This window comes from Dipteris shenzhenensis, chromosome 6 (assembly GCF_047967505.1).
Source record: "Dipteris shenzhenensis isolate YYH24624 ecotype China chromosome 6, Dip_SZ_1.0, whole genome shotgun sequence".
NCBI classification, from domain to species: Eukaryota; Viridiplantae; Streptophyta; class Polypodiopsida; order Gleicheniales; family Dipteridaceae; genus Dipteris; species Dipteris shenzhenensis.
Window position 1 is genome coordinate 41,009,266 of NC_141601.1, and position 72,089 is coordinate 41,081,354.

General features: G+C 41.5%; 1 protein-coding gene across 2 annotated transcripts; it reads left to right on the plus strand.

Moving 5' to 3' along the window:
- The first annotated feature begins 5,518 nt into the window (after positions 1-5,518).
- LOC147901175 (uncharacterized) lies at positions 5,519-47,744 on the plus strand. Of its 2 annotated transcripts, XM_087375473.1 has the most exons (15): positions 5,519-5,634; positions 6,317-6,581; positions 7,348-7,546; positions 7,834-7,906; positions 8,039-8,104; positions 8,468-8,678; positions 22,026-22,107; positions 22,238-22,310; positions 22,786-22,896; positions 23,005-23,232; positions 23,409-23,686; positions 23,809-24,759; positions 45,373-45,822; positions 46,048-46,488; positions 46,889-47,744. In XM_087375473.1, the coding sequence occupies exons 2-15, from the start codon at positions 6,389-6,391 to the stop codon at positions 47,097-47,099; spliced, it is 3,567 nt and encodes a 1,188-aa protein (XP_087231599.1). In that variant the 5' UTR covers positions 5,519-5,634; positions 6,317-6,388; the 3' UTR covers positions 47,100-47,744. The 2 variants fall into 2 exon arrangements, with proteins under 2 accessions (XP_087231599.1, XP_087231598.1); XM_087375472.1 differs by lacking the exon at positions 5,519-5,634 and having other exon boundaries at positions 5,653-6,581; positions 46,889-47,743.
- The last annotated feature ends 24,345 nt before the right edge of the window (positions 47,745-72,089 follow it).

Sequence of the window (72,089 nt, forward strand, 5' to 3'; positions counted from 1 at the left end):
CATGACAGTATGTGCGAGCATTTGACTAAGATCTAGGACTTAGAGAGAAACTCCTCAATATTGATTCTCCAGGTATATACAATTATAACTAGAGTACTACCTAAGTTTTTGCACTTCTCTCACTTTGTCTTCGAGGGGAAATGCTCGGCCTTCACAATTGAGGAGCTTGTGGGTTTGTTGTTATGGGAGCAACAGACAAGGAAGAATAAGTCTTGCCATACTGATGATCAAGCACTTTCTATCCCAAATAAGACTAAAGGCAAGCCTAAAGGTAAAGGTTGCTTCATGCAAGCAGAGTAAAGAACAAGGGATATGCCATTATTATGAGCAACCAGATCTAAATCTAGGAAATATTGGAAAATGAAAAGAACAAGGAAGCTGGAATTTTTGTCTCAATTTTTGATGCTCCAAAATGTTGACAAAGATAATGCTTCACCAAACTATGTGGCCCAATAGTGGTCTTTTCTAGTATGCAGCTCTATAGTCCCAATTTCGAGGATAGTTAAAAACAATATCATGTGGCCTACTATTGGCCTACTAAGATGCATTTGTTTCTTGATTTGTGGCCTACTATTGACAATCGTATGAAGGGATTTGGAAATATTATTTTGTCATTAATAGATGGAATCGACTCGTGTCTTGTAGGTGTTCCTTATGGTCTAGGATTAAAGGAGAATCTACTTTCAATTTCCTATTTTGATAGAAGAGGATATGCTATCATCTTTTAGGATGATTAGTGCATTGTCCAAGATAGAGAAAAAGACTACTACACATTACTACAAGAGCTTATATCATAGTTTGTATGAGTTGGAGAAGCAAGCATAACGCTTATGTAGCAATAGTAAGATTTGCAATTAAAGATGTAGAATTATGGCATGCCACATTTGACCAAGTGAGTTATGCGCCATGGCTATAAAAGACCACATTTTGAACATGTCTACACTGGAGGCCCCTCAAAGCACATCTAGGAATGCCTTTCCATGGAATGGATCAGTTCAGGCTATCAAAAAACTACAACTCATATAGAGTAATGTGTATGGTTCTATGAGGTCACCATTCATGAGAAAATATCTATACTTTTTTACCTTTATGGTGACTTTTCTAGATTTACATGGGGAATTCTATTGAATTTATGTGTTTTTAGCAATTTGTTGTCATGGTTGGCTAAAATCCAAAGAGCGGTGCAAGGTGCAAACATTGAGAATAAAGAGAGGGGGAGTACATGTCAACTGCTTCTATAGCATATTTGTCGGGGGGAAACATTATGCACTAGTGTACAATGCCATACACACCTCATCAAAATTGCACTGTTGAGAGGGAATAGATCTCTAATGAAAATGGTCAGATGTATGATCAAGGGTAGAAAGTTGCCTCATTAAATTTTGGATGGAAGTGAGTATGTGTGCTATGCACATTTTGAATAGATATCGAAGCTTTGAAAACTATCACACCCTTTGAGGCTTGGTTGATTACCTTAGGGTATTTGGTTATATAGCATATGCACATGTGCCTCAATAGATGCAAGGTAAATTGGATGATAAGGTAGTAAAATGCATATTTGTTAGTTATAGAAATGAAATGAAGGGTTTCCATCTCTTAGTCTTTCTACAATCCTCATGCATAGAGGATTTCTATAAATAGAGATCTAGTCTCTGCTAAAAAATTAATCAATCCCATGATTAGTTTAAAAGGAAATTCCTATGTGTTCGTAAGAAGCATTTGAAGGATTGCTCCCACTGCCACCAGATAGCAATTTACAACAAGCTGATTTAGATCTTGCACAATAGATGTTGGATGCTCCAAAAAGCATTCAAGGACAAACATAACACATGAAGATGTGGAAGATGCTGTCAGAGAAGAGAGAGTATATGTACAAGAAGTAGATTAGTCTGTAGATGGCTAAAGCAAACTTTACAAGACAACAAACTAGTAGCTCCTCTTCCCAATAGAACACAGGATGATTCAAGAGGTTACCAAGGAGAAAACAAGTTGGAAGAGTACATTTTTTGATGCAGAGAAACTTGACATCTTTGAGAATACTCAAGACAATAAGCATTGGATGAGAGCCATGAAAGCTGAGCTTGATGCAATCCACAACAACAACACAGGTGAATTGGTGGATAATGCCCATTGGTAAGAAATCTATTGAGACTAACTGGGCATACAAACTCAAGAGAAAATCTAATGGTACTGTGACGCCAAAATTTGATATTTTTTATTTAGCATTGGTATTGTTTTTCTCTATGTTTGATAAGAGTTTGAGTATCAAGTGATAGCCTAGCAGCTCTCACTTATTTCTATTTTCTAAGATATTGTATGGGATTGAGAGGATGAGTGGAATGGATCATTGTAAATACCATGTGTATGAATGATAAATACCTTGGTATGGGGTGAGAGTTATTTGTGTATGGGATATTATGGGGTTTTTAAAAAATAGGAAGAGTGAGTCATATAAAGAGGTGGGCCCATGTCCATGTGTTCCAATAATATAAGAGAGGCCACATGCCAAGCGTGTGGAAGGCATGTGGAGGAGTGTGGAGTCAAGAGGAATCCTTCTAGAATTCCTATGTAGGGAGAATGTGGACATATGGAGAAGAGAGGGTCCCTATGGGCTCCATGTGAGGAGACTCTTGACTTTCTCAATATTTTAAGAGTCTTGAGCATCTTTTGATGGGACACATGGCAAGAGTAGCCAAAAAGGACATGGATGGTGACATACGGGCTTATATGACTGATGGGGAAAGGAATCTACAGGCAGCAATTGTAAATGGGTGAAGGAGGGTGACAAAATCTCTATAAAAGGACCCCTCCTCTCCCTTATTCATCCTATCTTCAACCATTAGGCCTCATGTTGTTGTAGCTCTAGTCTCCTCAAGCCTCTTCCATGAGCCTTCTCTCCCTCTTGTAGATATTCTCTTATGTAGACTCTTGAGTCCATCTCTCTCTAGTTCATTCTCTCTCTATGAGTAGTCTTAGAGCTTCTACTCCCTCTTGTACGTATGAAACCTCTTCTTCTCCCATGTTTTGTAGTATTCCGAGTTGCATTGGAGTGGAGCCTCACTCTATTGACAATGAAGATCACTTCATATTCCCTCTCTTGAGTCTCTCTTCCCTTTTCTTTCTTTCAAAGCCTTAAAAGTTCTTTCTATTCGGCCGCTCATTGCACACACATGGTCCATCCATTTCTCGAGCCACCAAGGGAGTTACTTACCCTCTTCTAGGCGAAACCTATGAGTGGTGGATCATTGATGCGTATGCTTGTTGTAGTTGCATAAAAAGCAATTCTTAATGTCTTCTTTGCGGTTTTTGGCCTGCCATAGGAAGGCCTTAGTGAAGATGTGTGATAAGAAAGAAAAAATATGATTTTTTAAAGGTGATTGGTCCAAGTATGGTCCTTGCAAGGGGCTTTCAATGCATGCATTTAGTGAATTTATCTTCTTTGCCCACCCCCCCGCCTTTCTCTCTCTCTCTCTCTCTCTCTCTCCCCCTTCTTCTTCTTCTCTGTCCCCTTTCCCCTTCCTCTTCTCCTTCTTCTCTCTCCTTTCTCTCTTTCTCTCTCTCTCTCTCTCTCTCTCTCTCTCTCTCTCTCTCTCTCTCTCTCTCTCTCTCTCTCTCTCTCTCTCTTTCTTCTTCTTCTTCTCTCTAGGCAAGCCCCTCTCCCCCCCCCCCCCCCTCTCTCTCTCTCTCTCTCTTAGAGCAGGCCACATGAATGAAATTCATCTTGTTTTAATAGGGGAATCCTTGAGAAAGCTCCCATCTTTCATGGGCGTCAACACAAGAGGTAGATTCACCATTGAAGCTAGAGCAGGTATCGATGTTTTCAAAAGACAAGCACGAGACATAAAAATGGAACCCTTCTATACCAAAGCTCGTACGTCCTCCGTGATAACTCGTACACGAAAGCATGCTTATTTATACATTCATAACATAGCAGCTCAAGGCGTATAGCCAAACCATAACGTACGTGTACCACACCAAAAACGATTAGGCCGAACAATTTCTGGTAGAGAAAGTCATTAAGATGCACTAATCATAACTGCCATGCCACCAGTAACCATAATCGATGTCACGATACAATCACGTTTAAAAGATTTTTGGATTGCATAACGACTGTGAAACCTACCACTCAAGCAAATAGACAAAACGGCGATGAAATAAACGAAGAAACGGGGAATGATGAAGCAAACAGAACAAACAGGGAACGAAGTTCTGTCCTCATAAAGGAAGGAAGCTAAACAGTGTAAGCAACCAATGTCGGATTCGTGTGTGCTAACAGAAATGCTTCATGCGCTTAAGCAATCAGGTGCCCCAAAGAGTTTAGTACTCGATCAAGAAACGAGACATGAAACTGTCTGCACAATTCGAATCTTAATGTAATTACAGGCGCCTAGAACGTCGAACGACCAACATGAGTAGGAAAAGTTTTATGAACTACTCAGGAACACCAAAACATCAAACTGACCAACATGAGCACAAAGAGTTCTATGAACTATTCACTAGCAACATGAAACAAATTCGTAAAACACAGTAGCACCTTTGGCGCTTGATTTATGTCCTGCGTCCCACTGGTGTCCCCATGATTTTTTGCTTTCCCACAACGATGCTAGCTCCGTCAATGTTGTGCTCCTCTACAGCTTCTACATTTTTCATAGTGCATGAGGTACGTGAAGAACCGAATGATTTAGTCGCAACTAGTCATATTGAAAAAGACACAGCAACATACCTTGAAGGCAAGATGTCACTTTGTCCACACAACCAGGCTTTGGCTCTGCCATGCTCATCAGATCTACAAGAAGTTGAAACGATGAAGTCGAAATCTGGAATATCAAATGAAGAACATAGAAATCAACAATGTAAAAGGTAACAACCTTTCTCAAATTGCCCGCTACTTGTGTCCATAAAGTCTCCAGAGAGCTGAACATCATCCTCACAAGCCATTCTGCTAAGAGTTGTGCATCATCCTCACGAGCCATTTCATGCGTTTGAATGTCGACATTGCACAGTAGTATACCAATGTAGTATGTGATGAGGGATAGCACGACGCACAGCTCCATACCATCACCAAAACGGGACTCATGCATGGCGCATGGCAGGTCATGGAGCGCCAAGAATTTGTGCCAAGTGTTCGTGCTTGGAGAGGAGAACCAAGAGGTTGGGCAGTTGGGGAAGGGGCTGTTGCACACGGCGTAGCATTAGTGGGTGGAAAATAGCGTGCAATGTCTAATAACTCCCACGGAGGACACGTGGCGTGACCCAAATGGGTACAAAGTACCGCGAAACAACTAATAATTCCCGTAAAATATTTTTGGTTTTCACCACAAAATCTTAACTAAGACCCGGAGGCCAAAAATAAAATGAAAGGGGGAGTTTTCTCATTTTATCTTGTGTGTGGGGCTCCTATAATTTGCCACTTTTCGAAATATGCAAGCAATAAATAAAAGCACAAATTAAGAAAAACTATGGATAGGCCTTCTAAAGACATGGCATCCAAGTGCACAGGTGTTGGGGAAACCAATGGCGGGGAGACACGTGGCATTATCGTCTCCTTTCCATCTTCGTTCTTCCAATCGAGAAAGGCCCGGCAGCAACACAAATGCTCGACAGAAATCCGTCAAAATTTGCGGTGACGAAAAGGTTGAATCCAAAGGCAATCGTAGGATTTCTAGTCGAATCGAAGGCAAGAATCGTTAGGATTTCTAGTTTCTGGTTGATTAATCGGAGTCTATCGTAGGATTGAATTATCTCGTCTCGCAGCATCCATTTTTGTAGCGAGAATCTTCAGAAAGTTTCCGTTTTTGCGGATGAATTCCTTGCTTATCCCCTCTCTGAATTCGAGCTTTGCCGCTGAATCGTTACGTCGAGAATCCCTTTTTGGTCTCATGCATCCTCAAGTATAACCCGTTCCGCTTTGCTTGTAGTGCGGACGATTGATTTTGCACCTGGTTTTACTGAGGAGTTCAATCCAAACGGAAATCACGTGCTTTTGATTCTGCTGAGAACCAACGGCTGATCATAGACGTAGCTTGCCTGCCAGTTAGGAGTATTATCTTCGTCTTTTGCTTTCCGCTGATCACAGAAGCCTCTGCTGAAGCGCAGCCGGTTGTAGCTAAGCTTCCTGGTGTCGCATCTTGCCAGCCCGCCTGCACTCTACGTTATTTGATTGCTGTCGGTGCTCCGGACTCGCATTTTCATCTCTTTGTTGCGGACGAGGGTCGGAACGGGTTGCCCGGCAGTGTGGATTTCAAGCGCAGCTGGCATTTTCCCTTCGGAGAACAGAGACGCGACTCTGATGTGAATCCTTGGCAATTGGATACAGGCTGTGCTGCGGAAACACTCCTGGATTAGTAATTAGCTGCATTGCCGTGTGCAATCGATCGAGCCACCAACAATGACGGCAGTGGGTTACCATTGCCAGTGCTGCTCGGTTTCGGCAGATTACGGATCGAAGGGGGGCTGTGCATTCGTTGCAACGACTTATCTTGGCCAGCAATTGTCTGGACATAAACAACCGTTCGGGAAGAAAAGAGCGGCTCTTAGAAAACGGGTCTGTGTGCGTGGATTGCGAGTTCAAAGCCGTGCAGGTATTGACAAATGCTTTTTAATATAAGAAGATTGTACATTAGCTAAAGAGAATTGCGTAAATCTTGTTGAACGTTCGGCGTCGACGTCGAAGTTTACGGAGTATCTGGCGGTAGTCTTGTTATCGAACGACAGATGACGAAGTGCAAGTTGCAAGTTGTAATTCCTGGAAAATGTAGCAGGGTTTTTTTTTGCAACCACAGAAAATCTAGGGGCAAGCGATGCGGATGCCCCCGTCATCTTTGGAGATTTCCTCTTTGTTTTGTTGCGTGTTAGTCATTTTGTTAGACCAGAATAAAGTCAGTTTTCTTTTAAGGTACCGGAAAGCACAATGCGTATTCGTAGCTACACGAGAATATTGTTTCTGGGTTTCTTTCATTCCTACATATCACAATGGCAATCAGCGGCATGCTAATTTTCTTACGTTGCAAACATGGCTGATCTCCGAAGAGGATAACTGGCTTGAGAAAAGATACCACAGGATAACTGGCTTCTCAGAGCGATAGTGTTGTTTACATTATGAATTATAATGAATTCTCTTGACAATGCGCTAAGGCTTTGCTTTAAATGTGGCATGAGGTGCACGTTTGGACATCCTTTGACATGAAATTCTCCTGTAAACTGCACTATTGGAACCATTTCTTCCTGGTAGCTGACGTTAACGTATAAATATGAGTTCAGCTCAAGGAAGGGTGCTGCTGATCCACGTTTAAATAGGTCTTATTCATCAAGGATTAGTTAGAAACTGTTGTCTTTTAATGTCTCCAGGATTTGGTCGAGGCACCGTGAAGGTGAAAGATGAAGAAATCGAAGACCAGGTGGAACCTAATGCTGAAGGTGGAACAAAGAAGCTCCAAAAGCTTCCAGGGACTCTCAAACTGCAAGGAATAGGCCAGCTTACGCCCAAGGACAATAAAGTAGTTTTTGTGGCAGGAGCTACTGGCAAAGTGGGCTCACGAACTGTAAGGTTTGTCAAGTTTCAAGTGTTTGTGTGATGGAAGTCTCAGTATGTAAACCTCAGACTTTGATGAACAGTCTCAGACTGTAAGCCTCATGTTTTGCATAATGCGGTATCCGAGATTTCACAATAGGTTAACATTGCATTTGTAGTTAATGAGAGAGCTTAAAGTGCATCTCCATGCCGTATGGGGAGTCGTTGGTTTTGATAGGGAATAGTTGGCCTTACATTTCTAGTTAGCGAGACAGATTGAAGTGCATATCCATGTATTTGAGGAGTCATTCTTGTTTTGACAGGGAGTTGTTGAAACTTGGTTTTAGTGTACGTGCATGCGCAAGAAATGTCGAGAAAGCAGAAGCTCTCCTTGGGGTTCGTATACTTTCCATTTTTCTCTTTTTGCAGTCATTGCTTCCGATTTCTACTATCATTATGATGAAAGTTTGTTGCATCTTTGCTGCTCATCACAGATCGTAGTGGTTATTGTCACTTTTATGACTGCAGGATGTGTTGCAAAAAGTTTCAAATGATGAAGAATCAAAACCGTCAACCCCATTTGGGATTTTTTCAGTTGAGTTTTGAAACTGAGTATCATCTTATTGGCTTTTACCATGCTAGAGGTTCTCTATCCATATGTGGCACGCCTCTTCAGTATATAATTGGAGATTTGTAGTGTACTTGTGATTTCAATCCTGAATATTACTTGTTTATACTCTCAAGGCTAGTCTTTTAGTTTAGTTTTACTAGCATGATCTGAGGGACTGAAATGATTCTATAAATTTCTAATAAACTGTGAATCCTGGGAATTTTACTCTAATAAATATTTGGTACTTGGAACCATGTTTTATGCGATTGAAGCATTTCATTGGAAACATGCTATGAATTCATATGAAACCTTGAGATATTAAGTTTTATTCTGGTCAATTGTTGCAGCCAGCTAAACTATTTGGGTTTTTAAACCCTAGACAAGGGAAATCAGTGGAGATCGTTGAATGTGATTTGGAGGATCCTGAAACTATTGAGCCAGCCTTGGGGAATGCAGGAGTTGTGGTTTGCTGCATCGGTGCCAGTGAGAAAGAGATTCTTGATGTATCTGGTCCATATCGCATTGACTTTAAGGCAACACAAAACCTTATTGATGCAGGTATCAAACTTCTTAACTTGGAAGACTCATTCTGAGGCCGTTTATCAATAATAGAGGAACCATAGAACGTTATCAAAGAAACAATGAAGTGAAGGTTGGGTTGAATTCGTGGGAAATGTGAAAAGTATTTGGATTAAAAGCTTGATTGTCCTTTTAAATGCTTGAAAAATCAGTCAGGGGCGTGAAATTACCTTTTCAATGGAACACATAGGTAATAAGCTGCAGTGTTCTTGTTCACCTTAAGAAGATCTATTTGGTTTTGAATTGACAGTTTAGAAGCCACAAATGTGGGATTTCTGAGTGAGAGGACACTTGTAGACAAAGTCCTTGCTGAAGTGAAGGGGAAGGATACAGAGGAGTGGAGGAAACGAGAAACATAATAGCGGAGAGTGGGAACAGAGAAGGCTGAGTGTGAAAAGGCCAGCACCAAAGAAAACACACAGGCCATGGAAAGAGAGCTGTAATAGCTCAAAGATGTGAAGGGGTCACTGGAGCTGTCATGCAAGGAACGGAGGAGGTAAAATAAGAGAATGAACAGCTAAGGAAGGAAAGGGCAACCATGCAGGCTACTATGCAGGGGAAGGAGGAGGAAATCATGAAAGGGATGGCTGACAAGCATGCTGAATTCTCACAGCACATAACTAAGGGAAAGGCAGAGATGCTGGAATGGAAGGAAGTGGTGAAGAGGGGTACCTCAGCCCCAAAGAAAGAATTCATATTTGATGCTTTAGATGAAGACACAGCACCAGAGAAAGGATGCAAGCCATGGAGACAGAGCTGTAATAGCTCAAAGAAATGAAGGGGTCATCGGAGCTGTCATGCAAGGTAGTAGAGGAGCTAAAATAAGGGAATGAACAGCTAAGGAAATGGCAGCCATGCAGGCTACTATGCCGGGGAAGCACGAGGAAATCGTGAAAGGGATGGCTGACAAGCACGCTGAATTCTCACAGCGCATAACTAAGAGAAAGGTGGAGGTGCTAGAATGGGGAAGTGGTGAAGAAGGGTACCTCAGCCTCAAAGTTAGAATTCATATCCGCTGCTTTAGAGGGAAGACATTACAAGGAACAACAAAGCCCTGAACGTACTTGTCAGATGACTGGCAGTGGGTGACACCCCGATGGCCGATGTTGAAGCATTAATTACCAAGATGGGAATTAATCTCATCTTGAGGCAGCCTGGAGAGTGGTTAAGGCTGATGCACCAATAAGGCCAATGGTGGTTGTTTTAGAGTTAGTCATCTTCTGGCTGTTAGTTAGGGAGAGAGGGCTTCTATGTGGGTGTGCCTGCCCAAAGAGAGGTGTAGTGTTTTGATCATTTCTCAGTGTATTTCTCCAAGTTAGGAGGGGTTTATGCCAGGGCTAGAAGATCAATCAGCAGGGCCTGGTTGAGGTTGGTTTAGGCCTCTGTTGACGCTTGGTTTGATGCCTGTTAAAAAGTGGAGGTGCTAGAATGGGGAAGGAAGTGGTGAAGAAGGGTACCTCAGCCTCAAATAAAGAATTCATATCCGATGCTTTAGAGGAAGACATTAGAAGGAACAACAAAGCCCGGAATGTACCTGTCTCATGGCTGGCAGTGGGTGACCCCTGATGGCCAATGTTCAAACATTAATTACCAAGATGGGAATTAATCTCATCTTTGAGGCAGCCTGGAGAGTGGTTATGACCGATGCACCAATAAGGCCAATGGTGGTTGTGTTGGAGTTAGTCATCTTCTGGCTGTTAGTTAGGGAGAGAGGGCTTCTATGTGGGTGTGCCTGCCCAGAGAGAGGTGTATTGTCCATACCAATTGTAACACACTAACTACTAACTACAGGCAGATCACGGGAGAAGCACCGAATTTGTTTCACCCAGCCTTTCTTGCTGAAGCATGAGAGCTAACTGAGAATTCAATTCAAACCATACGTGAAAACTCATTCTCACCTCTCACTAGCTTCAACAAGCCCCATCTCCCTAGATGGATCTAGATGCCACATGTCATCATTATAGGGCCTTACTAATGCAACATTTCACCCCTCTCTTGGGATGCTTTAGTTTCCTTTGCCCCTAGGCACATTTATTGCATTAGACCCTTAGCCTTAGATCCACCTAGTCTGGTGCTATCAACCCTCACCTAGGACCTTGACATTAATTCCCTCCCGATCATTTACATGAAGCGCAAATAAATATATTACAAATATAGATCCTTTAAGGGAAATGTCGACTGATTCTTCCGAGGTCATGCTACCTCGGCTAGAGCGTAACATTCCTTCCCTCTTCAGACATCAGTGTCCTCGATGATAAAGTCTGGGAACACTCTCTGCAACTAGTACACGGATTCCCAGGTAGCTTCGGATAGAGGCTGACCATGCCATGCAACCAACACCGTGGGTATCTTCCGATTTCGTATTTGCATTGTTCCTCGGTCCAGGATTCTTGTTGGATTGCGCCTCGCATTATCCTCTATCTCCTGAAACAAAACCACACCTTCGATTAGTGAGTCACCTGCATGTAAAAATTTCTTTAAGCGCGAAATATGAAAAACCGGGTGCACCTTACACCCATGTGGCAATTCTAATTTATAGGCTACCTTGCCTATTCTCCTTCGAATTAACCACGGCCCACAGTATCGAGGTGATAATTTAGCACACTCTCCTGAAGTTAACGACTTGGAGTGCGAAGAAACTCTAAGAAAAACTTTTTCTCCTTCCTTAAATACTCTTATAGACCTCTTCTTGATTCTGTCCCCATATAAAAGGTACTTTATCTGAGGTCAGATCAGTCAATGGCGATACTATTTCGGAATATCCTTTGATATGCCTTCTATAAAATTGGACAAACCCCAAGAATGATCGCAACGTGGTCAGACTCCGAGGGATTGGCCAAGTTAGTATCGTAGCCACTTTCTTCGGATCCATTTCTATCCTCTCTAGAGTAATTATGAATCCTAAATATTCAAGCCTAACCATACACAGTATAGTTTTCTTTTTATTTACAGAAAGACTGGCTTTCCTCAAAGTACTGAACACTATTCTCAAGTGTTCACGATGCTCAGTAATACTTTTACTAAACACTAGAATATCGTCAATAAAATGTACTACAAACTTTCCGATATACGGACGTAGTAAATCGTTCATAAGCATGATGAATGTCGCTGGAGCATTGGTAAGTCCGAAGGGCATTACCAAAAACTCATAATGACCAAACTTGCTTCTGAAAGCGGTTTTATGCACATCCTCGGCTCTAATCCGGATCTGATGGTAGCCACACTTAAGATCTATCTTGCTGAAAATCATGGCTCCATGTAATGCATCTAGCAAATCATCAATCCGAGCCATCGGATACCTGTGCTTAACAGTGATATTATTCAATGCTCTGTAATCTATACAGAGGCGAAACGTATCATCCTTTTTCTTCTTTAATATCACTGGCGAAGCAAAAGGTGAGAAACTTGGTTGAATCTACCCCAACTTGAGGTATTCTTCTAGTTGTCTACGCACCTCCACCTCTTTGGTAAAACTCATTCTATAGGGAGGTCTATTTACAGGTTCTGCCCCCGGGATCAATTCAATCTTATGCTGAACATTCCGCACTGGAGGTAACCCATAAGGTAGTTCATCCCTAAAACATTCAGAGAACTCTTCTGTTATAAGATTAGCCAGCTTGGCCATCTCACCACTTTGTGTAACATCAGTGCTAGTCGAAGAATCATCAACCGGCTCTACCGATGCTATGTAAAGGAATAAAAACTCTTCTTGAGCTTTTCGGATTTCCATCACGGAAACCAACGGTCCCTGCGGTACATCTTTTTCACCTCGCAAGACATAAAGCACATCATTCATCTTGAATTGATATACGTGCTATTTCCAATCTATGGCTGGATTCTTCCTAGAATGCCACGCCATACCCAGGGCTATATCTGCATGAGCAAGCTTAGTTATTTCAAAATCAAGCTTCTCAGCATAGTCCTGAATACGAAGCTCCAACTGGGTAACCCTTTGGTCCCATACTTCAGTTGAATTTCCATCTGCCATCCTGACTGTATACGCATAGTCAAATGGACTTGTCTTTAACTTCAACCTCTTCACGAGCTTGGAGTTAATCACATTGTGAGTTGACGCCGAGTCAAACAACACAATGACATCATGATTGGCCACTTGCCCTTTCATTTTAATTAACTCCGTATCATTAAAGGCTATATACCCCGTTGCTGCGGGCTTAGATAGGATGTTATCAAGTGCACTCGTTACTAGCTTAGCAACAAACACACATAACAAACAAGGTACTGACCTCTGAGAAGATCCTGCTAGCTGAATCTGCATCTCTTCCGCTTTGGGACTTCCCTCCATTTCCACATCGCATTCTGAGACCACCATCTCAGCCATCCGACGATCTTTATTCCGTGGACAATCCTTCCACTGATGAGGCTGAAGGCAACCAAAAGACAAGCCTTCTCCTTGCTTTTTCTCTTTGTTCTGGGTTTAAGGGAGACTTAGACCAAGCCCAGGCTGCCATTGGGGTTACTTTCCTCTTCACTCCAATGGTGGTACTTGGTTTAGGAGTTTCAGTTGGTTTCGCCTGCTTGGCTTGACTACTCGGCTGAGAACCACTCCCTTTACTAATCCATTTCTTCTTAAACCCAGATTTCTTCGGATACCCATACTGGGTTCCGACCTGTGCAAACCTACTTAGCCTGCTGCCGTTGGCATCTTCATAGTTCAGGGCTATGGCTATTGCATCATCTAACGTGTTCGCGTACTTAGCCCGAACTTCCATTTTTATCTGATCATTCAATCCAAATATGAAATCTTTCACTTGGATTGATTGAGGCAGGGGTTCATCGACCTTCATTACGCTCTCTCGAAACTTATCAGTGTATTCTGCCACTGACGAATTTCTCTGACGAAGGTTCCTATATTGATCCCAAGCTCGGGATGCTTCGTCAGGAGATAAGAAGTGTTTCATGAATTCTCTTTTAAACCCCTCCCAGGTAGTGGATGCTATACCATCATAAACTGCAAACATTGCTAACAACCACAAAAGCCTAATCTGTTTCTGACAAAATAAGAATGACAGAACAAAAGGAAAAATGAGTAAAGTGCTCCCTGGTCTAAATCTGTCTGAGGGAATCTGTCTCAGTTCCACATCGTTCAAGCCCCTACACTCCTGCGACAAGTCTTCAGCCTAGAGCTTTACTTGAGCATCGATCCAATATCTGGTTACGTGCAGCCTGCGTGGCGTTGGAGGGCTTGGAGAGCTCACGTATGCAGATATCTCGAAGCCTGCAGCCTCCACATAACTTCCTGATCGCAAATAATACGTCTCTGCCTACGAACTGTTTACGTGACCTTGGAGGGCTGCGACTGTGAGTCTGTTGCACGAGCCCCTTGGTTGGCTGGTCGGCGCCGCGTCTTCCAGAGGCCCTTCTTCTGTCTGACTTACGGGAACCCTGCTCTCCGTTCCTCGTCAATCAATTTCTCCCAACCTACGGGCTAATTACGTAACGCTAACGATTTTTGGAACCTCCGTCTTGCTCATTAGCCCAGTGATTCTCACACATAGCGCTTGGCAGACATTTGAACATCAACGCAAGTCCTCGTCTTGAATCGTCAGCCTCTTAAGAAAGAGCCTGATCCTGCGCTCTAATACCAATTGTAACACACTAACTACTAACTACAGGTAGATCACGGGAGAAGCACCGAATTTGTTTCACCCAGCCTTTCTTGCTGAAGCGTGAGAGCTAACTGAGAATTCTATTCAAAACCATACGTGAAAACTCATTCTCACCTCTCACTAGCTTCAACAAGCCCCATCTCCCTAGATGGATCTAGATGCCACATGTCATCATTATAGGGCCTTACTAATGCAACATTTCACCCCTCTCTTGGGATGCTTTAGTTTCCTTTGCCCCTAGGCACATTTATTGCATTAGACCCTTAGCCTTAGATCCACCTATTCTGGTGCTATCAACCCTCACCTAGGACCTTGACATTAATTCCCTCCCGATCATTTACATGAAGCGCAAATAAATATGTTACAAATATAGATTCTTTAAGGGAAATGTCGACTGATTCTTCCGAGGTCATGCTACCTCTGCTAGAGCGTTAACATCCTTTCTCAGTGTATTTCTGCAAGTTAGGAGGGGGTTTATGCTAGGGTTAGAGGGTCAATTAGTAGGGCCTGGTTGAGGCTGGTTTAGGTCACAGTTGAGGCTTGGTTTGATGCCTGTTATGTGTTGGGTTGGAACCCTGACCAAGGTCGGGTCAATTGACGAAGGTAGGTCGGGCTGACTGACCGGACTAGGTGGGTTGGATCGGCCAGGTCAGCAGACCTGGTCAGCCACATCAGCAGCCCTCCCTACTCCTATATATAGGGTCTTTTGGCGGTTGTCCACATTGCAGTTCCAGTGTACTGTTGGTGTTATTTAAGGTGCATTTTAGTCTCAGTTACCAGTTCCCTAGAGGCACAGTTCTGCCCTAGGAATTGTGATCATTCTTTGGACATTTTCTCAGCAGTACATGCAGAGTTTTTCCTGTATACTCATGTGCAGTCTATTCTCTCTCTAGTAACTAGTTGCAGTTTGCTGTCCCTCTCTGTCCATAGATCTGCTCTCTATGTCTGTACGCATATTCCGTTGCACTTTGACAGTTAGATTCCAGACTACAGTGGAAAGATCTACTTTCATAGGTATGAGGGCAACACTGAAGGGGGCTAGGACATACCTAGATGACGACCTCACGCTGTTGCAGCAAGAGCGTAGAAGGGAGGGGATGATCCGAGTATGGTACAAGACAAGAAGGGAAATGGGCTGCATAAAAAGATGGTAAGGTGATCATTAGAGAAAATAGAGAGAGAGAGGAGAGAAGCATGCAAACAGCACATGGCGGTGTCGGGCCTATGAGGCCGGGGTATAGAACAACTGTCCTTCACCTCCGGAGTGCCGGTTAGAAACTCAATACAAAGATTTTGTATAAATAGATGCCCAAGTATGTGTGGGTGTGTGGATTTGTATGTGGGAGAGCATATGTTTATACTATGGTCTACACCCACTATTGGGCGCTGATGTTACTGGGGATGTCATAGTAGCTAGTCCCTGCTATTTGATGGAGTTTATGGTTTTCAACCTTATGAGTGACTATCGTGAGATTGAAAATGCACTAAGTTGTGTTTGTAGAGGATGAGTTTGGGCATGTTACTAGATTCATCTAGATATATGGCTATGTGGAACAACCCATGCTCTCCTCATATGTGGGTTTACAGGTGAGGAGATGACTTTTCCAATAGAGAGATAGCGGGATATGAGGTTCTAGGGCATAGAAGTTCTCTTTAGATTGCATCTGAGACTGCTCATATCTATGATGTGGAAGGAGAAGCATGCACAACACATGTGGGTACGAATTCGATCACTTGATGCAAACCACACGGCCGATTTTGATTGCACAATGCTACTTGCCCCCAAATACATCATCCTATGCACAACACGTCACCACAGAGGATCACATCCCATATGAGATGATACTCGATGATATCATGGAATTCTCTAGAGAGGGAGAGACCCTCCTCTTAAGCAACTTCAATGCACATACGGGGAGTAGATAGCTGGGCCTACTAGGCTTTGGATGGGACTTCCTCATAGTATCACAGCTGGGCTTATGATAGTGAGGCACTCAGATGATGCAAGACAAATGACTTTGGTATGGATGGCATCTATTGGACATGGGAGCAGGACATGATCTGATCATATATAATGGCCTTTAGAGACAAGTGTTATCCAAAGGACTCACTTATTTTGACATCGTGGGAAAACATTTCCCATTGACTACTTTGACGGTGCCCCTAGGCTTCATGGGTAGATGACTTTACAGTAGCTTCCTCCCTACTCGACAGTGATTACTCCTACGTGTCATTCACCATCTCATTTACTACATCAGATATAGGCCATGGTCCTCCTACCCATGCACATGTTAAGATACACTTTGACCATGCCCTCGATGCAGTCTATGCAAGTCACCCATCTTTTGAGGTACAGACCTCTCTTGGAGATGAAGTAGACCTCGTGCGGCCACATTGTTCCCATGTAGATGTCCTCACTACTAAGCCCATCTCATCCAACTTATTTGCCACATGGAATGTGCAGCTTGCATTGAGACTTTCGAAAGGCTTTTCAACAGCTCTACGATCTTGAATGAATAGGAGACTTTAAGAGTTGCGGATCCTAGGGGTCATGATTTGGGTGGTAATGAGTCTATATGAGTCAGTCAAAGGGAGAGTACTTGCCCCCGGGTGGCTTGTCCAATCGGATTGAGAGCAGCTTTGGAATGAAGAAAGGATGCCCCCTCTCGTCAATACTTTTGGGCTCTATATTGATGAGATCACTATTTTCATTGACCACATTAGAGGTGAGGTGCCATTGCTTGCTTACTTGATAATACAAATAGGCTTAGAGAGACATCTAGAGGTCCTTGAAGTGTTTTGCAGGGAGAGAGACTTAGCATTTAACCTTGGTAAGACCAAGGTCATGATTTTCAACACCTCATTGGTAGTATTTCAAATAGTTTCATTTACTAGAGGGAGCTGGTAGAGATTGTACAGTCCTACACTTATCTTGGGGGGCGATATCAATTTTAATGATGATTGATGCAACTGGGGCACGGCTTATTATTATAGGTCAAGGAGCTTTGGCTCAATTATAGTGAGAGTGCATTCAGACACATTTCCAAGATCCCTCAATGAAGGGATGTGTGTTCAATATCTTAGTGACGTTGACAACTATGTAGGCAACATTTTTATGTGAGAGTGATCTCTTGGTAGCTAATTGGAAAGAGACTACATGTCATTGTGGGATCTTGGATAATTCAAAGTAAGCCTTGAGTCTCTCATTACATAGTACATGAAGAGTTTTCCATGAACATTGATGCCCCTTTTTAATACATTGACATATCTCCATCAAATTTAGGCTTTGCCTAGCGAGACTATTGAGATTGATACTAGATAGTCATCTAGATGACTAGTGGATAGAGGGATTAGCATGGGATAGTATGCACATATATCTAAATGGTTTTCCAATTAGGGTATTCAGATGATTGACTCCCATTTTTCAATGCAGTTTGGGTGTCCTATCCTCTCAAATCCAACAAGATGAGATCAACCATATCATATGGGATCTACTTCAACTCTATACGTAGCATTCCCCACCAAAGTCCAATTCTACCACAATCACTTATCGAGAGTTGCTGAGGATGTAGTGATTATCAAGTCCCAATACCTAGAGGATAGACAAGGCTCACATATATCGAGGATTGCCATTGGGTAGATATATGTCTCTTCCCATCAATTGAGGATTGAGACAAGGAGAGCCATTGCCATACCTAGATAGCATCGGATTTGCACATTAGGGGAGGTGGAAATAGAGGAGCACTTTCTCTATACATGCTTAGTCTACTATGAGATTCATGGACGATATCATTGCCTTTTTTTGTAGGGATAGGATTTTGGACCAATTTCTTGACTGATCCACTTTCATGATTAGGTTTGCATTAGTCTCTACCTGATCGAGATGTAGTGAGAGTTTACTGAGGTAGATCAGACAACCAAAGATGAGAATGATATAGGACACAATGGAGAATAGGAGGAGCTTTCAAACATGAGGGCAGAGTGGATTAGTAGAAAGAGGCAATGAAGAGCTATGGAGCCAAAGCCATGAAGAACACACGTAGGGTAGAGACAGACCGTAGTATGCAATGGAGAATAGGAGGAGCTTTCTAACATGAGGGCAGAGTGGATTAGTAGAAAGAGGCAATGAAGAGCTATGGAGCCAAAGCCATGAAGAACACACGTAGGGTAGAGACAGACCATAGTATGCATGATGGAGGTCCAACCGATCGCGGCTCTACTCGGAGGGGACCATTACAGCTGTGGTATCACTCTTAAGATCGACCATCAAATATGGAGATCACAGAGACCATGCCCCCACCACAGTGAGAGACGACCCAGCAGGGGCAAATATGAGATATCTCATATCCTATTGGGGACTATCATGGCACCATGATTGTAGTTGATCACATCTCCTACTCTCTCTCTCTCTCTCTCTCTCTCTCTCTCTCATGATTTTGAGTTTTGAGTTCTAGCTACTTGTTGTAAGTTTCTTAGAATAATTAAAAACAAGGGCTCGCTACTTCAGCCCACCATGGCTTCTTCGTATAGCAATCAATGAGGGCTCCAATGAGTCCTACTTTAGCCCACCATGGCTTCTTCGCATAGCAATCAACGAGGGCTCCAGTGAGTCCTACTTCAGCCCACCATGGCTTGTATGAGATACTATTTTCGCTATACTTTGTCTCATAGGCCGTCTTCCAAAGCTGTTAATCTCTCTCTCTCTCTCTCTCTCTCTCTCGCGCGCGCGCGTACACACACCGCTCTTATATTTCTTCTTTATTCCGTCTTTGTTATCCACCTTTTTATTGTTGCAACAACTTCCATTGTTTGGATTGGGAGTTAATAGTTTAGAGAATGAGCAGGTTTTCCCCCATTCATGAGAGTAAATCTAGGTTTACCCGAGAGATTCGGATATAGTTTCTTACGCTTAGCTACTGTTGAGAACATAAGGCATAGCTTGCTAGGTTTGATCTTGTGTTTTACTCTTAGTTTTGTTTCACGTCTCTTCTAAACCCCCTTTTCTCCTCGTCTCTTTTTCTCTCACCCTTGCTCTTTTTCTAGTTTTACAAAAAAATCAATTGGTAAGGTTGGATATATAATAGTCTTATGAAGGTACATCTATCATTTTTCTTGAACTTTTCGCTTTGAACAGCAAAATGTCAATATGTGTTCATATTTATGTGGTGAAGCAGTTGTTGATAATGAAATAGCGCAAATGCGAGCACTAAGGCTTCTACACCCTCATTCATTTTAGTTTGTTCTGGTCTTTTGAAATAATACCTTCATTTAATATAGTAGGAAGAGAAATGAAACAGATATTTTGAGGCTGTATGCTTTGTTTTTTGAAAGTATGAATGCATCTTTATGACAGAGCACTTCAATACCTTGGGAATATTGCCCGCCTTGGAAGGACTAAAGATGTAGGCAGATGTATTAGGGTGTCGCCACAAACTCTTTTTATAGTCTTGTCAAGCATTTTACCAAGTGTTCTCATAGTGTCCTTAATATGTACGCACTCACATGCTTGATTAAGCTTTGAAGAGTTAAATATTACAGACGTAAGCTTTGAAGAGTTATATATTACCGACGTAAGCTTTGAAGAGTTAAAATATGCAGCTGGAGTGCTTGTTTGTCTCAACTTTATCAAGATTTTCATTGCACAGATGGATGGGAGGGCAAAGGCTAGAGGACAAGGAGTGGTTTCCTTTGAAAGTTTGGAAGTCTGATGATAAAGAGTAGGTGGTTGGGCTTGGTGCCCTCTTCTGATTATAAAAATGGAAAGTTAAATGTGGCTGCAAATGACTTGTCATAATGTAGGCATGCACATTATATGCTGCCATTTCCATCCATTAAGATTAATGGGATATAGGAAGAGTCTATGCAAGATTCCATGTTAGTAGGCATGCTTTCAGATTTGCATGCTAGGATGAGTCTGCCCTTCACCTCCGGAGTGCCAGTACGAAGACTTTGTATAAATGGATGCTCAAGTATTGTGGGTGTGTGGATTTGTATGTGTGAGAGCATATTTTTATACTATGGTCTACACCCACTGTTGGGTGCTGATGACGTCAGTGGGGATGTCATAGTAGCTAGTCCCTTCTATGCGTGATGGAGTTTATGGTTTTCAATCTTATGAGTGACTGTCGTGAGATTGAAACTGCACTATGTTGTGTTTGTAGAGGATGAGTTTGGGAATGTTCCTCGATTCATCTAGATATATGAGCCTGAATATAAAGGTTTATATCGGGCTGTGGTTTCTATAGAAAAATGAACTTGAAAAGATTTCATAAAGTTTGTGGCAAAGCACCTCCTGTGTGAGTGAGAACAAGTTGCTAACTTGTATGAGTGATAGGATCACAATGGATCCTTCTAAGGTGAAATGTGTAAGCATGTCCCATGCTCAGCCAGATAATGGGATTTCGGGGTGTCATACCCTTCAGTAGGAGACTCCAATAGGTTAGAAGGAGTCCCTTGAGGGCTTAGCATCCTAGTGCAATTCCGGGATATAAGATGGATGATAGCATTTGTTATTTTGGTATATTGAGGCCTTTCTAAGACTCATGGTAGAGGAAAATGCTTATGGTAAGGCATTGCACAAGCCTTCAGCAGGCAGAAACATGTTTGGTGTCTTTGATGATGTACTGTGGACATAGCCCTTTTAATAGCGAGATATGCTGGCCGTAATCTATTTAATAAAGAAGTTTGCAACAGATGTTCGAGTCTCAAGCCCACCCATTTTTCTTTATGGGATCAACTTGGACATGTTCTTGGATTGCTATATACATGCGAGTGGATAGTGAGATCCCACAGCAAGCTTCTGCAGAGCGGTACCGTTAGTGACAAAGCCAAGCTATCTTGCCATGCTCAGGAAAGCAGCATCAGCAGCAGCTACGTATTTCCACACCTGTTGCATTCAATGCATATTGCATGGGGATCCTTGGTAAATGGTGCAGGAATAGGCAATATGCGTTCTAATAAAATAATCTATAACAACAGCGTTGTATGTTGGAGGAAATTTCAATTCTAATAGAACTGTGTGCTTATTCACAATCTGCTGCCTGAAATTTAGTTGTTACTTTTGGGTTCTCTCTTCCTGCTCTTTTCGCCTCCTGGAAGTTCTTATTTTAGTTTTAAAAGCTGACTGATTCAGAAGAAGAATTCCACTGTGTCATTACCACTGCATAAACTTGGAATCATGAATTTCATTGGCCGACTAATCGCTTGGTCAAACATAGGTGGTCAGGTGTTGGCAGTACGGATTTCCTTTGACTGGGTGCCTATGTATTGCCTACTGGATCGACCCTTGCCTTTTTTAAGTTTAGCAAACAGATCGGTCATTGAGTTGCTCTTGGTTATAAGTGTCCGTTATTTGCAATGTTGTATTTGTCATTTCTGGAAGATAGGTATCTTCTTAAACCCTAACAGGGAAATTTTCCACTTTTTTTTTTTGGTGGGGGGGGGGGTATATTGGGGGCTCCAAGGGGGCTCTTATTGAAGCTCCCTCCCATGGAGACTCCATTTCTTTTTCGAACCCAGATTACGATGCCCTCTTCTCCTTTGCATGAAATAATTATCTGTTTTTTACTTAGCCAGACCATCTGGAAATTCAGTGGAGGATGCACAATTGACTGGTTGTGATGTTTGTAACAATCTCTAGTCCGTTCAAGTAATCCAGAAAAGATTCCTTACTTTTCTTTTTCCTGACCTTCCATTGCAGCCACTGCCGCCCAGGTTAATCACTTTGTGCTGCTGACCTCCCTGGGAACACAGAAGTTTGGCTTCCCTGCAGCAGTGTTAAAGTGAGTGTCTCTGGTCAGTTTTATAGAAAAATTTATGGGCAGGTGCATTATGGCATGGAAGACCATAATGTCATTCAGGTCTTCCATGCCAATCTCAATCCTCTAGCACTTATTGTCATGTATGATACAGCCTTTTCTGGGGTGTTCTTATATGGAAAGCCAAAGCTGAGAGAGCACTTGTTGAGAGCGGGATCCCATACACAGTAAGAACGTTGTGACTCTCTCTCTCTCTCTCTCTCTCTCTCTCTCTCTCTCTCTCTCGCTCGCTCGCTCTCTCTGTGTGCGTGTGTGTGATTTCACCCAAAAAAGTGTGTGTGAGCATGTGCCGGTGTGTGTGTGCATGTGTCCCCCTTCATTTACGAAGGTTGATATCTACAAATTCTACCATGGCTGAAGGGATCTGATCTTGTAATTTAATTGCCCAATAATAAAGATTAGTTTTATTATTTCTTTTCTCCTCAACTTAAATCTCACATTAATGAACAATTACTCATGTATTGTATTGCTTTCAAAAGCTAATGAACTTTATTTAAAATTTATACTCTCAACCATAAAATTGCTCCTGAGTTTCATGTTCCCAGATTTTATACTGGCTGGGGACACTTGAATGTGCAAGTTATTTCCTTGCCTCAAAGTTCGAGATCTTACTCAGACTGACATAAAAAGTCATGTCATCAGATTGTTCGGCCAGGTGGAATGGAGCGGCCTACAGATGCATATAAAGAGACTCACAACCTCGTACTTTCAGAAGCAGACACATTATTTGGTGGTCAAGTCTCAAATTTACAGGTGATCCAATTGCATCTTCTGCATTCTTTTCAAATCTTTGACACAACAGCCCAGCTTCCGAATTTCTACCATCTAGTTGGCTAGTTAACCACATAACATTTGCAACAGGTGGCAGAGCTCATAGCTAGCATTGTTGTGAATCCACAAAGCTCAAAGAATAAGATACTAGAAGCGATTGCTGAGACCACTGCACCCTTGCGACCCATTGAAGAGTTACTGGAAGAAATTCCAGATAATGAAGATAAAAGCCCGATTTCTCAGCTGCAGGGAACTCAGAAGGTCCGTTCAGGAAGGGTTGATGTTGCAGCACAAAGGCTATTCAAGAAGCAAGAAGAGGTCCATGTGATATCCATCAGCCTCTTTGCTGGAACAATTGAATAAGTAAATTTATGAATTCAAGCATTAGTAGAAGTTTCCTTTTTCTGGGAAAAAAGAAGTAAATTGATGAATTTTCTTTGTAGCACATGACAAAAACTCTAGGCTGATATCGTTGCATTTTTAATTATCTACAGGAAAATGCTGCTGAAGAAAAGCGCAAAAAAACTGGGGAGGAAGAAGAAGAAAGACGTAAAATTGGTGCATTGCGAGCAAAGTATGAAAAGGAGATTCTAGTAGCGAAGGAGAAAGAAGAGGAGGCAAAAAATGCAGCAGAAGCCGCACTTGCAGAGAGGGTTGAATTGGAACGTAAAGCAGCTGAGCTTCGCTTAAAGGCTGAAGCTGCAGCTCTGGCTGCACGCCAAGCAAAGGCTCTCGAAGCTGCTACTTTATCTGCAGCTCGAAAAGGCCAAGTGTAAGTAATCCCATGTGTCAAAACTCAAATCCCTTGAAGGCAAGGTCAACTGCATTATTTTCAAGTGTATGTAACAGACTGTTAAGTTTTCTATATAAGCCTAAATTCAAAGTTTTTTCCAGATTGTCCGAGCAAGAGAAGCAGAAAGTATTGGAGTCAGTGAAGTTGGACACACAGCAAAAAGTCAGAAGTCCAGAGGAATCCAAATTCAGGTCCAAAAAGACTCCTTCCTTTGCTCTATTTGGTGGAGGTTTTCCATTCCGAAAGGTAGCTGAGGTAGACCCAGAATCAAAGGATACAGCCTTCAAAGATACTCCTGAACTGAACGAAGTGCAGTTGACATCCGAATCCAGTGAAAAAAGACAGAAACAGAAGCAAGCAGAGATCGAAGCAAAAACTAAAGCTGAACAAGATGCAAAGCTTGCAGAGGAAAGAGAACTTGAGGCGAAGGAAAAGGCAGAGCTGGAAACAAAAATTCTAGCTAAACAAGAAGCCGCAAGGGTCATAGAAGCCAATAAAAACGAAGAACAGCAAGAAGCGGAAGCTAAGATTCTAGCAGAGAAAGCAGTACAAAAGTCTAAAGATGAGATTGCAGCTGAACAAGAGAGAGCAGAAAAACTAGTGGAAAAATATGAGTTAAAGGAAGAGGAAGACACAAAGGCTGCCCAGGCAAAGCAAAAAGATGAAGCAGAAAAACTAGTGGAAAAATCTGAGTTAAAGGAAGAGGAAGACACAAAGGCTGCCCAGGCAAAGCAAAAAGATGAAATTGCAGCTGAACAAGTGACACAAACAAAGGAGCAAGCAGAACCAGAAAAACTGGAAGCTAAAGATGCAGAACAAATTGATGGAGAAAGTGTTTTACGTGACAAGGCTACAGATTCTGCCCCTGTATCAGGAGCCCGGAAGGGTTTCAGATGGTTCTGGCAGCCAGCTGAGCCAGAGGCTCCTGAAACTGAGACCGCAGATTCAGACTTGTCTGCCAGTGTATCAGTGAAGGAAGGGGCTGATTTATCACTAGAAAATAAGACAATCGAGTTACCTCCATCTTCAACACCATTATCTCCTTATTCAAGGTATCCAATTAAAGTCAAAGCTTAAAGAGTAACAGAACAGCAAAATAGTCTTGAGAGCTCATTTTGCTATGGTATTATAGAAATTGAACTGCGTTGTCTGTTGTAAAATATGTACATAGAAGAGCTGGGTTTGTGTGTCATTGGAACTTTGATAAACACCTTTCTAGTCCCCTCCCCTAGCTTTTTAAGGTCTCCATCTTGTCCCCCTAAGCAGACGTGAACATGTTCTATTCAAAGGTGATTGCATTTGGTCACTTGGGATGTTGAAGGGAGCATCAATACATATTATACATCTAGCTTCTAGCCGAGTATTTTTGCAGGACTCCCATTATTGTGCACTTTTTGTATTACTTGACTAGGAAAATTATATTTTACTCTTTCTCTCCCGTCTCCCATTCAGTCCTTTGGCTATTCTAACCTGGGATTTCAGAAAGGCAATAGTACATGTTCTGTAGTAGTGGCCAAAGCCACTTTATAGCCTATGTCGTGCCTAGAGAGCACTCCCTAAGGAGATACTTATTCTCAAGCCTCGGTCCCTCCATCCTTACCTTAACACACAATTGCCATGAAAATTGTTTTTTTGCTGAGATAAAATATGACAAAGCACTTCAAATCATTTTGGTATTCGATAAAACTTGCCGGAGGGGGATCAAATAGTACCATGGTGACATTTGCTGCTGCGTCCCTGCACCAACATGCCATCCAAGCACCGTCCCTCGAGCCAGCCCACAGGTCCATCTCACAACTACAAGCTAGCATATGGGCCAGCCTGCAAGCTACACAGCTTGCCAGTATCCTGAAGGCATAAGGCAATCAACATATAACCGGCTAGTGCAAGTAGACAGGCCTGATGTCCAAGAATCCCCTTCATGACCCTCATCCCGTCCAAGAGTTCAGCTCCCCCCCTTCATGACCCTCGTTCCATACACTTAGTATGGCTCAATGTTACATACCCTACACTACCCTCACTTCAGCCTGTGGGAGGACACTCCAGTCTCTAGGCTTTAGCCTTTTCCTCACATGCCATTAGCTAACTTCGAAGGCTCTAGCATGGAATTCTCCCCTTTCTTGAAAGTTTTAGGCCTGCTTTTTGAATCTTGCTTCTTCTAGACTCTCTCTTTCACATCCCAATTCTAATTTCTGGCTCCCTCCCTCGTTAAATCTCTCTGACAGCCTAGACTCTCCAAGCTCTTGACCCTTGCATAGGCATGATCAGAACATTGCTTAACAACGAGCACATGTATATCATCTCGATGCTCATAGATGTACAACCATGGGATTTTAGAACTATGGTAGTGTCACTGCCACATGTTTTAGTGTAGCTTCGATTGCAATCTGATCCAAGATTGCAATGTGATCCAAGATCATGCTTTTGGGAACAAACCATAGGAAGGAGAGCTAGTGGCTCACCAACTAGCAATAGACATGAGAATCACCTCCAAGCATGAGGTCTACTCTCTCTCTCTCTCTCTAGTGGGGAGATATTGCTAGTGGGGGACTTTAATGCCTGTACACACTTGAGGCAGACATCAATATATGACTCGAGTGATGCCATCTACAGAGAGATCAACGCAGAGGAGGTTGGTTTGCATAGGTCGGCACAGGACTTGGGAGATGGGAGATGTGACAGAATATGGTACACATTTTCTAGCATTAGGGAGTGCACATGGATTGATTATCTTCAATGGTCTGTCTTATTGGCCGGGTTCAGATGCTCTTACATGCTGGAATCCGAAAGGAGGTGCTAGTACAGTTGATTATTTGATGGGGTTGCCATCTCTAATTCCACAAATCTGTGATTTCAGTGTAGCTACTAGCAGACCCATTGGAGTGGCTGCGGACCATGCTATATTGAGGTTTATTGTGTCAGGAGGATGCTAGAGGGGGGCAGTCAGGCCTTCGTTTCAGAGACAACCTAGATACTAATTCATGGAGGAGACTGCTACAGTGTATGGAGATGCAGTGTGGGACAAAATTATGGTGCTAGACCCTCATGGTCCCCTAGAGGAGATCACCCGTGGTTTGACAGAGGTATTACATGTGTCAGCACAATATGCATTCCCCCACACAACAATATCATCCACCCCTCCTTGCAGCACTGCCCCACAAAATAGTTGGTATGACGATGAGTGTCATATGATGCGCAGACAATTATAGCAGGAGGTTGCTACAAACACTCGGACACACAAGCAAGCCAAGGCCATCTTCTCATGCCTAATACGGAAGAAGAAACAGGCCTACTCAGCTAGATTGGAGGTAGAGATCTACCAATTATTCTTGGGACAGAACAGCAAGAAGGCATGGAGGATGTTTCAGGAGAGACAGCCTGGTACACCGATTGTAGCACCAGAAGCTTGGGCCGACTATGCGCAGTCATTACATGATATACCAGGACAGCCACCGATTCCGTACCCACAGGATATGAGGCCTACATATTGCTCCTTCTTCAAATTGCATATGGTCAATGATGCCATTGACAGATTGGGACATGGAAAGGCTTTGGATCATGATGGATTAGCGGGAGAGCACTTCATGTACACACGGGACATTGTGGCACCGCTTCTTGTGCATGTGTTTAATAGAGCAGTTTGTGAAGGATTCCCCCCTAGTTGGACAGAGCATACCATTGTACCGCTCTTTAAGAGTGGAGATCCGACGATGCCCAACAATTACAGGACTATCATGATTGGCCACTGCCTAGCCAAGATATATGGATCCATCTTGGAAAAGGAGTTGAGCAGATGGGCAGCAATGCATAGACACAGAGCGGTAGGACAGGGTAGAGATCTATCTATATAGGAAACCCTAGCCTAGCTGTTTCTCCCCTCTGCTACTTGGTGGGTTTAGGGCTCACTCCACCCGTTGCCTTCTCTGTTTTACTACTTTTGTAAAGAACTCAATCTTGCTCCTTAGTCTCTCTTTAACTACTCTGATGAAAAACTCACTCCAACTCCTCGCTTATGTCTTTAACTACTTTCGTTAAGAGATTGCTCCAGCTCCTCATTCTATTCCTCTTAACTACTCTCGGCTCACTCTGCCTATTCTATATACCCTTTGAAATAGGTTGGGTGAAGAATTCCTTTTGCACCCTCTTCCTGTTTTGCAAGTTGAATAATAACATCGTCATAATCGTCATATTGCACCGATACAATGCCAAACCAATCTTACAGGCTAAGATACTTGTTTGAGAGGCACTAATAAGGGCCCGAATCATCTGCCCACCTGGGATTGATGTCATTACTTATCTCCCCGATCTTTTTACATTTTGAGAAACGAGGAATGATATGCGAGATTTCCTCGTTTACGTGAATCGCCATGCCCTCACTTAATTGTACAAATTTCGATTCATCATGGCGACACGAAAACGTCTCCTATATTTCAGATATACGATTCTGGGAGGCCACCTTCGCATTGTTGGCCCATGACCGCATCATTTCATCGATTGAGCTGGCTGTGGACTCCCGCATATGGGTCTCTATATCAACCTGAATGCATATAACGAAGGTAACCTTAATATCAATCTACACCCACATGCAATCGGCGGGTAGGTTTGGTAAGTAGCAGCCAGATACGGTTGCAAAGTCGCTGTTGCAACTACAAAGAGAATAACAGGTGGGAGTCCAACTACAAACCAAGTGCATGTGGAAAAGCCCAAAGCATATACATTCATAGCTGTCCTAGAGTGGGACAGCAACTACTCATAACTAAAAATGCTAATAAAAAGCTCCCAACTGGGCATGAGGAAGGTCTTCAAAGGAATGAGCATCCTATAGAGATCGAAGCAGAGAAGCTTCCAAATATGTGTATATGTATATGTATATATATATACGTATATGTGTGTATATATATACACACACACACATGTACGTGTACATATACATCTACATGTATATACACATGCATACATACATCAAATAACACACACACACACACACACACACATGTATACATATCATATATATATATATATATATATATTAATATATATGCATATGTGTGAATATATACATACATAGAAATAGGAACCACGACCAAGCATGGGATCTAGTTCAAACTCCACCCGCAAGATGTCATGACATGAGTCCCCTGCATTTTCCAAATTAGTATGCTAATCAATGGGATTAGTCAAGAGCATAATGTTGGCTGAAACGGCACTTAAATCGGGAGGAAAAAGGTTTGGTCAAGAGGTCATTGCCTAGGGGCAAAAAGGGACTAGAATAATTAAAGTATAGGTTGAGGGATCAAGGAAACCTAGAAACTCTAGTACCTAAGGTCTAAGAATTAACCTAGGTCTTAACAAGAATTGAAAGGGAACATCAAATGAAGTGTGACCACTTGTGCGGTCTCCACCCTTTCTATTGTAAGGATGCTTCTCTCTCGTAAGGAGAGCAGTATCCTATGCACACAACTAGTCATCATAGAGCAGGAAACGAATAGGATAAAAAAAGATGAATGCGTGTTACTACAGCTTGAATGTTGTAGGAGGGCCTGCAAATTAGCCATAGAATCTTAGATTCTCCATAAATTCGAGTGAAAATCAAGAATTTGAGGAGAATTAGAAAATTTGGTTCATTACATTTTGTATCAGAGCAGCAATGACCCAATGAATGGGCGATGGCATGTTGGGGAGGGGAAGGTGGTGTGCGGAGATCGAACGGAAGTGAAGAGGGCGCGACGACAGGAAAGGGAAAGATTCCACGGTAAGGGATAAAATTAGAGGCAACGAGACTGCGTAAAGATTTCTTATGCAACGACAAAAGCGCTGGCAATCTGATTGCAGGAGGCCGGCAAGAGATGGAGGCAATAGGGCGGATCATGGTAGTGAAATCCAAAGATTGTGGCAAGCAAGACAAGATCCAAGTTTGCATGGAAGGGCAATCTCTGAAATTTATGTTTGTACTTTTGGACGATGAACTGGCGTCCTAACGGGGTGACTTCCCAACGTATGAATGTGCCCTCAAAGCATCACAACTATGATGGAACAGGCTTCCTCCGCTCTCCCCAAACCGAAATTTGGATCAAATCAAGATTTTAAGGGGTAGTGTACATACACCCCTTTTAACAGTATGAAGACCTCGGATTCAATCAAACTAAGCAACCTAAACTCAATGCACCAGTTTACAACCTAAACTCAATGCACCAGTTTACAGCGAAAGACAAGGAAAAATAGCTTATTTCGGGTTGTTTTTTGACATAAATCAATTGGGAGATGGATAAATATCACTATCTCTACACAATTTGACATTTTCTGTAAAATAAATCTCTACTTTGAGATTACAGCAAGTCAATTCCTTTTATTAGTAAAAAGGAAGAATGGAAGGGGAAGGGATGCATAATAATGAACTTGTCCCATTCCTCAAAGAACACCATTACCTCCTCTTGAAGAGGATCCATTATGTGAATCTTGATTATGATAACCCACAAATAGAATTATTTTCCTCTTTTCTACAAGAACTTCTTGATAGAAAGTTCTTTGGAAATGAGAGCAGAAATGAGCCCACCCAACAGTAAGGTGACGAGTTTACACCTTTAGCCCGAAATCCCATGACATGGATTATAACCCAAATGCAAAGAGAAGTGAGGAAGAAAAGCTGGTTAATTAGGGTTTCTAAAGAGGGATTTCAAGGAGTTGATACACTAACGAAAGACCATGTACGGCTTGTGAGGGGCTGCACGAGCAACAGGCTAGGATATAGATTCCTAGTCTAGGAGTGAAGATTGTAGTCCAGCTTTGAGCATAACCAGGCTCGGTTGTAATGACTGTTCATTAATTGGTATTTAAAGTATGAGTACATGTCACAGTAGGGCCCCCTTTTATAGGTATAGGCTCAGAAAAATTTACCATTGTGCTTATGGGATGGCTTCTCTAAAATGCCACGTGGCAACATTAGGCCATCCTACTAAAAGTACTACTTATTTACAAAGCCATTGAAAGGCTGATTAGACTAGAAATTAACGAAGAAATTTGACCTTTATTACATGTGGTCACATTCCATCTTCCACCCCCTGCCTGATATTGCATTAAATTCTTTCTATCTCAAAGTAGTGCATTGCTCTATTAACTAGATTTTCTAACCATTTTTTTGCTTAGATGCTTATTTGGGAGAGATTAAAATGAAATTGTATAGTCTTCACGGGTAGTTGTAGCTTGAATGAAGAGAAGGTGGACTACTCTTTAATTAGCCGCCTTCTTTAATGCTAGCCTTTGTCACGGCCGAGTCTATCCTTCACCTTTGGAGCCGGTAGAAACTCAGTATAAAGACCTTTGTATAAATGGATGCTCAAGTATGTGTGAGTGTGTGGTTTGTATGTGTGAGAGTATATGTTTATGCTACGGTATATACCCATTATTGGGCACTGATGACGCAAGTGGGGATGTTGTAGTAGCTAGTCCCTGCTATGCGTGATGGAGCTTATGGTTTTCAACCTTATGAGTGACTGTCATGAGATTGAAACTGCACACTGTGTTGTGTTTTTGGAGGATGAGTTTGGGTATGTTCCTAGATTCATCTAGATTTAGGATATGCCCTATGCACATTGTTTAGAGTTAAGGAACGAATAGGGTATAGAAGGAAATACACGATGTAGAGGTCATGGGGGTGCTACTGCAGCTTGAATGTTGTAAGAGGCCCTGTAAATCAACCATGGAGTCTTAGTTTCTCAACCGAATTGATTGGAAATCAAGAATTTGATAAGAATGAGATAATCTGGTTCATTACACAAGAAATTTCTCTTGGTGGTAAGCTACCTAGGTCCCTTACCACAACAGCCCACAACTAGATAATCTGGCTCACTAGAAACTCTAGCGCCTAAGGTCTAAGGATTCACCTAGGTCTTAGGGAGGGCACATCTAATGATGTGTGACCACTCCTATGGTCATATCCAATCTTCCACCCTTTTACTGGAAGGATGTTGTTCTCTCATACGAAGAGTATCACCCAACTAAGAGAGCACCAAAGATATGTCCTACGCACATAGTTAGTCATCCTAGAGTAGGAAACAAATAGGATAGGGAAAGAAATACCAAATGACCTCTACACGGACCTACTACTCTAGCTTGAATGCTGTAAGAAACCCTATAAATCAGCCGTAGAGTCTTAGTTTCTCAACAAAATTGAGTGGGAATCAACATTTGAGGAGAATCCAAGATGAGAGAGTTCCCCTTGGTGGAATGCTACCTAGGTCCCTTACCACAACAGCCCACAACCAGGAGCTAACCAATCCTAGGACCATCATGCCCATTGCTTGGGATAAGAAAGCTATGCAAGAGCTCTAAACAATGATCCTTGCGCTTATATATTTAGAACCAGGTCTTGTTATAACTAGCAAGCCACCCTAGGAGTGAGGTTTGTAATAGGGAGGAGCCCAACTCTATCCTATTAATTGGTGAATGAAATAGAGATAGAACTCAGAGAAGCACACACGAAACACATGTTGAATGCTCTGTGTGTGTGTGTAAAACTGGGACTGGATTGGGTTACACCAGCCCCCCCTCCGAAGACAGTATTTAGTTTGTACGCAACCTTGGCATCACAAAAAAACTGTCAACATTTTCTGCCTGTAGCATTGATTTTGTTAGAATGTGGGGTTTCTATAAAACAATGCAAGTTGCAGGTTGTCGATAACAAATTTACAATTAGTATTATGTTTGCTCGCTTACTATACTGGCCTTCATCATGGCTGAGTCTACCCTTCACCTCTGGAGTGCCGATAGAAACTCAATACGAAGTGTCGGCTATGGCAAGCAATGGAAGCTCAGAAATGAATGGGGAAACAAGAAAAATGAGCTGCTGTATTGAAAATACTGCTACATTGTATGGAGGCTCAAGAGGGAGCCAACATGACAAAACCCTAGGGCTAAATGCCCTAACTAGACTAAGTGTCCTATGTGGTACATGTACCAAGTGTACCAACTGACCTAACTGATTGTAACTAGGTTTACAACGCACATACCAAGGAATGAGTGGCACCTATGGATAGCCCATAGAATGGCCTACAAACCCCCCTCCCCTCCATGGTATGGGCTGAAGTGTCTTGGCCATGACTGAGAATACCTGAATATCTAATGTTATGGTTCCACATGTTCATCCTGTAGGGACATAGCAACCTATGACTGTACATAGTACAACAAATCAAGTCACAAAAGGTACCAAGTTTAAAGCTTGCCGAAAAGTTTCAAACTTAGGTCGAGGTAGAGCCTTCGCAAAAAGATTTGCCAAGTTGTCTTCAGTGAGAGACAATTGAATATCACTTGCTGATAATTTCTCTCTAACATAGTGATAATCAACCTCAATATGCTTTGTGCGAGCATGGATAACAGGATTCCATGCAATAGCCAAAGCACTCGTGAAGATGACGGTAGGAGCAGCCTGACATGCATAAAGATTTGCAAGTAACTTCCCGAGCCAAACACACTCCACTGTAGCTGTAAAAGCTACTCTATTCTCAGCTTCACAGCTTGAAATAGCAATTGTACTCTGCTTCTTGCTAAACCAAGAAATGCATGAAGTACCAAGCATGAAACACTTGCCACTATGTGACACATGGGTGTCCGAATAGCCAGCCCAATCACAATCAGTGAATCTATGCATAACAATTGAAGAATCAGCCTCATAAAGGAGGCCCAAATGCTGAGTGCCTTTGAGATACCTGAAGACATGCTTCACGGCATGTCAATGGGGCGTAGAGGGGCTGTGCATATATCTGCTCAATTGTGAGACAACATACTGTAGATCGGGTCTCGTATGGCATAAGTAAATCAAACAACCAACTGCCTGTTGATAGAGAGTGACATCACATGCACGGCTGCCATCCTTAGAAGAGAAGTGAAAACTAGGCTCTAATGTTGTGGATACTGGCTTGCAATACTCAAACTGAAAATGCTGCAGAAGCTGTCCTATATACTTGGATTGTGACATCAAAATGCCCCCCTCATTGCTAGCAAATTGGATGCCCAGATTGTAATGCAAAAGACCAAGATCAGACATAGCAAATGTCTTCTGCAAGTCAAGCTTAAAAGCTGCAATTTGTTCAGCATGTGTCCCAGTCACAAGCATGTCATCCACATAGAGTACTAAAATCAGCAAATGTGTCCCACTCTTGCGGATGTAAAGGGTAGCCTCTGTAGGGCTGTTCTAAAAGTCAAGTGTGAGCAAATGAGTATGTATCCGGGAATACCAAGCTCAAAGTGCCTGCTTCAACCCGTAGAGGTCTTTCTTTAAGCGGCATACCTTGCTTTCAGAACCTTCAAACTCAAAGCTAAGAGGTTGGGAAATATAAACCTCTTCCTTGTCACGATCTGTGACGTATTCCTTTCTCTTTCTAGACTTATGGATGGTTTAATGAATGGACACTTGTGGAAGGGTATGCCCTTTCGACGGGACACTTCCTAAGAGGCACAACTCTTGCCCTTTCGACGGGACACTTCCTTATGAGGCACAACCCTTCACAAGAGACATTCTAATGAAGAGACATTCCTATTGTAATGTACCCTCTCATCAAGGTTCACACCCTTCACAAGGGGTACACACCTCTTCATGCACATACCCTTTGGAGTACACACCTTTTCATGTGTGACTCTTCACTCTCTATATAAGAGAGGCCAAATTGTATGGATGACAATCACATCCACCCTATAGACATTCAAGCAATATCATTATTCCTTTGCTCTCTGCTATCTCAGTCTCTTTTCTGTTCCTTAGCACAGTTCTAAATATAGTAAATCTAGGATTTCTTTCAGTGGTATCAGAGCAAAATTCGCTCCTGCCTGTAGGAAATGCCCCCCACCTTCTAGCGCTGATCTGATACATTTTTGCCGCTAGAAGGATATCCGTGCACATAGTGCATGGAAGAGATGGAGAGGATGAGCGTAAAATTTTTAAACGCCTAAAGTCATCCTGGCCTCTCCATCTCCCTCACATCACAAGTTGATGTGAATGGACACGACCAAAATCGTGTCCTTTAAGGTGCTTGGGCTGTCCCAAAACCAAGGGACGCGCCTTTTCCACCATGGGACACACCTTTTGGTGACGAGTCTCGACTCCTCACTCATGGGACATACCCCATCGTGGGCAAAGGGACATACCTATTCATGCAGGGTCGCACCCCTTTTAACAATAGGGACATATCCCCTCATGAACAGGTGCACCTATTCCAAGGGTCACACCCCTTCGAATAGGCACACCTCCTAGGCCCAAGTACCTACAAAAGGGTACCTAGAGGGGTTTAAAAAAAAAAAAAGGGGACAAAAATTAAACCCATCCCCTACCCCTAGGTTTACCCTAACTACCCTAGGGTTAAATAAACCCTCAAATTAATTTGGGGCAAATAACCCTTTAGGCAGCCCAACGAATCGTCGCAGCATTCAGCCCAAAAAAAAACTGCAACGTACGAATTTCTGATCAGCCAGCCTGCGCAATAGCCTACGTCAGCCGTGAGGCACCTCAGTTACATTATTTCCTCAGCACAGTACAGGTTGTGTTCCACGAGACACGAAGATATCCGGAACACGATATTCCTCAGGAGTTTGCTGTTCATTTCTGGAGAGAGTTTTACCCTTCACCTTCGGCATCCCCAGGGTACTCTCCACCTCCTTCAGCTCCTCGATATCCTCCTCTACAGGGTGTACCTTCTCCAAGTCAGTATTTACATCCTGAAGGCACTCCCTTCCCTGGATATCCTCCTCTTCCGACAGCAGCTCCTTACCCTTTTTCAGATCCGTGGACTCTGCTACCTACCCCTGTCTTATCACGAGCAGTAACACCTTTTTCAGAATCTCCAGTGTTACCTCTGACAGGACCTCCCTTACCAGATTTCCACGGGTGGTTCCATCCTGCCTTGCCTGTCCCCTCCAATATGAGCAACCTCAGGGAGCAGCCCGAATCCTCTTTCCGGGAGGTCCAAACTAGAGCGCACTGAACTGCGTACTCTCTACCGATTACTTCAAGCTTCCAAAACAAAGCGACTTGACGTCAAACTTCCGGAAGCCTACACTGGTCAACGTAATCGTCGAACTGTTGACCAATGGCTCGCTAAAATGCGCATGTATTTTGACACTGTTGACCTCACGGAAGGCAAAAAGATCGCCTTGGCAGCCTCCCTCCTGAAGGATACAGCATTTCTATGGTGGCAAAGACGCTTAAAGGACGGAAAAAGTGTGTTAACTTGGGAACGTTTTGAACACGTGCTCCGTAAGCAATTTGTACCTGCCAATGCGGACTTCCAAGCACGATCAAAACTTCAACAGTTGGAGCAAACGGGTTCCCTGTCTTCTTATATCTCTCAGTTCACCACATTGGTGCTAGAGATTGATGGTTTAACTGAGGATGATCGCCTTCATGCTTTCATCTCAGGCCTACAACCCTCGTTACGCATTGATGTTCTTGAAGCCAATATCACCACCACAGATGGCGCTATTGCTTACGCAGAGCGCATTACAGATTTCCTCAACACAGGGAAGCAGAGTGCTAATCGCACACAGAACTCTCCTATGGCCAAAGGTGCTCGCCCTCAAGATAACACCAGGTTTCGCAAAAACTTCGGTAATCAAGGTCAGCGACAGTCTCAAGATCCCCAGAAGCCTCAGAAATCATTTGCTGGATTCCAATAGAAGCACTCCCCCAGGGATCGTGTTTCTTCTTCTTCACAAAGTCATTACCGACAGCCCCAACATAAAGGTGCGGCCACTGACAAGAAGAACAACTCCAGCTCAAAAGGACTTTGTACCATCTGTACAGGCGACCATAGATGGTTCGATTGTCCCAAGCGACCAAAGCAAAATTCTAATATGGAACCTAGCACTTCCCCAAAAGAAGATGCTACCTCAGCAGAAGACAAGAAAGGCAAAGCTGTTCGAATGGCGAATACCATCCACCTGAGCCTTGCCAGCAACCCCGAACCTTCCCTGGCCACTCAAGTACTTTGTGTTCAAGGATTGATTCGTGGAACAATGGTCACCATCCTCATCGACAGTGGCTGTTCTCATAATTTCCTAGCCCGTTCTGTGGTCGATAAACTTCGGTTGACCACCAGTCCTAGTCTCATGGACTATCAGATTGAACTCGCAAATGGAACTACTTTCTTGTGCAACACCAGGATTAAAAACTTGTCTTTTCGCATCCAACATTATACGGACAAGTTGAACTTCGACATTATGCCTCTTTCTCGGTACGATGTCATACTCGGACAACAATGGCTCTACGACTATGATCCATCAATCAGTTTTCGTAGCCATACTATCCAGTTTGTCCACCAGGGAAAACTTATTGAGCTAACTGGTTCTAGGGATTCTCCTTCAACCCTAGTTGCCTCTGCCCTACAAGTAAAGAAGTGGGTTCGTAAACGCCAAGCAAAGACTTCACTTCTGTTGGTTACGGCAGTAGAGGAGAGACCAACAAAGGATCCTCCTGCATACCTTAACCAACCTTTTTTCCAGCCTTACCTGGATCTTTTTCCACAGGAATTGCCAAAGCAGTTACCACCTCGACGACCAGTGGATCACCCAATCGAGCTTATTCCCGGCAGTAATCCACCGTCGAAACCTCCTTATCGGGTTTCTCACACTCAAAATGAAGAAATCCAAAGACAGGTCACCGAGCTACTCGACAAAGGTCACATTCGGCCCAGTCGCAGCCCTTTCGGATCTCGTGTACTACTTGTGGAAAAAAAGAACAAGTCTATGCGCCTCTGCATCGACTACCGAGCCCTCAACAAGCTCACTATCAAAAACAAGTATCCATTGCCTCGCATTGATGACCTTTTCGATCAACTTCTACATGCAACACACTTCTCCAAGATTGATCTTCGTTCAGGTTATCATCAAATTCGTATACGAGAAGGCGATGAATACAAGACAGCTTTTCGAACCAAGTATGGACACTATGAATGTTTGGTCATGCCTTTTGGGTTAAACAATGCCCCGGCCACATTCATGACATTAATGAACGACATCTTCAGGCCTTTCCTCGATAAGTTCGTCATCGTTTACCTCGATGACATCCTCGTTTTCAGCAGATCCCTACATGAGCACAAACAACATCTTCACCAAGTTTTTGAAGTTCTCCGTGCAAATTCTCTCTACATCAACATTGAGAAGAGTGAGTTCTTGAAGACCCAACTTGAATATTTGGGACATGTTATTTCAGCTCAAGGTATCTCTGTGGATCCCAAGAAGGTCGAGGTAATCCGAAACTGGCCTACTCCTAAGAATGTTCATGATGTCTGCTCTTTTCTCGGATTGGCAAACTTCTACCATACAAAGGTATATCAGTTTTCCGAAATCGCAGCTCCTATGTCCGAATTATTGAAAAGCACAGCAATTTTTCAGTGGCTTCCCGAAACAGAGTATAGTTTCCAACAACTCAAGCAAGCACTCACTACTACACCAATTATGGCTATTGCTGACCCAAATCTTCCATTTGAGGTCATGACCGACGCTTCCGACATCGCTACAGGAGCAGTCTTGATGCAAGAAGGCAGAGTTATTGCTTTTGACAGCCATAAACATTCTGATATCCAAACCCGATATCCGGTTTATGATAAGGAGTTTCTTGCTGTTGTACATGCTTATCGCTCTTGGAAACATTATCTCATGGGTGCCGACTCTGTGGTCAAAACAGACCACCACTCTCTCAAGTATATCTTTACTCAGCCAGTCATGAACGCTCGACAAGCACGCTGGGTTGAGTTTTTGGCCAACTTTCACATGACCATTGAGTACATACCAGGACTACGCAATGTAGTTGCAGATGCTCTCAGCAGGTTACCTCTAGCATCAGCCATGGTAATCTCTACATTATCTGTGGATGTTCCGAACTCATTCAAAGGAAAGTATTTCAATGATAAAGACTTCGGCACCGCAGTACAGGTTCTTTCCAAAGATCAACCTTCGACTTCCGAACAAAAGATTTTCTCATCCTATTCTTATACGGACGACCTTTTGTATTATCAAGATCGCGTCTGTGTACCACATGACAAGGATGTTCGATGTCTTTTGTTAAAAGAGCATCATGTAGTTCCTTATGCTGCCCATCCAGGCATCAATAAGACTTATCGGTTACTCAGTGCAACATACTACTGGCCTCAGATGAAAAGAGATGTCATCAACATGGTTACATCTTGTCTATCATGTCAACAAATGAAAGCAAGTCGATGACTTCCAACAGGACTTCTTCAGCCTCTTCCAGTTCCAACTGAAAGGTGGGAAAGTATTTCCATGGATTTCATTACAACACTACCACGATCCTCCAGAGGTAACACTCAGATTATGGTAATTGTTGATCGCTTGTCCAAAATGGCACACTTTGTTGCTTGCAAAAGCAGTGCACAGGCCCCGGACATAGCCAAACTCTTTATACAACACATCTTCCGACACCATGGATTACCCAAGAATATCATATCCGACAGAGATCCTAAGTTTACCAGTCACTTTTGGATTTCACTGTTCGAATCTTTGGGTACTACTCTACTGTTCAGTTCAGCCTACCACCCAGAATCAGATGGACAGACTGAAAGAGTCAACCAAGTTCTGGAAGAAATGCTTCGACATTATGTTCAGTCACGCCTAGCAGCCTGGAAAGAGTATCTACCACTCCTCGAGTTTGCTTATAATAACTCTTTCCATAGTGCCATCAGCATGACTCCATTCCAAGCAGCTTATGGACACACTCCGATTGTACCAACAAATTTTGTACTTCAACATCGAGTGGCCCTAGCTGATCAACTGGTTCAAGAAATGCAAGACATTCTACTGCAAGTCAGGGATCATATGCGAAAAGCGCAAGAGCGGTATCAACGGCAAACATAGACGTCACCTGGAATTTAACACTGGTGACATGGTGCTATTATTTGTAGCCCCACATCGCTATAAGACGGTTAAGTCTGTGTTTCCTAAGTTGCGACCAAGATACTATGGACCTTTCCGGATCGTCAAGAAAAATTCACCTTTAAGTTATAAATTGGAATTACCACCATCATGGGGTAAAATCCATCCAACATTTCATATTTCTTGGCTAAAGACGTACATTCCAGGCGATGAAGCAGTTCCTCCTACAGGTGATTATGTCCCAGAAATCGAAGACGATTATGTTCTCCTTATTCCTGAGCGTATTCTGGACCATCGACAGCGAGAGACTCGACATCGACTTATCACAGAATTCCTTGTTCTTTGGCGAGATCTGGACGACTCCGACGCTACTTGGCAGTCCGATGAAGACTTACAGCAGTACCCTGATCTATTACAGCAGTATTTTCAGCATCTACCATGATATTTTCTACATCGGTTCATTATCTCCACCAGGGTCTTCTTTTGAGTGGGAGGGGATGTCACGATCTGTGACGTATTCCTTTCTCTTTCTAGACTTATGGATGGTTTAATGAATGGACACTTGTGGAAGGGTATGCCCTTTCGACGGGACACTTCCTAAGAGGCACAACTCTTGCCCTTTCGACGGGACACTTCCTTATGAGGCACAACCCTTCACAAGAGACATTCTAATGAAGAGACATTCCTATTGTAATGTACCCTCTCATCAAGGGTCACACCCTTCACAAGGGGTACACACCTCTTCATGCACATACCCTTTGGAGTACACACCTTTTCATGTGTGACTCTTCACTCTCTATATAAGAGAGGCCAAATTGTATGGATGACAATCACATCCACCCTACAGACATTCAAGCAATATCATTATTCCTTTGCTCTCTGCTATCTCAGTCTCTTTTCTGTTCCTTAGCACAGTTCTAAATATAGTAAATCTAGGATTTCTTACATTCGTGCAAATGCCCATGAAGGAAAGTTGTCTTGATATCAAGCTGATGTACCTCCCAATGAAAGTGGGCAGCAAAGGCAATAACAATGCGAATAGTAGTGATCCTGGACGTGGGGGCAAAAGTATCCTCAAAGTCAATGCCTTGCTGTTGAGCATAGCCCTTAGTATAACAAGATGGGCTTTGTAACAGTCCACTGAACCATCAGCTTTCCGTTCAATCTTATAAACCCAATTAGTTCCAATGGCATTGTTGCCAGGAGGCAAGTCACACAACCTGAGTGTTATACTAATAGATAGAATCCAATTCAGCTTGCATAGCCTTCAACCAACAATCATTTTGAAAGGAATCTTTATGGCATAAGGGCTCTTCATTGCATGTTGTAGCAACCAATTTACAAGGAACAAAAATTAGCATGCTCTTCTCGGTCAGCTGCTCTAGTACGGGCTGGCAGAGGAGTATCTTGTTTGCTGCCTTTTAATGTGTCAAGGAGCCAATGGGGGACCTTTCTGGGCTCTTGTATTTCAGCTCTTTCCTGGTCAAGAGCTCTATGCACAATGTCCTGATCAAGCTGAGGCATATCAGGCTATAAATGAGGCTGAATATCAGGCTGCACATGTGGCCACAAATGACTAACAGATGGAGGAGGTACAATCTGAGATGTGACATCATCAAGAGCATCTGATGGAAACAAAGGCATCAAGCTATCAAAGATATCTGGGGCATCAACAACGGGCTGTTTTGGACAGTCCAACAAATTCATAGTGGAGGATTCATCAAATGCAACATCCTTACTCACAAAACACTTGCTCGTGCGGGGCTGGTAGAGCTTACATCCCTTGCTCTTTGAGCTATATCCAGCTTTATCATCCAACTTCGTGCGTGTCTGAGAAGGCACACGGGCATATGCCAAGCATCCAAAAGTTCTCATGTGAGAAATCCAGGGCTTATGACCTGTCCTAGGCTCAGAAGGTGTGATGGTTTGCAATGCCTTTGTGGGAGATCTGTTCAAAATGTAATTAGCACACATAACGGCATCCAACAACAACTTGTTAGGCAAATGCTTGCCTTGCAACATACACCTGGCCATCTCCATCACTGATCTATTCTTTGCTCAGCCGCAGGATTCTGTTGAGGAGTATAAGGCACCGTGCACCAATGATGAATGCCATCGTGAGGCCAAAAAAACAGCAAACTCCTTGACATATATTCACCTCCCTTGTTTGTATTAAGGTGAGCAATGTGCAGCCCACTCTCATTCTAAGCCAAGGGAATACAATGCCTGAAGCATGTAGAAACTTCAGGTTTGGATTTCAAGGCAAAAATCCAAGTATACCTGGTGAAGTCATCAATGGATGTAACAAAATAATAGAATCTCCCATGAGCTGCATCCTCATGGGTCCACAAACATCACTATGAACCAAATAAAGCTTGCGTGAGGCACCAACTTTCCCATCCTTGGAAATGCAGAACGGTGCATCTTACCAAGCAAGCAGGGTTCACAAACATGCTTTGAAGGCATATGCATTTTGGGAAGATCAACAACCATATCATCCTTATATAACTTCACCAAAGCCCCAAAGTTGAGTTGACCAAACCTCTCATGCCACAAATGGGTATCTATCATGGTAGAGGAATCAAGAGCAAAAGCATGTGCATCTGCAAGTGCAGCATCATCCAAACATCTTTCATAAGCATCAAGTCTATATAGACCTCTAGTCAATGTGCCAATCATGACCATGGTAGGCATGTATACCATCGTACACTGCACATCGTACACCATAAAAAAGAACCTGATAGCCACATGTAGCTATGGCTGAAATAGAAATGAGGTTCTTACGAATGCATGGAACATAAAGCACATTCTCTAGAGTGACACTGCCCCCCTTAGATATATGCTCAAGTGAACTGAATAACTTCATACAGGAAGTTATGTGCTTGCTAGCACCACTATCCAAGAACCAGGCACCAGATACATCAGAAACTTTCATGCAGGCATCATGAACATCGGGATTATACTGACATGTAACCTAGAAAGCCCAATGCTGATCTTGTACAAAATTAGCTGACTCATGTTGATCTGGAGGAGGAGAGCCAAAAACTGCAAGACCAGACTCTTTCTTCTTCTTTTCAGATGCAATTCTCTTCATGCATTTAGAGATATCATGCCTAGGTTTCCTGCAATAGTTACATCTCTTCTTCTTTTTGTTATCCCCCAAAGAAGGGCACCATGAGAATGATCAGCATGTGATGAGAATGACTAGCATGTGAATGAGGAGGTTTACCAGTTGAAACCTTGCCTTGCCTTTGTTTTTATGCTGGGTGGCTTGATCACTAGCTATAGAAGCATTGTCATTTGCACGACTTTGTTCATCTTGAAGGAGAAGAGCAATCAGTTGGTCATAAGAATAATGGTTGGCATTGCCACCTACAACCAACCTCAATGTAGTAGCAAAGCGCTTATAAGAATCAGGCAACCATCAGGGGTATGAGAAACAAGCTGAGAATCAGGCATCACCTCTTCAATATTGGCCAATTGCTCTTTCAAATTCTTCACATTGGTAAGATAGGCATCCATATTACTATCCTCTTCCAACTTAAAGTCCTTTAACTGCTCCTTGCCTTATTCCGCACCTGATATAAGGAGGCAAGCTGATCCCATGCTTGCTTCGCTGTCTTGCAAGACTGGATATGAGGGATAATAACCCTTTTAATTGAAAGAGTAATCAAGGCATGTGCTTTGGCATCACGACCATCCCACTGAATCTGATCCTGTGTAGGAGGCAAAGTACCTGTAGTAGTAGATACAACTGCTCTAGAAGTAGCATTAGACCCATCACCTGAAGTAGTACTAGAGGCAAAAGGTGGAGCAGCACTAGCAGCTGCATTACGTGTAGGCCTAGCCTCAGAGCGTGAAACAATGTGTCACAAATTCTTGGCAACTAATACATGCCCCATCATGTATGACCACATGGGGTAATTAGTGACATCAAGCTTGTCATCAGCCCCAAGCATCCCAAAAAGGTCATCTTTGCTGCCAGCCATTGATGCAAATAGAAAACAAGTACCACAATTGACAAAGGCAAAAGAGAAGAGGTACAACTCTAAACTGCAAGTACTAGTGACTGCACAAGCCTCAAGGCTTTCAACTGCACATATATCTTGCTGTCCCAAATAAGATGCTGAGTGGACAGCAAGCATTCAGCCCAAGTTGGTGTAGATAGAAGTCCAAAATGCAAGAAGAAGCTCCAAGACAGGAAGGCAGCTGAAGTAGATCTTCAAGAGTGCATTAACCAGTCCCAAGTGCCAAAAATGGTGACCTTCAATTCTCCAAAGTGCAACAGCAAGGCCCAAACTCCAAGGTCAGTGTAAGTAGATGCCTTGAAATGTTGTAGCAAGGCCCAGATGCCAAAATGGATTGATGTAGGTGATCCAAAAGCTGGCATGCTTCATGATGCAGATCCGTACAGTAGAGCAGAGTCAATGAATGCACCATACATAAGTTGCAGCTCACACGTGTGGTGTACCGCCATCCATACTGCAGCAGCAAGGGACTAAATGCAGTAATAAATGTCTGAAACTGTCCATACAGCAGCAGAACAGTTTGTACAGCAACAACAGACCCGTACGGTTCACATGTGTGACTGGTGGGTGTCTTAAATGCTGTGTACAATGCAACAGCAGGTCCATACATGCATTTAAAGTGCCGTACAAAAGTCCGTACAATGGCAACTCCCCTCACGTGCGAAATACACCGAAATGCACCAAAATGTACCAAAATGTGCTGTCTTGCAGGCGTCTATGCAGCAGCATCTCGAGTAATACCTTTTCCCGCGTCAAAAAAGATTGGAGAGCTCATAAATGCTCACACGTGTGGTCGTACAATTCCGTACAGGCTGCCAAAACAGCTCCAAAGGCGAGGACAAAAGCTCAAGGAGGCTGCCAATGGCTGGAGGGTGCAATCCTAATTTGCTCTGAAACCACTGTTGGCTATGGCAAGCAATGGAAGCTTAGAAATGAATTGGGAAACAAGAAAAACGAGCTGTTGTATTGAAAATGCTGCTACACTGTATGGAGGCTCAAGAGGGAGCCAATATGACAACCCTAACTCTAAATGCCCTAACTGGACTAAGTGTCTTAACTGTCCTATGTAGTACATGTACTAACTGTACCAACTGACCTAATTGACTGTAACTAAGCCTACAAGGCACATACCAAGGAATGAGTGGCACCTATGGATAGCCTACACGAAGACTTTGTATAAATTGATGCTCAAGTATGTGTGGGTGTGTGGATTTGTATGTGTGAGAGCATATGTTTATACCATGGTCTACACCCAGTTGGGCACTGATGAAGTCAGTGGGGATGTCATAGTAGCTAGTCCTTGCTATGCGTGATGGAGTTTATGGTTTTCTACCTTATGAGTGACTATCATGAGATTGAAACTGCAGTATGTTGAGCTTCTAGAGAATGAGTTTGGGCATGTTCCTTGACTCACTTAGATATATTACAGATCTCTGGAAAATTTTGAAGGGAGAGATGAAGTGAGCTATGAAACCACTTGAGATTCTTAGAACATTTGCAAAGGAATGAGGATGTAATGCATATAAGCTTTAGACTCAGTTTTTGTTCTTATTTAACAAGGAACTTTTTGAGTTGCGCAGCTGAGGATTAGACAGCAATGTCCTGTGGGGAGCTGAGTAACCTTGATGGCTTGTTTTAGCTTGAAAGAATAATTTTAAAGCTCTTCACATTTTTATGTTGTTTTTGAAAATTTCATACAATGTTATAAAGTATTCAATAAGTGATAGTTTCCTTACTGGTTGAACATTGCTCGATCTGCCACAGGTTTCCTGGGATGAAGCCTCCTTCTCCTCCTATTCCAAGCCCTCCTGCGGTTGCTGAAAAGTCTGAGACTGTACCAACTTTCAAAGCAGAGCCTCAGACTTCTAAAGATGAAAAGAGTGAAAAAGTGCTGGGGGATGAGGCCCTGGCTGAAAAAGACAAGGTTGCTGTTACTGAAGGGCTTGATGAAGAGTGGGCAAAAGAAGTAGAGTTACGCACAAGGCTGGTACAAGAAGCAGCTGCAAGAGAGAAAGAAGCGTTAGAGAAAGCAAAGTCTGTGACTGCCTTTTTCTGGCCTTGGCAGAAGCCGGAAACTGTACCAGAGCCTATGAAACCAGAAACACCTTTGACTGATGAAAAACCAGAAGATGTACTGTCTTTGTCCCAGTCTGAGAAAGTAGGAAAGGGAGAGTCTCTCCCAGCAAGTTCAAGGCCTCTTTCACCTTATACAATGTGAGTGTACTTGGATTAGATCTTGTAGAAGTAAATTTCCTCCCCTTATGCAAAATAACAAAGATATGGAAAAAGAACATACATACAAGCTCTATTTCTCCCTTTGAGGTAAGCATATGATACGCATGAGATGCGACTTTTCATGATTGAAACAGATCTGCTGAACTGCCTGTCAGAACTCATATTGTAATTTTTGTGTTAACTGCATTGGTCCATCTGACCCAGGTTTCCTGAGCTGAAGCCTCCTTCCTCTCCTATTCCAAGTCCTGCAACAGTTCCGAAAGCTGAAACATTGATAGCTTCTACAGATCCTCAAAGTTCTGGAGATACAAGCCAAAGCAGCAGTGAAAGGGATCTTCTTAAGGATATCAAGGATGAGAAAGAGGATATTGCAGGAGTCAATGAAGAAGTAGAGAAAGAGGCAGAGGCACGAAAAGTGCTTGCAGTGGAAATAGCAGCACGAGAGAAAGAAGCATTGGAGAAAGCAAAGTCAGCAACCTCAATTCCCTGGCCCTGGAAGAAGCCGGAAATTGTACAACCACCTATCGAGCCCTTGGAACCCATAATACTAGAACAAGAACCAAAGTTGTCTATGTCTGACCAAACTGCGAGCCATGCGCCTCAATCTCCTCCTGCGAGTTCAAGACCTCTGTCACCATATGCATTGTAAGTGTGCTTGGATAACTTAATTTTTTTCTGGAATTTACTTTGCTTCCTTTTTTTATAATTGCATTTCCAGAGGTCAAGCATAATTCTTGTTGCAGTCACGTCGTGTCTCCTAATCTATGCTGTATCATGAGGTAGTGAATTGTTAGTTGTTTATGTTGCATATTCTAATTCATTTTCAAACATGCTGAACTCAAAGTGAGCAGCTTGAGAGTCCATGCTTAGCAAAGTAAAACAATAACAGCTTCATTACACAATAAGATGTTGAAATTTACTGTCTTATTTTCTCCCATTATTGAAATCTATATATACTTCAGTTGCATGTTACTCAAACTGTTAGCAAAGGCATGATTTGGGTACATGAGATTTAAGGGAAGCTAAAGGGTTTCTTATTCTGCAGATTTCCAGACTTGAAGCCACCACCTCCACCAATGCCTTCTGTTTCACAGAGTACTTTTGCAAGTGAGCAAAAACCAGTAGAAGCACAGCTTGATGTTCTTCTGACAAATGAGGTTTCTGACAATGGCGCAATGGCGGAAGAAACTACCGAGCCAGAAGAAAAGATCCCTGAACCTTCTCTTGCATCTGGCTTTCGATGGCCTTGGCAGTGAATCACAGAAGAAGTCTCCATGTCTACTTGCTCAAGGTTTTGGAGTCATCACAAATAAACTTTCTTTCGAAGCTCTAGCACAAGAAAATGATACGTGTGCTTGTATCTAGCGAGATTATTATTGTTGAGAAAACTCTTTGCATCCATCCCATCTTGCAAGGCTGGGATGCATGGCTTGTTTGATGAGCCTCTTTTTTCTTATTCTCTGTCTAGGTTTAAGCAGTTTTATGATGTACATGATCTCCTTCATTTCTCATTTGGGAAAACTACTCAATGTTAGCTTCTTCCCTGCTTCCAAACTTCATTCGTTTTTAAACCTTCTATAGGTCTAACGTTCTGAAAATGTAAAAAAGGGTCATTGAGCTGATATGTCCCCACAGTTTGGTGTGTGGCACAGTCGACAGGAAAGCAGGGCTTCTTCTTCTTGAACCGAGGGAATGGGTGCAGAGATATCAATTTTGGTACAAGGCAGCGGAGATGTTACTTTTACATATTACAGTTTACAGAATGTATGTCTTCCACATTCAGAGTTCAATGTGTCTAGCAAGCTTCGAAATGAAATATATAGAAAGGCTGAAAGTGGCTGTAACAGCTCAAGATGTTTGAACCTGAATTGGAATATTAAGGGTTTGAAAAGAACTATATATCCATCTTATTGCTTAAGATACTGAAGCATTCTGGGGTTCAACAAAGAACTTACTCAATTTATGCAGCTTATGAGTTAGTCCCTTGTCAACTCTTGGAGTTAGTTTAGTTTCAAAATACTCCAAGGACCTTAGCCTAGCATGAGCAAGGATGTCCAGGGAAAATTTAATTTAGGAGTGCCTAGCGTGGGTGCTAATAATGCAGGACCACCTAGCATACATGAAGAGAGGGTGAAGAGTTGGTAGAAGGTAATGTATTCAATGTCAAGGCCAAAATAGTGTCAAGAGAAGATTGTCTTGCCACCTATCCACTGCCAGAGCTCCATAGGTAGACAACTCGATGTGTAAAAGGTGTATAACTATCAATGGCGTGATTATCATTTTCAATGTACTCTACATGGTTGCATGAAGAAAGCACAATTAAAGATACATCCTCACCATTTTGAGTTTGTGTTGCAGATCATCAACCCATGCCGAAAGGTATGCTCAGAGATGCGTGCTGAATAGATATCAAGAGAGAGAGGTGAAAAACGAGATTATGGGGAATGGAAGGACTTGAGTATTACATTCCATTTCACCTCTTTAATAGGAATGTCCTTCCTCCAATTCCTTCAAGAGCTTGTCGGTGTATCTCGAAAAGCTCATATGCTATGCATCCGAATATGTGGAGATGTCCAGCGCGTGGCTTACATCGATTAAATGCTTATAAGGTGTCATACCTTGAACCGGTTTGGTTGAAAGCCGATTAAGCATGTAGTTTGCATTTTGCCCGATACTCATTTGGAACATGCTTATCATTGAGCATTGCTCTAGCACAGTTTGCTAAAGTCTTGTTCTCCCTTTTAGTTACTGCATTTTGTTGAGGGGTATTGCATTTCGCACATCTGATTTGTCTTCGGATGCCATCACTCTTGCAAAAGTCCATGAATGTGAAATACGTGCACCACTTGATATGATGGATTTTTTCTCTCTTATCTAATTCTCTACCATGAAACTTCAGATTTTTTCCTTAAAAAATAGATACTAATATCTTTTATGGTTGTCAATGAAATTCAAGTAGTATGTAGAGCCCTTTACGTTGTAGGTCCGTGGATAAGCCCAAACATTTGGATGAATCAAATCAAGAGTACATCTTGCTTAGAGGTGCTTCTTTCAAAGCTGGCTCTTGATTGGTTTCTGAAGCAATATGCTTCGTAAACTTTTTAAATAAAGTGGACTATCAAACTGTTGATGATCATATTTTCATTCATGCATTTCTTCTTCCTTTAAAATTTCCTCTATTGGAAGGATATCCTTTTGGAAGTTGATGCTAATGCAGATACTGATTGTGATGTTGATGTCCACTTCTTTGAGATGCTCTAGCTTTGTCTCTACTTCTATTTAAGGTTGTAAATGCTTGCTTAATGAATTGGCCTTTCCTTTCTTGAATGGCTGGCATCCTGAGTTTTCTCACAAAGTAATATTGATTGTATTTCTTCAATGGAAGGAACTCGCCTTTATACAGCAATTCTCTAAAGTAGATCCTTATATTCTTCACCCAATAAGTTGAGGATGACTTGAACCATCTTTGTGGGCTTCATAGTCTCTCCTATGACTGCAAGTTGATTATTGATGTCTTTGATTTTGAATACATAGGCATGATCAGATTCATTGCTATTATGAAAACATTGATTGATTTGGTTTTGATTATCCAGATTTTGGAAGTATTCTTAGACTCATAAAGAGTTGAGAACATATCCCATGTTGCCGTAGATGTTTTGTCCGTGTTTAATTGTCTAAGCATGGCATCTTGAACATTATGTTTGATCAAAAGATAGGCATACTTGTCTTTCTTATCCCATTTTGTGCTCCAACATGGTAGGATCTGTTGCGTTGTCGTCATATAGTCTACGTGTAGATCCATCTGCACACTTCCACTTATCTTACAATATCAATATACTCTCCATGGAATCCTTCCTAGTGATGTAGCAGAAGTTGTCTAGCTTAGCAAATGCCTCCAGATTGAAGTAGACATGATGCAAAAAAATACTCAAAGTACCTGTGAAAATGCTACCTATATCATATGCAATCTACTTTCCTATGTGAATATGGAAACTGAAATGTAATCCAATATGTTATAAGACTTGATGTGGTGAAAGATGCCGAGAATAGCCTAGAAGGCTGAAACTTGTGCACAGAATGCAAGAAAAGTAGTCAATGGAGTTTTACAATGAAGGCATGTGAAGTGCAAGATAAATAAGGTCTTATTTGCCTTCTAATATGATGCCAATATCTATGAAAACTGTGAACTCTGCTCACTATCTAGTACATGCTCGGGTTGCGGGACATGTAATGTGTAAAACTACATGTGAGAATGTCCTCTGAGATAGACTAATCCATGCTAATCTATGCTAATCTGAAATACACTAATCTCCTCTGAGATAGACTAATCCATGCTAATATATGCTAATCCATGCCAATCTATGCTAATCTAAGATGCACTAATCTCCTCTGAGATAGACTAATCCATGCTAATATATGCTAAACCAATCGCCAAAGTGATGAAAAGAAAAGAAATTAAAAAAAAAAAAGTTCTTTTTAACTAATGGGGTCAGATGCGTCGATGAAGAAGGCTTCAATGTGCAAAAGAAGTGGTTTTAATGTAGACTCAAAACTTTCATATGCAAGTGTCAAATCTTATGTGTGATGTCATGAGCATGTAGAGCTAAATAAACTAACCAATTTTCCTTTTTGGACTTCTTGCAAATTCTTCTTGAATCAAAATTTATACTAGCTCCTTTCTCATCATATCCTAAAATGATGACTCTTCTTCTTTATCCCAATGAGTGATAAAGCTCTTAAGTGAAGAATAGTAGGATAGATTACCTCAATAGACTACTCCATGAATCGTAGATAGAACTTTATATTTTCTATCATCTTCCTCACTTGCTATATTGACGTAGGTGATAGGTAGTATAACAATAATTGCTTCAAGTTTTGTGAGGTCCATCTATAGTCCCCCTTGGAAATCACATGCTCAAGTAATACTACTATCTCTAGCCTAATGGAATTGAGACTCATATTATTAGCATCCATCCACTGAAGTTTTAAGGCTAGCTTATCACAATGATTTTACAAAGAGGAGAAACTGTAGAACTCATCCAAAAAAACTCTAATGAACTTTCCAAGATAAGGTTCAAAGACTATGATAATATACACTTGGATTGTTGGTGGTGCATTCTTTACTCTTAGAAATGGCTTTACTCTATAAGCAAATACCCCCAAGGTGTCATAAATGATGTCTTTAGTTTATCCTCCTCATGTATGCGTATTTGAAATATTGTAAATATGAACCCAATGTATAGCAACTTGGTAACTTTCTTCTCCAAAGCATCCACTTTGAGATTTACCAACCTCTTTATGAGGAAAAATGTTTATGAAGGTCATGCTCGATACCTTCTGCTTGACCATCTCGCACGTGGAGGTCAGCTTGATCCACCACCATCATATTTGAAGGTAAGTGACTGGATTCAAGCTTGGAGGGCAAATGTAGAGGAACCTCCTCCTGGTATGAAGAGGCTATTGATCTTTCACGAGCTTCCTTATTGGGGTCAGTTACAAATCAATCATCTCTTGGATCCCATGCATATCTTCAAGAATGTGCGGGCTACTATTTGGGCACACTTGATTGGTTCCAAAGACTCGAGAGGAGTGTGAGAAGACTTGCGTGCTATGAATAGGATGTCTCGTTTGTGGCCCCAAGTGCATGCTTCAGGAAAAGTTGTCCTCCCGAAAGCAACGTGGATCCTCTCTACGAGGGAGGAGGCAGCGGTCAAGGTGGACATTGCCTCTTTTCAAACATTGACAGGGTACATGCGTTGCTTGAAAGAAGCATTTTCAAAGGACAATAAGCTTAGTGGGCTCAAGTCCCATGATTGGCACAAGGTCTTACAGGTATTCTAAGTAGAATTAGTGTACCGATAGTCATGATGCGTTAGCGTAATTATGATTATGTTATATTGTCGACATGATTTCTTTGTTGCTTTGATAGTTCATCCTCCCAATTACAATAAAAGGGTGCTTATAAGAAGATGTTAGAAATGCTATATTCAAGATCTGTGGTATTGTGAGGTATGCTTACTATCAAATCACATTGATTGCATTTTCTTCAATTTAAGTTGATTAATCTGTAGACTGATTATGAAAATATCTTACATGGACATGTGAAATAGGTGGATATCTCAAAAAGAGATCTCCATATCGAGCATCGAGAAGGCTAGGGTGGAATCCATCGAAGCCATATGCTTGCTTGAGAAGCACTTTCCCTCGAGCATTATGACAACTCAAGTCCACTTGCTTGTGCACATAGTTGATGTGGTGGCTATTGCAGGTACCGTTCATAGTCGATGGATGTTTTTTCTCGAGCGGTTTATGAAAACTTTGAAGGGATTTGTAAGACAAAGAGCAAGACTAGAAGCAAGCATGGCAGAGGGATGGCTTGTGCAAGAGTCATTAGTATATATCACAGAGTTTCTTGCATCCACGGATCCCGATATGCCACAAGCTTGGCATAACAAGGATGATGATCGCATCATTAGCGAGGTTCCCCAAGGAAAAGGGATTGAAAGAAAGATGAGCGAAGAGCAAATGGAGAAATTCAATAAGTTTTGTATCCTCAATAGCCCTGAGAAGCAAAAGTGGATTGAGAGATATGAAGTGGCCAAAGCAGAAAGAATAAATGCAAGGATGAGATTCAGAGTAATGTACAGGCGATCGCAACCATATCCACGGGATCTAGCTCCCCACTCACATGTCACTTGATTGGCTACAACTGGCTCTACGTAAAGCCAAATGCGATGGAGAGACAATAAACGAGTGCGAGCGAGAGTTATCATCTGGATGTATGATGCATGTAAGTTTCTTACCTCTTGACGTAATTAAGTAATTATTTGTGGCAATATACGCTATAAAATAGATGCATCTTCATTGTTTTAATGATGCTCTTTTATAGTACAAAAAGTATAGTGCATTATGGTCATATGGACGACATTTTCGCGTGGAACGCATCGATTCAAAGAGAGTCACGTACGATTGTGGAGTCATGGCTAACTTCACACAAGATAGCTGAGCAAGTGCTTCTGATACCAATCTTCTCTCCTCACAGTTGGATTATTGTGGAACCATACGCAAAATCTATGAAGTTGATTTCAGACAATTTAGTATTTTCATTCTTGATGTAAAATGGTTTAGAACTATTTACAACGGTCCCCATGCGGCAGTGAGAAAAGATAGTAGCGGTTTCTTTGCAATAGACTCCACTAAACATTGGACCGATGAAAGTGATACTTTTGTTCTTCCCGAGCACTGTGAGCAGGTGCATACTAATGATTTAATTAATCGAAGCTTTTGTTTTTAAAGATCCATTGATACATGTACTTGAGCATAATTTCATATATATAATTGACGACATTTGGAACCCATCTTCAATATAGGTGGTTTTTCATCCGGATCGTTCTGATCCAAGATGGTGGTACGTGATCCAAGTTGCACACCACGAAGTAAGCAAATTTTTGAAGATAGAGATGTGGATATGGAGATGCCACTACCAATGCCGGATCCAATTGATCTAGATGAATCTAGCGAAGAAGATGAAGATCACAATATGAGCCAAGAGGAAGATGCGCATAATGACATTGCACATGAGGAAGATGGAGATCACGATATTGAGGAAGAAGACAACTATCATCAAGAATCACCACACTTTATTGAAGAAGATGATCACATACCCTCATCATCATCCGGGAGACTATAGTCTTGCTCAAAGTGTGAAGGTATATGTGTACCCTCATCAGCCTCCTCATCCTATTTTAAGATTTCGTGTAAACATAAGATCTTGTATTTTCTGGTATCCAATATTAATCGCGAACTTAAATAGCTTTGACTCACCGATAATCCATTAACACGTGCAATACCAATGGTGGGTACTGGTTCGGGCTCCTCCCCATACATCCGCAAGTGGTGCATGATAATACGACGTTGATTCGTACTTCTCGCTTGCAATGAGTGCAATGACATTATAACCTCTCCGTAAGCCACTTTGTGATCCCGGGCATTGGCGCATCATCAGACGAGCTTCCACTTATCCCTTCCATCTACACTTATAAAATCACAACATAAGTTGCAAGAAAATATATTAACAGTTATAAAATAGCATCTATGAGCTTCTTTTTTAACTAAGAACATAAAGTGTCTTAAAGCGTCGCTATATAGCAACGTTTTGCTCTATTTCGTCGCTATATAGCGACGCTTTTAATTAAAAGCGTCGCTATATAGTGACGCTCTGGGTTAAAATCGAAACCGATGTGACACATGGCATTTTTTTTAGCACTCTCTAATCTTTCAAGTAAGCAAGGCAATCTCTCCTCCCACCTATTTTCGATGACCTCCCACCTATTTTCGACAACCTCCCACTCTATTCTCCACTCCTCATCCCTCTCCTAGCTCTTGTGCTCCCTCTCCACCCTTCTCTCTCTTTGGTTTCTTGAAAGGAAGTTTTTCAAGAGGTGAGTCTCTTTCAATAATGTAGGTAGGTTTTTTGTTAGATTTTGTTTTGTGAGTGCTTCTCCTTGTATTGTTAAACCTGTAAACTAGTTTTCATGCTTGATTTCAAAGGATTGAAACAAAAAACGAGATTTCAAGAAAGAAAGAAGACTCACCTCTTCTAGTCTTTTTTGTATTTCTCTTCCTTCTCTTTCTCCTTGTCTCCTCAATCTCCTCCTTTCAAGAAGTTGCTTTTGTAATCTCCTCCTTCCTCTAACATCTTATTTGAAAAATGGTATGTTTCCTCTCTTTTGTAGGGCCAGTCCACAACATCGAGCGAGACGTACTATTCCAGGTAAGTGCTTCCTTTTTTTTCCATTTGTTATTTTTGTTATTTGCATTGGCCTGCAGCTAGCGCTAGCTGCAGTGATGGGCGTAGGAACCCTCTCTTCCCCTCTCTTTCCTCTTCTTTCCCTCTTCTCTCCTCTTCTTTCCCTCCTTTCCTTCTTCTCTCCTTCAATCTTTCAATCTCTTTCCCCCTCCTTTTCCCTCTTTCCTTTCCCTCTTCTTCTCTCTTTCCCTCTTTTTCCCTCTTTCCTTTCCCTCTTTTTCCCTCTTTCCTTTCCCTCTTCTTCTCTCTTTCCCCCTTCTCTTATGCTCATGCATAAGCATAAGCATAAGAGAAGAAGACATATGCTCATGCTTCATAAGAGAAGTAGACATATGCTCATGCATAAGAGAAGTACATAAGCATGAGCATATGTCTCTTTTTCCCTCTTTACTTTTCCTCTTCTTCTCTCTTTCTTTCCCTCTTTTTCCTTTTCCAATCTCTCTTTCCTTTCCCTCTTCTTCTCTCTTCTCCTCTTTCCCCCCTCTTTTCCCTCTTCATGCTCATGTTCTTATGCTCATGCATAAGCATAAGCATGAGCATATGTCTCCTTCTCTTATGCTCATGCTTATGCTTATGCATAAGTGCATAAGCATAAGCATGAGCATAAGAGAAGGAGACATATGCTCATGCTTATGCTTAAGCATGAGCATAAGAGAAGTAGACATATGCTCATGCATAAGCATGAGCATATGTCTCTTTTTCCCTCTTTACTTTCCCTCTTCTTCTCACTTTCTTTCCCTCTTTCCCCTTTTCCAATCTCTCTTTCCTTTCCCTCTTCTTCTCTCTTTCCCCTTTCTCTTATGCTCATACATAAGCATAAGCATGAGCATATGTCTCCTTCTCTTATGCATAAGCATAAGCATGAGCATAAGAGAAGAAGACATATGCTCATGCTTATGCTTATGCATGAGCATAAGAGAAGTAGACATATGCTCATGCATAAGCATGAGCATATGTCTCCTTCTCTCTACTTTCCCTCTTCTTCTCTCTTTCTTTCCCTCTTTTTCCCTTTTTCCAATCTCTCTTTCCTTTCCCTCTTCTTCTCTCTTCTCCTCTTTTCCCCCCTCTTTTTCCTCTTTCATGCTCATGTTCTTATGCTCATGCATAAGCATAAGCATGAGCATGTCTCCATCTCGTATGCTTATGCTTATGCATATATTGTCTTATGCTCATGCATAAACATAAGCATGAGCATATGTCTCCGTCTCGTATGCTTATGCTTATGCATATGCATAAGCATAAGCATACGAGACGGAGACATATGCTCATGCTTATGCTTATGCATGAGCATAAGAGAAGTAGACATATGCTCATGCATAAGCATGAGCATATGTCTTTTTTTCCCTCTTTACTTTCCCTCTTCTTCTCTCTTTCTTTCCCTCTTTCCCCTTTTCCAATCTCTCTTTCCTTTCCCTCTTCTTCTCTCTTCTCCTCTTTTCCCCTCTTTTCCCTCTTTCATGCTCATGTTCTTATGCTCATGCATAAGCATAAGCATGAGCATATGTCTTCGTCTCTTATGCTTATGCATAAGAATCCTCTTATGCATAAGCATAAGCATGAGCATAAGAGAAGAAGACATATGGTCATGCTTATGCTTATGCATGAGCATAAGAGAAGTAGACATATGCTCATGCATAAGCATGAGCATATGTCTCTTTCTCCCTCTTTACTTTTCCTCTTCTTCTCTCTTTCTTTCCCTCTTTCCCCTTTTCCAATCTCTCTTTCCTTTCCCTCTTCTTCTCTCTTCTCCTCTTTTCCCCTCTTTTCCCTCTTTCATGCTCATGTTCTTATGCTCATGCATAAGCATAAGCATGAGCATATGTCTCTGTCTCTTATGCTTATGCATAAGACTCCTCTTATGCATAAGCATAAGGATGAGCATAAGAGAAGAAGACATATGCTCATGCTTATGCTTATGCATGAGCATAAGAGAAGTAAACATATGCTCATGCATAAGCATGAGCATATGTGTCTTTTTCCCTCTTTTCCCTTTTCCTCCCTCTTCCCCATCTTCTTCTCTATTTCCCCTCTTCTTTCCCTCCTTTCCTTCTCCTTCTCCTTCTCCTTCTCCTTCCCTCTTTCAATCTCTTTCCCCCTCCTTTTCTCTCTTTCCCTCTTCTTCTCTCTTTCTTTCCCTCTTTCCCCTTTTCCAATCTCTCTTTCCTTTCCCTGTTCTTCTCTCTTCTCCCCTTTTCCCTCCTCTTTTCCTCCTCTTCTCCTCTTTTAATTCCCTCCTCTTTTCCCTGCTCTTCTCCTATTTTCCCTCCTCTTTTCCTCTTCTTTCTCTTTTCGTCTTCCTCTTCTTTCCCTCTTCTTCCTCTTCTTTCCCTCTTTTCTTTCCCTCTTCTTCCTCCTCCTCCACTTTCTCTTTTCCCTCTTCTCTCCTCTTCTTTTCCTCTTCTTTCCCTCTTCTTCTCTCTTCTTTCCTTCTTTCCTTTCCCTCTTCTTCTCTCTTTCCCCTCTTCCAATCTCTTTTCCTTTCCCTCTTCTTCCTCCTTTCCTTTGCCTATGCCTATGCTTATGTTTGTTTTTTGTTTTTTGTTTTCGTGTTTGTGTCTATGTTAGACATGGGATCACGTCGCACGTCCGACGAGTACAAACAACCTTGTAGGAGGAGACATCACGATCTATATGCTCCAGAGGTCTTTGATTCCTCTCAGGCGACACCTGAGGAGACTACCCCTAGTCTGACTCCTCTCGGACCTAGCACTGCGACTACCCCTGGTCCGACTCCTCTCAGACGTAGCACTGTGACTACCCCTCGGGGAACTCCTTTGCTAGCCGCGCATGGCTTTGTTGGGAGTCCCGACGAGTTTGTAGCACAGATGAGCGATGAGGAGGCAGTGAGATTCTTCTCTCTGCTATCTCAGAGGACCTTAGCAATTCCCTCCCCTACACCGATGGCTGGACATAATATCGAGCCATCCCCTCATGCCCCTTTGACTAAGGGGTCATCATGCCCGTTTGACTAAGGGGTCATCACCTTCGCGTGCCTCTTGTAAGGGAAGGAAGAGTAGGAGGGGCAGCTTATGTTGTGCTGACTCGGGAGATGTAGATGAGTCAGCACACTCACATCCCTACAAGTCTCCACTTGGTCCGGAGACACAGTATCAGTCAGGTCCCTTGCCCTCTCCTACTCCCACTGCTACTCCTCGCTTCGAAAGCACTCGCACAGCTTCCACTCCTTCTGACTCTTGTACCATCAGTCCTCCTTACTCATTAGGGGATCTCTCCTATCAAATCACGGCTACCGGAGAGATAATAGAAGATAGAAAGGGCAAAGCAATGATGGCCACCATGAGGCAGTTGATGAGCCATCACTTCAAGAGCGGCATTGCTACCGATTGGCGGTATCAAGATGACCAAAAGAAGCAGGCGGTCATCAATGAATTAAAACAAAAATACCCTAACCCGCCAAATTGGGAGTTTAATGAGAATTATATGCGAGAGCGCATGGGTTTGGTCTTGAAGCATCGTAGATCAACCTTGCATACTTCCATCACAAAGGGGTTAGCTAAACCCAGCTGGGCAGACAAAGCTGATTGGAAGTTCTTTAAGAAGCAGAATAGGGACCATCCCGAAATGTTCGAGGGTCAGAGGATTGCTGTGAAGAGATGGCTGGACATTGTAGGTACTTTGCACTTTGGTGCAGGCGGACGGTTGGCATTCGAGGCAACCATGGTAAGTCTACTTCTTCTCATTTAATGTATTGTTCTATTTGTTTTGCTACATATTACATGCACTTTAGCTAACTCTAACTCTCGTAAATTGGATCCACAGCAAGCTACGATGGGTTGTCTTCCTACAAATGTAGAGACGCAACGCGCATTTCGCATAGGAACAAAGCCGTGGTTTATTGAGCAAGAGGCAATGGGAGCGATGGTCGATTGGGCTGAGGTGGTTGCTCGTACGGTATAAGTCTCCTCCTACTTGTAATCTCACTTTTTAAATTGTTTTATTCTTGAAGTTCCAATCTAATTTTTAATTTATATAGTTCACTCTTAGGGTCAAAGCTCAAGCATCCCATCATCGGAGGCGAGCGATCACCAGGGCCAGGAATCAGATCACGTGATGAGGATCAGGGAGAAGTTGCAGCTCACGAGAATCAAGGATCAGGCCAACAAGATGAGGACGAGGACGAGGACGACGAGGACGAGGACGAATGAGTAGTAGTAGTAGTAGCAGTTTGCATTTTCATCACCGTGTGTGTCATTTTTGTATATCCGCTCATTTGAGCAATTTTGTATCAACCTTTCGAAAGGGTAATTTTGTAACAAACAATGTTGTATATGTTCGACATGTATATGCTTTTGTTGCTCGATCATTTCATTTGAGTGATTTTGTATCACCCTTTTTGCAAGGGAAATTTTGTTATAAAAAACTTTTTTTTGTAATTACAAAAAAAAAAAGCATTAGTGGGGCAAAATAGGGCTTGCTATGGCCCTATTTAGCCCGACTAATGCTTTTTTTTAAGTTCTGTTAGTCGTCCCTATATAGCGACATTTACCAGTGTCGCTATATAGCGACAATTAACAGTGTCACTATATAGCGACGTTTAACAATGTCACTATATAGTGACGGTTCTTTTTTGACACTTTTAACGACTTTAATAATGACGTTTATGCCCATTAAAAAAAATTTTTTAATGTAAAAAGCATCGGTATTTTTGTCGAAAAAGGGCCTATGTCTTATAGTGATTGTTTTCCTTGTATAATGTGGCTTCCATTAGTTCTTTCAAAGCATGTATTGTCAATGTGGGACATACAATTCCACTCATAAAGTTGCGTGTGTACTCCAATTTTCTCTTAATGGACACTAGTACTGTTGATTCATCCGTCAAAAATCTTGGTAGTACTTTTTGTGCTCTTTTGACATCAGCAAAAAACATTGATTGTACTACCGCATAAACCATATTGGCCATCATACGATAGCTCCCTTATTTGGGCGAAAGGAATTCTTATTGCGATGAATCTAGCTTCAATTTCATTAAGCTTACATGTGAATGCTTTCTTCACAAATAGTTTCATATTCATTCTTTTGTTTTATTTGGTTTGCACATAAAGAACAAATGTCTCTTTCATTAAGATCTAGTGGTTCCTGTATTAAACCAACCTCGTTCATGAAGTCATTCCAACTCTCCCTTATTTTCTTTAGTTTTCTTTTGAAGGTAAGACCTCTATAACATATGCATGCAAATTGTTGGGTGTCTTGAATTGCCTTTCTATATTGTATTTCAAATCAATTAACAATTATTTTTTTACATTTCCTGTTCCTTGATTGACTAAGGTACTCTGACGGATTAGGCATTGTTGCATTTTCAACAAATTGTGAGGAGGATAAGCAATTCTCATTCTATATATTTTTCTCTCAATAGCCTTTAAAGTGTATGGTTTTTGCGTTGATGTGTTGTCAAATAATTGTGCGATTTGTATTGCAGGCAAATGTTTGTGTTTAGTAATTAATTTACATAACTGTTCCTCATGATCATGTGTCCACATAACATATGCTCTACTTCGTTGTTTTCTCATTAAAGGCATGATAGTGTGGCATGTATTTGACTCATCGAGTAGCATGTCATAACATCATTTTGTGTTTGAAGAACCTTTAACATGAAGAATCGGTGACAATATGTTCCCAGTGCAAGTGAATACTTTGAATGAACAATTTAGTGTTTTAGAGAAGAACTCCAATATGTGTAATAACAACAACTTAGAGTTTGAAGAAGAATTTAGTAAAGTTTGTAGTTGTTCACAAGGTATTGGTTGTGGGTCACGGTAATGCATGGAGAGTTTCTACCAAGGAGATGTTCTTGCCTCTTCTTTCTCAATATATCAATACAACTTATTGAAGAGTTCTATGTACTAGGAAGTAGACTTAAAGAAAAAGAGTATGCAGTGAATTACATTTGTGTTGTCAGGGTGTTGAATCTTAAATTGGTTGAGCATATTGCAATCGTATTTATCTAGACACACTTCAGTATTGTCCATCATGTACCCAAAAATTAAGCTCTATATGATGTTATGAAGTAAAGAACAATGTTGAAGATCAAATATTCAAGAGTAGTTTTTTTATTCCATTGTGAGAAAAAAGCTACAAAAGTTTGTTCCACAAAGAAGAAAACATGAATACAATTTATTAGTGGAGGAGCTCAAGCAACTCACTCCTCAAAGTTACATTATTAGTGGAACACTCTAAACTCCTTGTCCTTCAAAGGGAAACAAAGTTCTCAAGAATCTAGGTCATAGGATATGATGGAGCCTGCGCTGTTGATTATGAAAGTGGAATACTCTAAACTCCTTGTCCTTCAAAGGGAAACAAAGTTCTCAAGAATCTAGGTCATAGGATATGATGGAGCCTGCGCTGTTGATTATGAAAGTGCCACTTGGTTTGATGTCCAACAACAATGATCGCGTGTTGAAGACACTGGTGTCCAAGAGATCCACAAAAGGAGATCAAATCTAGTTGGAGAATAGCATCAACATGGTTGCCTCTAATTTCAACTGAAACATCATCTCCACTAGGGATGACAATGCGGCCTGTAAGGCATGGGATCTGTAATATGCGTTGGACGGCATTGCAAGTGAAACAATATGGTCATGTGAGTTCACGACTAACTTGGACACCTCCACAAGATGAGCATTGATAGTCAATTAGTTGGGCATTCAAATTAGTGAAATGCAAAACACCGGTCACCTGCAAACCAAGTGCAATATTGAAAATAAGTTCAAGGAAAAACTAATGTAGAATGAAGAAATTAAAGAAATAAGTAAGAAATACCTTTCGGCCATAGCCTAACTTAAAAATTTTTGCTACGCATGTAAGAGACATTTCTCAATGTATACATTACAATCCCTTCTTCATGATATTCTCGTATTAAGCATGACTCTCACCTACAAAGTGGAGCTTTTACAAATAATGAAAGCTTTAAAGGCAAAGATATGCAATTGTAAAGAAAAGGAAAAAATGAAACAACAAGGAGATTTAATTACTTACTATTGCATGGTCTTGTGGTAAAGGCCCATCCGCAATTGTTAAGCTATTAGAATTAGTATTGATGATCCAACAACTGAAGATATTGTACCTCTAGCCGTGCATGGCTAATGAGGCCAAAGGTACATAGCATGAAATACTTGTCTTAGGGAGCATGTTAATATTACCTTCAAATGGTTCTCCCTTCACCAGATTGGTAGTGGCATTAACATGAAGAGATAAAGTGCATGTTCCCCCTTCATTGGCAGAGCGCTTCACAACAGTTGGACCCTCTATGCAATAGGAGGAATCAACAACAAGAACATCCTTGTATTGCTGTACATAGTTGTGGGGCACAACCAAGGTAATAGTGTCACAATTCAAACAATCAGTGAAGTCAGCCCTCAAGACTACTGGATAAGATGGATCCCTAGCTAGGTTCCATATTTGACTAACAACTTCCCTTCGAAGGCAAAGCAGAAACGAATATACTGGGAAAGACCAACGATTGCAAGTATCGACAGAGAGTTCTCTCCACCACAAATAAAATGTTCAGGAGAAGAAACAATCGCAGTTGATAATGGCCATTGTGTAATTGGGGCTTTGTCACTTGATGAGCAAAGCCAACTATTGAGACACTCTTTTGCTCTATTTCTTTCTTCCCTCGGAAACTTTACTTGCTGCAAATTTGGATGAAACTACATTAGCGAACAAATCTAAAGAATGTAGCCTAAATAGAAACTACAATTTCAACAAAAAAGATGAGAATGGGTGAAAAAATTCTTGCTTAAATACATACTCTACTACTTTAGGGGGGGGGAAATAGGGTGTGCTATTTGAAATGCTTATAATTTATTTGCAAAATAAAAAACAACTTTCAAATGCAAGGGAATAATTGATGAGTGATATTAATAAACATTCTAAGTTTCTTTATAATGAAAGTGCACGTTATAGAAATAATGCCAATTTAATTAAGTCTAATACCAATAACATAGTAAAACATTTTGTGGGTATCAAAGCTTATTCAAAGAGTTTTTTTTTTCAAAATAACATATAAAATGAGTTTGCAAGACTCCATAGGATTGAGAAAGCAAGTACAAATTGTTTTTTTTTTTGCATATAGGAGCTAAAATATTGTTTATTTCTAGCAAAAAGCCATCAATGGACAAGGATTACAAAGGCCAACATGCATCAATAGCCAAATATTAGGTCCAATACGGCTCTTGCAACTATTCAACAACTAATATAGTGCAATCACCACACCCAAGTACAATGCAATTGTGTTCTAATTACATCGCTGATTTCTCGTAGCAACTACAACTCCATTGTCTTTGCAAGAGCTAAACTTGCAACAATAAGAGCTTAGCCTAGGGTTTGTGTAAAAGAAACCTACAGTCGAAAAAAAAAAGCCTAACACTGTTAAGATTCATATTGCAAAGTAACACAAGGGGAAGGGCAGGAGTATATCAGAATAATTATAAAAAAGAAGAAAATAACCTTTCGCATAAGCTTGCCTAGCTGCAACGAGAAATGCCTTACGTAAAGACTTCGCAGCTCCTGCTTTCTTGATAAGCGAAGCTCTAGCTATTCCTCCATCTTTGAGTGCACGCGAATAGCCAGATCCACTCCGAGGAGTGTTGGACGAAGCACTCTCTTCTGCCACACAGCATTCAAAAATAAGCAACGTCTACAACTACTGCAGTTCCTGATTTAAATGTAAACGTATGTCGCTGAAGACTAGGTCTCGATTTTGTGCATGCAAGTTGTCGATAAAAAAAAAGAAGCAACAGATTGGCATGGCCAGTGCGCTTCACGTTGCAAGGTGCAATTTGTACAGGTATATTTGCTTAATTCAAATGGACTTCAACTCAGAAAGTGATGAAGTACGAGACGACTGCGTGAACAAGGAGACGTACCTTCAAATCCATTGGAAACAAACTTGAAGCACTCTCCAATGTCCTTTCCGGTATGCAAGGGTGGCAGATCTGTTGTTTCGAATTTAGTTGTAACACAGTGAAGGAAGGAATGGAAACAACGCAATTAACAGTACGCATCGACATACCTCAAAATACGCTGCTTCCTTCATCACAATAAAGAATCATGTCGTTCACAGACCGTTTCATACTGTGCTTTCCTCCACTTTCATTCGAAGATTGAGATTTGGTTTCCAATTGTGCTGTTGGTTCGCCACTCGACTGAGACAAGGGACAACACCCTGGACATTTGCAAGAACAAAGTCAGGAATGTAAGTCCGCTACAAAACAAACACGGAGAATATGTGCAGCAGAAATTAGAAGGTTATGCATTGTATACCAACGGATTCAGAATCGACGCTGATCCAACAAACGGCCCGAATCGCTTCTTCCAATCTGCGGTCAATAAATCGTCAAAGACGAAGACGAAGGTAGAAGAAGAAAAGAAAAACGAAGTAAAAGAAGAATGAAGTTATGAAGTTAAGAAGATGAAAAGATGTGCCAACCTTGAATGAACGTGGTGCTCTTGGTCTCCATAGGCTCTCCGACGAAGGCATCCATAATGGGTAGGTGGGATGAAGGCACAAACAAAACACAAAACGTAGCAAGTAAATAGCTCATAGGGAACCACAGAACTGGTGGCGAATGGCAGAACTCTTCACGTTTAAATAGAGGACGTCCACCATGGAGAAACGATTGAACCGTCGAAGGACGCCGAAGGAGAGTCGCATGGCGCCATGAACCACCAACAACATAGCTCACAAGAGAGAACTCCATCCAACAATACGTATATATATAGACAAGGAACTTTGAGACGTTCTCTGTATAGGAAAAGAAGAGGATTCTCTATATCATTTACTAGTTTGAAATGAACATAACTAGTAAGTGTGCAAACTAGAGAAAATGGAACACTTCCTAGTTACCTTATCTTGGGAATCAATCAAAAAATTCCCTATGTATAAGTCAATGCAAGGAATCATTAGAGAATTTCACCATATAGGAAAATTTTCCTAGATAGTCCTTTACATCTTAGTTGTTAAACTTGAACTCTTTACAAAATGTTATGTGGAGTCCGATTTGATGTTTAAACCCTATAATAATATAGGATACAAAATTGTATATGGCCCTCTTAGGAGGGCGATCATAATATTTATGCATGGGAGAGGATCATTCATCTTTACTATGGAAGAGAGGATCATAAGTAACTATGCAAGAGGAGTGTCCTTAACATAGACACTAATACGCTCTATGATATTTTGGACTACCCAATGTTCATCTTAGCTCCATCTCATCCCACCTTCTTGACCATAGCTTGTCTAAAACCCATGAACCCATTCACAAGGCAAGGGGTCCCATTGACATCATTACCAGAGGTGGCATCCCATTCCTTACATAGGTCAGAAAAGGCAGATCCATGCTCAACCCATAACTCCCTAATCTCTCTATAAAATCTTTGGGATTCTAAAAGTCTCTTCTTACTGGTGTAGGGGATATCCAAGTATCTCCCTGCCACTAGCAGGGTACCAAATATCTAGACCCCTAGCACATGATTAGATAGACCCGAGTTAAGAATAGTTTCACCATGCATGGGGCCTCTTAATTAGCCACCACCCCTCTTACTAAGTGTAGAATCGATACAGTCTGGTAGCCCTGTACTCTTCACCTTTCTGTGGTTGGACCACAATAATTCCTTTGGATTCACAGGATCTAGCTGGGCACAGTCCACTAAGCCTTTACTCATCACCAACTGCTCCCATGCATTCTTTTTTTGACTTGAGATAGACGAAGTTGGGTGAGACCAATCTAGCTCATTGGTTGTGAAGTTCCAATCCCACTCGACTTTCCAGTGAATCAAGTACCATGCAATCCTCCAAGCGTTCCCAACAATTGATCCTATCTTGCATAGAATTTGGTCCATACACTGAAGCAACCCTAAGCACAAAGCCATCCTACATGCAACAACTACAACAATTGAGCCTTTGTTATCTCTGTAGATTACTTGGTATCGAGGCTACTCTGCAACAAGGTTGTCGTGCCACCCTTACCCTAATGTGGACAATTAGCAAAGCATTCAAAACCAAGCCTACGATTAGAAGCAGATTGGATTGGTGCACCCTCTTGCATGAATCCGATGGTGAAGAGACCTTGTCCGCTCGCACGAGGGCCATGCTAGTTGGCCTCTCCAGACACTCCTTGGCAAAATGACTTGTCTACTTACAAATGAAGTAGGATCCGAGAATGGCACAAATTTGACTTGTTGAGAAAACAAAAGCCTACTTGGGTGTTTAACCTAAATAAAATACAAAACTGGCTAGTCACGATCCTAGAGGATCTAGGCCCTCTTATGACCAAAAGGAGAACATGTAGTCCAAGGAATAAGCAGCACTTTCGCCAATGTTGTAGCAATCTTATTGATGGACTCACCCAACCAAGGTGGGAGATTCACAAAATCCATCCACACTGGATAGTTGTGGTATAGAAATTCATCCACAAAGAAGTCACACTCCAAGGAATAACAAGCATAGAACCACCAGCAAACATGAAGGACCTATCCAAAGTATTGTTGCAAAGAGATCTTGGAACAAATCGCACAATAAAAAAGCCTTTACCAATTAATTTTGCCATATAGGCCAAGGATGGAATATCACATTCAAAAACCAAGAACTGTTGGAGCTCCTCCAAAGTTGGTAGTCTGCCTCTAAAGAAGAAGTATGCAATTCCTCTTGCCAACTACTCAAGCTCAGGCCTAATGTCTTCAACTTGAAACTCACAATGTGCAACATGCTTCTGACCTACTTCGTACCACACTTTGGTGGCAACTTCCTGGTGGCAACTTCCATGGCGTGTCGAGCAACCTTTGCTTGTAGGATCTCTTTGCTTCTTCCAAATCCAATGGAGTGAAGCCGGCTTGGAGATTTTTTGCCACTTCTTCCATGTAAGAAATCAATTCTCCATCTTCCTCGAGCTGTTGGCCTAAAGCCCTACCGGTAGAGATCACATCATTTGTGGCACTGCTCTCCAACTCTTTTGAGGTACTTCCATCCTCACCACACACCACACTCATTGGTTTCACATACTCGACAACTGTTGAATCGCTTCTCCATCTTTTCAAGGAGCCTCTAATTCCTAGCACAACATAGGGACGGGTGGAGACCCAATTGAAAATTTGTGCACTAGAGGATATCAACATCTCATTCACAATCAATTTAATCAACTTAATAAATCTATTGGAAAAATATATTTATTTGATACTCAAGAGAATTTGTTTTGAGTATCATTCAGATTAACATTAGATAACTAATTTTTATACCAAAACATTTCATTTGACATGACACATTGTGCTTTATCATGGCTTAAGGAATTATTTGCCCTTTATTGGCAACCTTTTTCTTTGAAAACCTTAGATAATCGAGACTTTCATCTGAATATCAGTTCCACATTGTGCATTTACTTTTAATCAACACTTGTATTTGAAACATCAATTTGATATTACATACCATTTTTTTATTATTTACACATTTGACAATTTACATTGACAATGTTGTATCTTGCACTTACAAATGGATATAATATTATATATTGCACTTAGAATAGATAAAACTTCATTTCACATTCATTTGAAATTTTTGGATAATAGGAGAGTTTTAAAATTAGAAAATTTATAATTAGCCTGTAGAGTATCTTATTAAAATTACAATTAAACAAGCTTGTTATATATATGCTCGTTTTTAATATAAAAACTTTTTTCTACATGGATAATCCAATATTCTTTCTTGCATATTAAACAACTCATTTCTATGCAGGTAATTGAAATCACCACATAGAAAAGATATATTCTTACTAATTACCTATATAGGAAACTTTGATTCTCCATGTAAAAACTCACATTTCTTAGAGAAGACGTCATTTCCTATATAGGAAACTTAAAATCCACTTCATTCACCATATAGAAAGTGACATTTCCTAGAGTTCTATATAGGAAATATAATTTCCTATATACAGAACACCTCATTTCCTATATAGATAACATTGATTCTCCATATTAAAGTCAAATTCCCTAGAAAGCACTACCTGGTCTATATAGGAAATAGAATTTCCTAGATAGAGAGTATAAAATCCCTCTTCCTATCTAGGAAATATGATGAAATTTCCTAGTTACCTAGCAATTTCCTAAATAGGGATTGGGTCAAAGTCCCTTGTGTATGTAGGGAAGATGCACCAAACCGTGATGAGCAGATATAACATCGGTAAAAATTTACTGACTCGGCGTTGAACTTCACAACTAGCCATAAACCAAGGCAAACAAATTCCAAGACACAACACGGTATGTGGTGGTCTGCAGAAACAACCATGCATTTTGCAAGAGGAGATGAACGCATAATACGAAGAACAAAGACGACATGCGTGGGATGAGCTGCGACACGTGAGAGGAATATAAATAACGAGACGCCATGCACGGGAAGAGTGATGCGTGGGTGAATTAAAAAAAGGCGAAATAATTTTTTTTACGAGAATCTAATTTTCTCATTCGAAGTCCATCGTTAACTAAGACCTTCCCCATGGGGGCAAGGCTAATAGCTTTGCACTAAGACCCTCCAACAAAAAGGTGGATTGATCAATCCTATCCCCGCTCCTTTACAAGGAAGGCCCTTATAATCCCACTTATTAGTTGGCGTGGCTTAGTGCACTGGATGGCTGTGAAAATTAGGAGCAGCACCATTGGTTTCTTAATCAGGATGGAAGTGGGATATTAAACTTTGGTTTGCCTACAAAAAAAGGTGAGTTTTTCTTCTATGCAACATCGTGCGCCAAAATGCGATCAACAAAGTGTGCCATAGAATCCTCTTTGATTACAACCATGCACGACTAAAAAGACATTCTATGCTGGACTTCTACTAGCTGTTTGATGACAGATTCGCTTTTGTCATTTTGTTTACATCACTCCTACTCATCAGACAGCTGAGTGCTATTGGAATCCCATCCAATGACTTCATTTCGCATCTCCATGCAGGCACTTCTTTCACCAAGTCTTCCATTCTTGGATATGCAAATAACCTTTCCCTAGTTTGGAACATGGACAATTCCCTAATTGTAGCAATGTATTTAGTATTATCCTCAAAGAATCATCCTAGGAGCTCATGCCAAGGCTGCATAATTTGTGCATCGATTTTGAGCTGAGATTCCCACCATGTAAGATCTAATATATGTGGGATTATCTAATATATGCGAGATTTGCTATATCGATTTTAGGCTGATATTCCTACCATGCACGATCTCAATTCCTAGGAGAAAGTATTGAGGACCCAACCCTAAATCTTTGTCATACAACCTACATGACTCAGGTTGCATACGACTATTTTTGTGATTCCATCCACTTCTTCTGTGCACAATTCTCAACATCCCACCTCCCATTCAACATGGTAGATGAGCATGTGCCCATTAGGTCACCTTGGCTGAGCCTTGAAGCTACTAATGGAGAGCTGTACCATGGATGCTGAGTATAGCTCTCTCGAGAAGAACCGTGCTTCCTACCCCACCCTGACTATCAATAAAGATTTGAAGAAGGAATGGAAGGAACGGGAAATCCATAACGTCCCGTGAGCGGATATAACTGCAAAGCAAAAATCAAGAATTTTCATCTATTTTCTATATTTCAGAGTCCTTAAATGGGCCGCTAGGTTTCTTAGTGCACTAAACATTTGCAGAGGACCTGCAAAATCTCAACGTTCCAGATTCATTGCAAACCTCTAAAAGCAAGCTTGGTGGATGTGATGGAAACCTGGCTGTCTTAATCAAGTCTGCATGTATGGTTTGGTGTATTCGGCGGGCGTTTGTCTCTTCTCTTTATTGTCTCGTTTGTGGCAGTGTGGTGAGCTTCTCGTGGAGAAGAATAAATCCTTCGCGTGCTTGCAGTCGGCTGGCTGTATAATCGTGCTTCCACCCACTGTTCACAAAAAACATTTTTCTCAACAAGTCACAAAACTTGGGGTTTCAAAATTTGAAGGTTTTTCTTGAGAATTTGCCGACTTTTTAGCTAAAATATAACTAAATTGCCTAAAATTTTGCAGATTTTACAAAATTGAGAAAATATTTATTACGGGTGAAAATGAAAATGTTACAGGTTCATTGTATATAGTTTGCAAGTTTTTTGTGAACACTTCTTCCACCATGCAGTTTGTATTCCTAGTTCTAGTTGTTGTATTTGTCTGTGTTACCTGAGTTGGCTAGCTTGGAAGCTTCTTCTGACTATATGGACACTGATAGGGGGGCATTTGAGAAGGGTGCATGAACGTTTGGCCTTACTTTTCTTGCTTCCTTCACTCTTACTGCTTCGTTTGTCACAGTTACGAATTTGTTGGCGATTTGCGGATTCGTGACTATTGTTTTCTTCTGCAGGGCTCGCCAAAATCTGTCCCCAGATTCTCGAAGAACCCGTCATTCCAATTTTGTCAAGATCAAATGCGATGAAGACGTTGGCAAAACTACTGTGGAGGGTGCAGAAAATCGCTCCTCTGCAATTCTAAGTAGTTTCTTGCTCTATTCTTCCCATGCCTGTGTGTCGTTTTTGCCAAAAATTACCGAACGTAATTTTGCTACTCCCTTGTTTCCTATGAGCTCGCATTTCGTTCTGCATTTTGGTGTCTCACGCTGGCTTGCATGGCCAAACGCATTGGTTCTGTGCGGTTATTTTTGTATTTGATGCATCAAGTTATCCACAGTAGTGCAATCCTCTTCATACAGTTTCGCAAAAGTGTGGAGTTCCATCAGTTGCGTTCCATCAGCCAAACTGTTGCATTCCATGAACATCTCTCCTCTCCTTTCTCTGTAACGAACGTCTCGTCAAAAAGAACTGTTGTGTCACAACGAAAAGTTGTGTGAAACAACAAACTGTGGAGTTCCAGCAATTGAAAGTGCCGCACAAGCACCACAACGAACACAAGCAGCACAATGAACTGTTGTGTCAAAGTTTGCCCCCTCTCCTTTCTCTGTAATGAAAATCTCGTCAAAATTCCTCGATGTTTCAATATGCAATAGCTAGTGTGCATTTCGAGGAATCTGCAGTGTGCAAACATGTATAGTGAAGGATATGGCACGCTTCTGTAATGAACGAGATTTAAGACAGCGACTTCCGTGAACTCGTTTCCCAAGTAAAAATTTTAATTAAGGCTTACGCAAACTCTCAACCCCAGACCACAATGTGAACACTAGTCCGAAGCAATCCACCATTAATTTTTTGATATGTAATGCGTGCTCTAGTTTTTATAGCACTCATGGTACTCTAAGTTGCCATAAGTTTATTATGTATTTTTGAATGCTATGATGTTGAGAAGAAAATTTACTTGCCATGCATGCAAGCGGACATGAAGAATGCAATGCAAAGGGGTGGTATGATTGATACTATTAATGAACTCTGATTAAATACCTAAGTAAAGCTACGGACATGCAAATAGTTGCGAAAGAGGGAATGCTCACAAAAGGTAGTGTGATTGATGCTAACAATATTGACTCCGATTAAATGCTTGCACTAGTTATTATAGCACCCTGGTACTCTAAGTTGCCAATATTGACTCCTATTAAATGCGTGCACTAGTTTTTATAGCACTCATGGTACTCTAAGTTGCCATAAGTTTATTATGTATTTGTTGAATGCTATGATGTTGAGAAGAAAATTTACTTGCCATGCATGCAAGCGGACATGAAAAATGCAATGCCCACAAAGGGTGGTATGATTGATACTATTAATTAACTCTGATTAAATACTTGCACTAGTTTTTATAGCAGTCATGCTACTCTAAGTTGTCATAAGTTTGTTAAGTATTTCTTGAATGCTATTATGTTGAAAAAATTTTACTTACCACACATTTCTCTTTGTTTGTTATGTATTACAGTAGAGCTGGTGTAAGTTTGTTATGTAGCTTTGAAATGCTTTTATGTTTGGCAAATTTTACTTTTCAAGCACTTCACAAAGCTTTCTATTCATTCCAATACTTCACAAAGCTTTCTATTCATTCCAATATAGGCTTACTCTATTTTAAAACAAGATTAAAAAGAAAAAAAGATGATAAATAGACTCTTACACTTTTTAATTTTGCAATTGCAGCAAGTAGGGAAACCATTTCCAAGCAAGACAAAGATGACGTTAATATACACAATGGACCAAAAGAAGGTAATTACTTACACAATAGACCAACAAATGGTAACTATTGACAAACAGCACCAATTAATTTCCTGACCAAAAGTTGGTAATTACTTACACAATGGACCAAGAAATGATAACTACTGACTGACAAGTAGCACCAATTAATTGCCCTCACTCTTTCAAAGCCTTAATTCCAACAAAGGGAAACTTTATGGGTGGGGGAAATTCACTTGTGCACATAAACATATCTCAACTATTATTAAATCACACGATGCAATGGTAATAAAACTGAACAAAGAATAGAGAGAACACAGTAAACTGGAGAGGAACAAAATTTTTCTTCAATGCTTATATA

Bases quoted from the DNA above. Each gene is read 5' to 3' on its own strand.
- LOC147901175 (XM_087375473.1), top strand. From the start codon at position 6,389: ATGACGGCAGTGGGTTACCATTGCCAGTGCTGCTCGGTTTCGGCAGAT. The intron at 22,108-22,237 runs GTGAGTGTCTCT...TGTATGATACAG, and splicing joins TTCCCTGCAGCAGTGTTAAA to CCTTTTCTGGGGTGTTCTTA. The intron at 22,311-22,785 runs GTAAGAACGTTG...TCATGTCATCAG, and splicing joins AGAGCGGGATCCCATACACA to ATTGTTCGGCCAGGTGGAAT.